The sequence below is a fragment of the Falco peregrinus genome, chromosome 1, assembly GCF_023634155.1.
Source record: "Falco peregrinus isolate bFalPer1 chromosome 1, bFalPer1.pri, whole genome shotgun sequence".
Classification (NCBI taxonomy): Eukaryota; Metazoa; Chordata; class Aves; order Falconiformes; family Falconidae; genus Falco; species Falco peregrinus.
This window is the reverse complement of record NC_073721.1, coordinates 92,276,833-92,335,897: the sequence shown is the minus strand read 5'-3', so window position 1 is coordinate 92,335,897 and position 59,065 is coordinate 92,276,833. Positions and strand designations below refer to the sequence as shown.

The 59,065-nt window shown below is 47.8% G+C and overlaps 2 protein-coding genes across 3 annotated transcripts; both read right to left on the bottom strand.

Moving 5' to 3' along the window:
• Nucleotides 1-21,522: 21,522 nt before the first annotated feature.
• LOC101918495 (extracellular tyrosine-protein kinase PKDCC-like) lies at nucleotides 21,523-30,109 on the bottom strand. Its single transcript, XM_055793761.1, has 7 exons — nucleotides 29,552-30,109; nucleotides 29,223-29,345; nucleotides 26,825-27,096; nucleotides 25,609-25,688; nucleotides 25,410-25,514; nucleotides 23,799-23,975; nucleotides 21,523-22,399 (listed from the first exon to the last, which is right to left on the bottom strand). Exons 1-7 carry the CDS (start codon nucleotides 30,056-30,058, stop codon nucleotides 22,296-22,298), a joined length of 1,368 nt encoding a protein of 455 aa, XP_055649736.1. The 5' UTR covers nucleotides 30,059-30,109; the 3' UTR covers nucleotides 21,523-22,295.
• A 5,907-nt stretch (nucleotides 30,110-36,016) lies between these two features.
• Nucleotides 36,017-52,219, bottom strand: LOC101918324 (cholesterol 24-hydroxylase). 2 transcript variants are annotated; one of them, XM_055791442.1, is made up of 15 exons: nucleotides 51,912-52,219; nucleotides 47,950-48,018; nucleotides 47,575-47,656; nucleotides 46,990-47,063; nucleotides 46,253-46,339; nucleotides 45,439-45,577; nucleotides 44,729-44,839; nucleotides 43,793-43,949; nucleotides 43,412-43,474; nucleotides 42,273-42,345; nucleotides 41,750-41,834; nucleotides 39,797-39,907; nucleotides 39,448-39,536; nucleotides 38,485-38,551; nucleotides 36,017-37,598 (listed from the first exon to the last, which is right to left on the bottom strand). In XM_055791442.1, exons 1-15 carry the CDS (start codon nucleotides 52,037-52,039, stop codon nucleotides 37,437-37,439), a joined length of 1,497 nt encoding a protein of 498 aa, XP_055647417.1. In that variant the 5' UTR covers nucleotides 52,040-52,219; the 3' UTR covers nucleotides 36,017-37,436. The 2 variants fall into 2 exon arrangements, with proteins under 2 accessions (XP_055647417.1, XP_027632879.1); XM_027777078.2 differs by lacking the exons at nucleotides 47,950-48,018; nucleotides 51,912-52,219 and having other exon boundaries at nucleotides 47,514-47,606.
• Nucleotides 52,220-59,065: the final 6,846 nt, after the last annotated feature.

Sequence of the window (59,065 nt, the reverse complement as noted above, 5' to 3'; positions counted from 1 at the left end):
AAGAACTAACAGAGCTGTGATTGTCCTGGTTAACCACCTCATGCCAGTAAGGAAGGAAGATGCAGGAAAACAATGAACTGGAGGCAGTTGCAAGCTATAAATATTATCTTAGGAATTCAAAGTCTCACATTTTTATAGGTAAGTGGATGCTGGCTCTGGCCAGCCCAGGGACACTGGTCTTGCGAGCTGGAGAGGCAAGGAGGTCACTTGCATAGTGCACAGAGGGAAAGAAGCCCCTTGGATGGGGATAGAGCCTTGAGAGGCCCCGGCACTGCCATCACCCCCCAGGCTGGCACCATTGTGTGATTTAGGCAGCAGGTCTGCTTTTGGGCAGATCGGAGGTGCTCATACCCTGAAGCATGCTGCACGCTGCAGGCCTGGAGGGAGCTGGAAAGGAGACAGCCAAACCAGGTCCTTTTGCCTTGGTGGGCCTTTGGGAAGGTGAGTTACCATTTTGCAACCATGCATTAGGATCTGAAGATCTCTGTGAGTGCAACATCACCCACAAAGTCACCAAAGCCTTGTGAGTATGAAGTAGGAGAGGGAGGGCCAGGACCCACCTTCCCGGTGGCAGCACAGCCAGCCCCACGCGACCTTCTGGAGCATGTTCATCAGCCCAACACCGCTGCAGCACAGGCTGCTGAAATGGCAGGACAACAGCAGAATCTGCTCATCTGGAGGGTGCCAGTGATGGTGCCTGCAGATCTGGTGACAAGGCTCAGCTCTCTCCATGTGGGTACTGGGTTTCTCTCCCTTCCCACCCCCTCCTTGCTGCACTCACCCCACCTGCAGTGAACATGCCATGCACTCCTGCTCATCCCACTATCATGGTGCTGGAAAAGAACAGCGATGCTGGTGTGATTAAAGATAATGAGCTGCTGATTAGCACTAGAGAACACAACTGAAAACATTTCATTTTGATTGCCTTTCTTGTTGAGTTAATTAAAATAAAACACAAAGCTTCTCAGCTGTATTATGATGCCTGCTTGGCTCAAAGCACTTCGACTGAACAGGTTTGCAATTAATATCTGTGTTGACTTCCACCTGGAATTAGCATAACAAAAGAGACTAATAGCACCTTTCAGATGATTCCCAGTGATGTAGCTGCTGTATCGACTACTACTGACTTGCTGCTGGGATGCTTGGGCTGTAGGGAAGGTGCAACACAGCCCTTTTTTCACAACCACAAGACTTCCTGAAGAAGCAATGCTTAGGGGAGCTACCCACTGGCCACCTGCTCTACGGTATTTATATTGAACTTTATACAGTGCTTTAATATCTGTTGCCTGCTTAATGAGGCTTTGTTCAGGATGACTGTGGAACATTGACTGTAGCATTAGGGAGAGTATTTTTGACCCCAGACGACTGGTTCCAAAAGTTCAGGGTCATGTTTCAGTTTGAAAGCAGCACTGCAATCGGCAAGGCCATGAAAACAGAAATAAATGTTCATATTTTTTAGATGACAAGTTTCTCGACGTACGCTCCGAGTTTATAAACCGCTTATAAACCCTGCGGACGTATATGACTGCCCTCTCCTGGACGATGATGGAGTTGCTAAGCAACTAAGGAGCTGAACATCAGACCTACAGAAATTACACTTTCTGCTATTTTGGAGTTGTATCATGTATATTATATGTATACAGCATACATATATAATCTATATGCTATGTATATAATGTACACAGGCATACATACGTATGAGCCAAAGGGACATATACCTGAATTTTCTGTGATTCTAAGTGCATGGTTATAATTGATTTACCTCTTCTTCACGCAGTAGTTTATAAATATACCTGCTCTTTTTTTGGCTACTAATATTATCATCTTAGTAGATTTACTGAAAAGCATTTTAGCAACCAGTGCATGTACATCCCTCTCTAAGCTACATTCCCTCTCTTACTTATACATTAATCATAGCAATGACTGAACTGAGTTTAAATGAAGGATAAATATAGATTTCTCCTGCTTTTGCAAATTGCTGCCTATTTTTTTAGCAGCTTCATCACAAAGTATAAATAGAATTTGTCTGTAAAGGAATAAGTAATTAATATGGGGGTTTTAACAAAAAGCAGATGTAACGTGTTTATGAATGTTAACTGAGTGGAGAAAGTTGTATTCATTTCTGCCTAAATTCACTTTTAAAGATTTCCTTATAGCCAGGTGGTAAGAAATCACCAAGAGCAGCAAAGTTTCATACAGTTATTGCTAAACATTATTGTTTTGTGCAGATATAAGCTTTCTTTTTAGGCAACTCAGAAAGCTCCCATCTGAAAATTTCTATTTACCAAGGCATATTTCAAATGCAACCCATAGCACAAAGCTCCATCCTCGCTGAAGTGGCTGCCTGGGCTGCACAAGCCTCACCCAGCAGAGACTCCATGGGGGCTGCTGCCACCAGAGCGGGGTGGCTGCAGGCTCAGCATCCCACTCACCTGTGACCGATGCTGCACGGACCGAGGCTGCTGCCGCTGTGCTGTGCATTATGGTGTCAAGGAACAGAAATAACAGCTACTGACTTTAAAACAGGACTGGTATCGCATAATGGAAGAGCAAGGCAAAAGGCAGGATGTAGCATCTTACAGCAGTACAGCTCACTCACCTACAGCTGTGGAGCTGAAAGATTAGATTTACACCCCAGATCAAAATGTCTGGCCTAGTTTTGACTACCCTATGAAAATGTCTGCCCTCACTAATTAGTCTCCAGTGTGGGAAAGGGGGCGTGTAGTTAATCATTTAGGAAGCTCATTAGGTTTGCCCCATATTCAGTATTACATTTGCTAAGGTCTTTATGTGCTTGAAAGTGTCTTGCAACGTCTCCTGCAAACAGATTGGCATCTCTCAGTAGCACTGGAGGAAGTAATAAACCTAATCAAATTCATTATCCCTCCTTTATGTTGGTATTACTCCATTAATTTTAACAGCTTCCCTTGACACTCGCAGGTATAAAGGAATTGCAGACACCTGCTTTGCTATTTTTGTAAGCTGACTTCAATCCAGAAAGATCAGAAAAGCATCTATGGGTTTATTCAAACATTTTTTTAACCTTCCAAAATTATTTTACAGTAACCCGTTTTAAGGCATTTTACTGAAGGAAGAGCCTAAAGCAGACAGATTTGCTTTAACAGAAAAGAATGTCATGTTTTAAAATTCATACTAGAAAGCACTTTATTCAATGAGAATTAGAAGCCTGGCTGTGCCTTAGGCTTATGCGTGGTTTTAAAAACTTGGCACTGATACTACAGGGACTGCCACAAGGACAGATTCACTAGAAGAAACAGGGATGAGCTGCAATCATTCATTCCCCATTAGTAAAGGCAAGGATGCTGCAACCCACAGGACAGGAGAGCAGCTGCAGCCCTTTCCCTGCTCCCACCCACACCATAACTGCGGTGGGAAAGCCCCTTGATGTTGGCTGATGGTATGAACATCGATGGATTGTTGGGAAGGGGCAGGCCACCATGGTCATGCTTTCAGAGCCTGATGGATGTGTTATGTAGGACTATTTTAGTCATTCTCACAATAAAAATCCCAACTCTCAACTATGTGGAAATGTTGTAAGTAGACTATTTTAAGAAAAGGAGGCTGTGTAACAGTGTCAGATTGTGGTGTCTCATCAGGGATGGCTGAACAAGGTAACAGGGAAACAACTGCCATAGTCACCCATGCTGATGTGCAGCTTTTCCCTCTGTAGGCCCAGCAAAACTGAAAAACATCCTATGCTCTACCAAACTGCTGAAAAAAAGGGTGCTGAGTGATAAAACCACCAGCTTATTCAAGCCTCTTGCGAAATCGGGCTCATCTTTCATGCAGATCGTCATCAAAAAACAGCATTCTGTAGTGGGTGTGAGGAGCTACTCTGCAAAGATGCTGGAGTGAGATGGAACTGAGGCAGTCACCTCTTCTGGGCGGTATCACTGGAATCAGCAGGGAAAAGAGTGAACAACAGGTAGAAATGCACAGCAAGAGCAAAAGAGGAGAGCGGACAGATGTAAGCTCCATTAGCTCATTAAGGGTGGAGATGTTGGCCTGCTGGGAAATTGTTGTCCACTTTATGTCTTGATATTGGAAATAAATTAACTAAAAAAGCCAAGGCAGTTTTAGCAATTGAGCTACTTAATTATGCCTTTTAAAGTTGTCTTTGAAGCCATGGAGTGAAGGATGAATGAAACATTCTCTCAAAGTCCTTATTAGTCATTCCCTTCTCTGATGGCAATAATAATTACATCGTCCTACATCGGCAGGAGTGTTCCTAGCGAATCCCTGTACTCCTTGATAACATTTCCAGCAGGGCAGGCTGCAATAATGATGTCAGTAATTAGAGCTGTGGCGGCAGGGTACAAGAGCCATGGAGGTCAACCGTGAACATCCCCCCTGGGCAGAGGATCCCAGCCTCACCTCCAGAGGCTCAGGCCAGATGTGAAAATCCTGCAACTGAGGGAAAGTCCAGCTCAAATGATTTGACTCCTGCTCCTCTGTGTGGACTCCAAGGGAATTTCCATCCTTATTGCTGGCTGCCGAGAGAATGGTAGATGAGACCTTTGTTAGATTTTAACCACTGGAAAACATCATTACCATCCTTCAGCCTGTCCTCCTGTGTAATGCTGCATGACCTACAACACAAGCTACTAACACTGAATATCCAGACTCTCTTAAACCTTAAAACCTATCTGCTAATGGCCCATGGCAAAAAAGACCCATAAAAAGGCAGCGGTGTCTCAGCAGCACTTTTGTGCCACTGATGTTTCAATCTGGCATTTGGCAAAGCAAAACTGCACAGAAATTGCATCCCGCGAGCACCTGCAGGTGCTGCGGCAGCAGCTCTAGTGAGGCAGCACGCAGGCAATGGCAGATTGCAGTGGGACTTTCCTTGGCAGCACCTGACACAGGCATGAATGATGAAGGTGGTCATTATTCATTTACAGAACTGCTGGTCCTGTGGATTCATCAGCATTAGAAGCTCATGCTGAAGTTTTTCTCTTGATCCCACTGAGTACTTGTTTTTTGCACTTGGCAAGGTCATGCTATCCATAGAATGGGGAAAGTCTCATCAGGGAGAGGGAGGTTTTGTAGCCCACAGACGACTCAGCCACTTTGGTGCCCCTGCCTTAGCTCACAAATCACAGCATTGGGCCAAGTACAGACTGGCTGTGAACGCAAAGGGACGCACAGTCTTCACGTAACAGAAGGAAATGTGAAAGGAAGTAAAAAGAAAAAAAAAGCAAACTCATGTTTAAAAATGTAACTCCCTCCATCCACCATCTCTCAGTGGCTCAGTCTCCGCAGCGCACCCCTCCCTACTGCCCGCCCAGCGCCTTGTCTCCCCTCCCCCCTCCATCGCCCACCCCCAGGGCAGGACACGACTCCCCAGGCCTCGCAGGACCCCCCAGCTCTGCCTCTGCCCCCCTTCACAGCCAGCCCCCCGTACTGCGCTGGGACCCAGGCCGGCCTCCAGCGCTGCCCACAGCTACCCTGCCTGCCCTGCCTGTCCCACTCGGAGGCCCCGCCCACTCGGAGGCCCCGCCCCCCGCCCCGCCCCCCCCATGCCGGCAGCCCCGGCTGCACCGGGCGGGCCGGGCCACAGGAGGGGAACGCTGCCGCACGCCGCCGGCACTGCCCCCAGCGCTCCTTAGGGAGAGCAGAGGCGGAACCCCCCGGCCTCCCCGGCGGTGGGGGCACGGCAGGAGGCTGCGGCTGCGCCCCCCGGGCCGGGGCCGCCCCCACGGGGAGGGCACCCGCCGGCCGAGCTGTCCGGGTGCGGACACCCCCCGCGGTCCGTCATAGCTCACCGGTAAAGATCCTGGCAGCTGGGCCGTGCGTCCCTGGTGTGAGTAACGGCGGGCACCCGCCGCTGTGATTCCGAGCCAGGGAGTGTGTCCCCACCAGCGCCGCCCACAGCGTGAGCCCCCCGGGGGGCAGCCGGCTGCCCGAGCGCGGTCACAGCGGCTGGACCACGGCTCGTCACCCCGTCTGCGGGGCCGGGGCCGGGGAAGGCGCTGTGCTTTCCCGCTCCCGGGGCGTTTACCCAGCCAAGACTCTTCTCCGTAGCATCTAAACAAAATATTTCCTCGCTGAAGTAGATAAAGGTGTTTGTCTGTTTGGGGAGGGCATCTCTCGATGCTTGGTTTCCACCTACAGGTTTCCACGCACAGCGCGAGCACAGGCACGCCGTGTCTGCGCTGGTCACTGCCCGGCTGGCCGCACCTATCGCTCGGTAGCCGAAACAAAGGCTGGGAACCGCGGCTTCAAGGCAAATATTGGGCTGGATCCAAAGCTTGCTGAAGTCAACAGCACTCCCACTGGGGTTTTTAATCAGGCCTATCATTAATTCCCTAATGAAGTTAGCCATTTATCTTTATTAGATGGACTCTTCAATGAATCGATTTAATCTAGAAGACCTCTCCTCCATGACAGATTTTCAGAGCCCCACACACTCCTGCCTCCGCAAGGAGCCCAGTCTGCCCTCTGCCAAGCGTGCTCCGCTTCCCAAGGAGCTAATCAGCTGGCCCATCTCCTCTCAATCAATAAGCATTTATTCTAATTGAAACCAACATCGACTGGATACCGACCAGGAATGTGAAATGCTCTATAAATAATGTGCATGAGCTGGAGCCTGAGAGCAGGCGGTGGCGGGACTGTCAATGAGAGCGCTAACAGGGGGACATGCCACCCAGCACTCTGTCACTCTCCCAATGCCCTATTTACAGCTCTCACCAGGGAGCTCCCTGTCTCGCTTTGATGATGAATTAATTTCCTCTGATGGATCAATCTCCCACTCCCCCATTGCAACACCTTGCAGAATGCATTGCTTAACGAGAATTGCTCATTAACATATAAATCATGATGTATTTCTTTTTGACACCTCAGGCAAAACAATGGGCTGAGTGCTCCCCCGCCCCCCCCCCACCGCCCATCTAGGTTTTCCCTGGAGGGAGAACTTTCATTGATTGCTAAATGGAAGGTGGAAAGAGTGGAAATCTTTTAATTGTATGACTCCTCTGATGTGCTACTGCATAGACGTCTATGTGGCTTCCCCAGTGTGTATGCTGCATTCATAGTTTATTGCAGGGTAAGGTACGATTCTTCGCTATCATAACCAGTTGTGATAGTACATGTTCAAGTGTTAGTTTAACAATATCAGAATACCCCACCTGCAATGGGGATAAAGCCTAAATTAGCAGACAAGGTTTAAGACCAGAAATCTGGTATATCTGTCCAGTCTTTTGTAGATGGTTCTGTTTTCTCTGTGCCACAGGGGATATTCCCAAGCTGCACGGATACAAGGCAGCTCTGAGTCAGGAACTGAGCAGCCACTGCTAGTACTGCTCTGTGCTAAAGTTAATAAACCCTTTTCATAGTCAGCCTGGGAAACATCAGCAAAAATAACTTCAGGCATTTAGTGTTTTATACCTAGCTCTGCTACAAACTCGGTGGGTGATGGTAGGTGGCTGCCTCAGTTCTTCTGCCTGTATAGCCAAGTTAGGATCATCCAAACCAGTAAATTTTCAGGTCCTAGTATTTCATTCACTATAGCAACTAAAGAAAGTGCCCCAAACTCCCTCTGTTTCTCCTTGGTTGGACTACGCAGCAACTCATTTCTGATTCTGGATTTTCATGTGGGTATTTCATGGACTGGTTGCAATGTGGCAGCTGTATCTGCCAAATCAGACTTGAAAATAAGGATAGGAAGAACTACTTTGTCCACTGAATCAGATGAGGCTTATCTCTGTGAGAAATACACATTGTACTCAGGCCTTAGTAACACGGCCAGGCAATGAACCGTGCCAGCACCCACCACTCTCAGCAGCAGAAGGAAGGAGCTGTCGAGTGCTGGGAGCCCGCAGTGCAGCCCCCTTGGAGCATCCCCTTCCTCCTCTGGAGCTGCATCAGGGACATGACATGCAGGAACCAGCAAACCCAACATCAGCATCGCTTCAGTACCCGAAGAAGTAATGAGCACTATGAGTTAGTTCACTTTGACAAACAGCAAGGAAATCTGTTGACCAAACAGACTCAACCCATCCTGCACGCCCCTCCAACTTCCAACCCATGGCACAGCCCACATAATCTTTCCTTCCCAGCACCCGTAGGCAAGCCTGTCCTGCAGCCTGTGCCATTCCCTGGCATCTCTGGTCAATGAATCAAACTTCTGTCTGTTGCATTTAGCATGAGGAGCCTGTCTGGAGAGTACAGCAAATGGTCTTTGAGGAACAAGATGTGGTTGCTTCCCACAGTATCTCAACCTAGACAGTTCCACTTCATAGGCGCTTTTTACTGGAGTCTCAGGGAAGCTGCACAGGGAGACCCCACATACCTGAAATTTTCACCTAGCCCAGAACCTGAGGCCAAGACAAGAAGCATTTCTGAGAGTCTGACCAGCCCTGGGGTGGATCTGCAACAGCAATTCCCACCACATCCTTCCAGCCAGCATATGCCACCTCCAGAGCTCAGGCAGCCCAGCCTCTCCCCAGAGCATCGCCAGTGCTGCCCTGTCCTGCCTCTCCTGCCTCCCTCCAGCTCCAGATCTTGCTCTGCAGCAGCTCGTCCTCCGCAGGCTTCCTCCTACCTTGCCCTACCTGTGCTTCTCAGGTTGAGGATAAATAGCAGTTAAATCAGCACAGGCACCATCTTTTATTCTCCCCCCTTTTCCAGGTAACTTTCTAATTTCACACTACAATCCATCGAGAATTTAATTTTTGCCAGTTTCAGCATGAAGAAGAGTGGTTTCACTGCTGCAGATCCACCTTTTACCTGTCCTACCTTCTGTCGACGCTAGGCAGCAGCTTGCATTGCCTGCCTTTAAATCAAACACTGAATGCAGCCTCCAAATTTAAACATGTACAAGCCAGCTAACCCTGCCTTCAACCTTCTGTTTACCATCCATTTGCTACATTACACAAGATTTAAAGCAGGGATACATTTTTTTCTTGTTTTGTGTTTACATTAGCGAGATTGGTATCAGTTTAATTAAATCAGCTTCAAATCAGTTCATAGCAGGCACTATTCTCCTTGTGTAGACAGCAGCAGAGCATGGAGCCAGCATAGCTCCATCCAGCTCTGCCGAGGTTGCTGAGGGCAGCCCGCAGCAATGCAGCTTGGGGTCACCACCTCCACCAGTGGTGCCAGAAGGAGAGCTTGGAAATTCCAGCAAGCTTTCTTGGAAGTTGTCCTAAAAGGTGTCCTTTGTTAACATGAAGGAAACATTAAAAATTGTCATTGCCACTGAAAGGAAGCCTGGTGCTATTACTGCAAGGTGGGCTATGAAACAGGGCAGGCAAGGCAAGTTCTTCTTAAATCCCAGTGCCTTTTTGCCATATATGCATCACTAACACCCATTTCTTTCCTTTGCATGGAGTGCTATTTTCAGTTTTACAACTTCTTTGAGGTGCTATTTGCTTACCACCCAGGTCTCAGCTGGTGTACCAGCATTAGTCCACAGCTGTCCTCACCACTCAGTGATCTAGTTCACGTTTTCTTCACTCCTTGTTTTTTGTTGTTGGGTTTGGGTTTTGTTTTTTTGGGTTTGGTTTTTTTTTTCAGAAAATACTAGAAGGACCTGAAGATCTGCCTGTTTGCTGAATATTTCCTTCTCAATTTTTAGCTGTGGGCTTGATTCGTGGCTGTGGATTCTCTTCCATTGGCTCTGATGAGGGGAAGAATTCATCTCTGGGTGATCAAAATGATTTATACCCATCATGCATTTATCCCTTTAAAATTTACTGTGTGTCACACAGACACAAACTGTAAATGTCTTGTGTGGAAATGAAACCTGTTGTGAGTGACTTTGAGCACACTGGCTCTCTGGGGAGCCTCAGCTGCCCTCAGCCTTGGGACCAGCTCTCGGAAGAAGCCTCACAGTGGCAAAGCTGTCCACCAGCCACCACCAGCAGAGGTGACCGAGGGGTGGAACAAGTCAAAAGGAGGTTTATGAACATGGAAGCTGTGTGCCTGGCTCTTTCCACCAAGCACAAGGACTTTTGGAGAACACAGCTCTTCCTCAGAAGAAAGCTCTTGGCAACACAGAGCGATGCAATAGCTGGCGCATGAAGCATCCAAGGGCATATGGGATCTTCTCTGGGGCCTCACCAAGGATAGTGCATGACAGCCCCTTCCCCAACAGCCACCACTTCAACTCACAGAGCCCCTGCACAGCTGGGGAAGCTGTGGAAGAGCATGCTTGCCTTTGCTTCTATTGTGAGAGAACAGATTGTTGCCATCAGGAAGCAGGCCCTGAGTCAATACAGAAAGGATGCACGCAACCTCTTACAGCTAGGGTCATGCAAAATATTTAGCACTTACATCATCATAGCCTTCCCCACCATGCTTTCAAAATACAAGTTAATGCATCTGCGGTATATACTTTGTGCAGTATTATATCTAGTGATTTTGGGTTTTCTGAGGCTGAGTGCTTTACTAGCAATCACCTGAACAGTGCAAGCTGTGGTTACGCAATAGTTGAGCGTCCCTAACCAGGTGGGTGTTTCATCTGGTGTGCTTTCCCAGTCCTTCCTGCATGCCCGGTTGCTGGCACTGATGCTTATCTGACCATGGGGTAAGTCAGCTCAGGAGACTTAAATGGGCAGAAAACTGACCTGGCAAAAAAAAGAGACTTGCTTTCTGCTAGGTAAGCTCCTGCACTGGCTCTTTGCAGGGGCAGGGAGATGGGAGTGCCCCTCAGGGTGTGGAGGAGGTATCTTCATTTGAGGAGAGGGGGACCATGCCAATGCTGACCAAAGTAATTTTAAAATGATGTGGCACAGCAGGCTCTGTTGCCCTATCCTATGAAGGGACAGCTAGACACAGGAGTGCAGGCATCGTGATGAAATGGAGCATCCCACACGTTGAAATTTGAGGTCTTTCCTGAAATCCCTTGTAGAAGAGAGCTTGCAAGTGCACTTGTGTTGTTCATATTGTGTTTGCAAATAGGTTGTCTGGAATCTTCTGGAATGGATTGTGGAGTCTCTTTCCTTGGAGATATTAAAAAAACATCTAGACACAGTCTTGTGCAACTGGCTGTAGGTGCTTGAGGAGGGAGGTGGACAAGATGACCCCCAGAGCTCTCTTCCAACCTCAGCCGTACTGTGATTCCGTGATTTTGTGATTCTGTGTTGAAGGCCCATTAAATACAGTTCAGAAGCAGCTGTAGGCACAGGAGCCTTAGGGTGGAAGGCCCCAGCCGCTGGGGTGGAGAGCCAGAGTGCGGTTTCTTAATTAACGTGAGTCAGCCGCAGTCTACACTAGCGATTGATGGAAAAGTAGGGTTTGTGGAGCTCCCTGGTGCTCAGCCGTGTTCTCACTGCCTCCCTGGCCTCCTGACCACACTCATGCAACCACATGGTCCACATCAGGGAGCTCCTCTGACTTCACACTCGTATATTTTTCAGGTTAGTTTCTGGCTTTCTAATGGCTGTTGATCTGGCTGGCTGTGAAGCAGCCCTGCTGTAGGGGATGGTGCAAGGGAAACGGTGTGAAAACTTCTCCAGAAACACAGATTTGCATTTGCTTTAGCACAGCATGAAACCACACGGGCAGTGGCCCAGTACATGGTGCCCTGAGTCACCACTGCCAGAACTCTGCCCTTCCTCCTGTCCTTTCCACGTCCTCCTGCCCCTTCTCCAGCCTTTCTTTGCTAATATACACTAACTCTGGCACTTACTCAGCCAGCTTTTCCTCACTAATGTCACAAACTTATTTTCATTTCTTTGCTCAGAAAGTTTTTTGCCATTTTAGTGGGTGAAATTGGTTTTCCAGGTAGCAGGAGCTCAAGGTACCTCGCAGAAGGACAGAGGCAGGGGCAGGCAAGACATTCATGAGAGCCTTTTGGCAGTGGTGAGATGCTGCTTTGGCTTGGCGGAGCCAGAGTCAGACACTCCTGTTTGTTCACTCCCTGATGTAATTATTTGTGTTCTTTCCTGCACTTTACTGATAAAAATGGAGGTTTTAAAAGGGTATGTGAACTGTACTTGTAAATGTAATCACATTATTTATTTATTTATTTATTTATTTTTCACAGCTGCTGAATCAATCCGTTTAACAGCTCACTAGCCCAAAAGGAATGCTGGATATGGCTGGAGTGTGGATAAATAGTGAGCTGATAGCAGGGCTGAGATGCAAATCTACAGATAACATTTGACTTCAGGGGAGCCAGCTGTAGGGGAAGAGGCTCTCAGAAGCCCTTACACCCGGCTGTAGGGTACCTCAGGAGCAACCCTGGAGGAGCAGAGAGAAGAGCCAGCAGGCTGACAGGCAGCCCCTTCCCATCCCTCTCCTCATGTTTAAATGCAAACAAATGCTGAGAACAGAAAACAGAGTATTATTAAAATATACATATCCCTGCCATTCCCTGCATGTGAATAATCCTCTTTTCCTCTAACAGAGAATATATTACTGAGAGTGGGCTTATAATACAGAGGCATCTGGCTGAGACTAGAAAGAGCAGCATGCTTATGCATTATTAATGCTTTAGAAAAAACAGACTTCCGTGGCCTGACTGTATATATTGGATCAGTATGGAAAGGCCTTTATAGGATAGTTAGCACTGGTAACTGGCCCATTTTGCTTATCTTTTGCAATAGAATAACCTCCAGGATGAGGCATGTTTATTTTGCCAAACAGTGAAAGAGATTATGTTTTGAAATCGCTTTTTGATGAGCGGTTAGTTCCCAACACTACTTTATTTTTAAAAGCAAGAACATAATCTGAGAAGCAGTGCAGGGCGAGCATAATAGGGAAAATGCAAATTTCCACCTTAACAAATCTGTAATCACTGACTGGGTCTTTAGGGATCCTTGGCTATCTGGGAACAACAGTGGTGCTGCAGTCTCGCCAGTGAAACAGGAAACATTTGAGGGGAACAAAAAATTATAGAGGGGTTTCCTAAGGAATAACTCTGGCACAGAGGAGCTGCATCTCTTTAACTGGTTTCCGTCTTGACAAATACAGTATGACGTAAGAAGGCTAAAAACCCAAAGCCAGTGCAGTAGGGCTGGAGGCCATGGGGGCTGCCCAGGTATGAGACATAATATCTTTATCTTCCAGCTTTGTCTCCCATCGATTTACCCATTGGAAGAGTGTTAAATCAGCAAGAAACTGGAGGAGGCCCTAATCTTGGGAAGACAGAGCAACATTCATTTGTGTGCTGCTCCTTTTCAAAGGATGAAGTGACTTTCTGAGTATCTAGCTCGTAAATCAGGGGGGTGAGGAGACAGCCTGGCTCCCCTTTCTCTAGCCTCTGACATGAAGACCTCGGCTCAGCAGAAAGATAGAATCACATTTCCAGCAGCACACAGAGTCCACCAGCCGTATCTCTGAGCTTATACAGCGAAGTATTGGCACCCGCCTCCTTGAGCAGGATTCATTTCACATGTTTGTGTCTGAGCCGGTCACTCTGGGCTGCTTCCATAACCAGTAGGTGTTCTGGGGATGTAATTCATCCCATGCAGGACTAGATACCTAACAGAGGTCAAATGCATTGCTCCAGAAAGGGCCTGTTTCTCTCTGTCGATTACAAAGAGAGCTGAGACTGCTGCCTCTGCTGCCCATGAAATGCTGGCGAGACCTCAGCCCTGTGGCAGAGGTGGCTGGTCACAGCATCCCCTGTGCCGGCAGCTTGGCACTGCTGCGGCATGGGGCCACAGCCATGTGGCCGTGGAGAACCGCAGCTCCATAGCAGAGCTGGCACTGACCCAGGGTACAGCGTGGTGGCACCTGAGCAAATGACCCTGGCCAAGCAGGCTTGTGGGAACACCACAGAGGGCTGCTCGGGAGCCAGGACACACATAGTGGCTTGGGACAGGGTGTGTCTTCAGGGAACCTGCTGTCTGGGTGCACGGTAGTCAACACATATCTGAGGCATCCTGAAATCCCAGCTGAAACTTGGGCTCTGCTGAAGCAACAGGAGAACATGCATGAAACGGGATTTCTTGACTGGGTTGCAGCGATATGCACCCTTCCATTCCCTTCCATTGCAGGTTGCTGCCTGGCCAGCTTGAGAAACAGCCTCGTCTGGAGGTGATGGATGCACGGGCACCTATCTGCCATGCACAGCTCCATCAGGTTGAGGTGGCATGGAGCTGCTGTGCTCATCCAGGGGATGTGCAGGCATGTAGTGGCTCCAGCCAGACTGGAGATGGGCCGTGGTGGCTATGCAGATGCCAACTCGCTCCCAGGACCATATGGGGCAGCTGTGCCACACTCTGCAGTGGTACTAAAAACCAGCCAAATCTTTGTCTTTTGGGGAGATATGTCTTTCTGGAAAGCCACGGAACAACAGTAAAACAAGTTATTCAGAAGCCTACCACTTTTCAAGCCCCTGGGAATGGTGCAGCTTGACAGTGGCTCCCAGGCAGAGCCAAGCAGCCGCATGCACCGTGCTGAGCCTGGGGACATGGGGGAAGGCTCAGGGAAGGCACAAGATCCAGCGATAGCTGTGGCAAGCATCGAGGCATAAACTCACGGTGTGAGATTCACACCCAGCGTGTGAGACTTGAGGGGTCTGTCACTTCGCAGAGCCAGGCTCCATCCCCCAGCGAATACCAATGATAAAAGGATAGATGCTGCCAGACTGTTTGGCCTTGCTGTCACTGCAATGGCAATGACACTAGGCTCGAAACCCGGCAGCTCTGGAAGAGGAGCCCCAGTCCTTTGTCCTGCCTGCAGGACTGTGGCTTTCCCCAGAATACACGACACCATCTGGGTTTCTCCGACAATATTTCCTGTCCCAAGGGAAAGGAGAAGCCCCAGAAAATGCTGTTTTCGCAGCACATTTGAAACAAGCTAGCACCTCCCTGGTTGGGGAAGTCTGAATATTCTGGCCATGCTCCTGCAGTGTTTGATCCCCCCCTCACCTGGTCCTACCTGCCTCTTTTGCCCCACTTCAGAGCCCCCTTTTTCTCAGAGCGGGGAGGGAAAGCAGTTTGCCTTGGCACATAGCTTGCTATGAAAATGATGAATTCAAGAGCACGTGGAGCTTGTGGTTGCAAAGAAACCGTCTGATCAGCAGAACTTTTCTCCCTCAGCTTGTAAGGGCAGATTCAGTCTCAAGGCCAAGCTGCCATGTGGTTATAAAATAGAAGCAGGCCTTGTAAGAACTGATCTAACTTTCTTCAATTGTCTGTGCATCTTTAATCACGTTCACCACTTAAAAAGCAGCGGAGCTGGCAGCTGATAATTAGGCTGAGCCTGCAGCAGCATGGCCAGCGGCCAGATCACATGGCTCCTTTCATCTGCATATTTATGCATTTAAAGGAGAGGAAAACTTTCATAACATTTTAATAACTAGGTTCTTCTGAATCCATAAATCCAGTCCTCTGGGCTTAGCCTACACTCTCTTTCTGATCTTACATAAGTGGAAGAGGGTGGGGTGTTTTGTTTGTTCTCCCTATTCTTTTCCTGTGCATGAACGTGCAAAGCCCATCCTCTCAAGTTCAGGGTCCTCTGGAGGATGGGAGGGTCAGACAAGGTAAAAACTGCACTTCTAAGGATGTAGGTATAACTTTGATTTGGTTCCTGGCATGCGAACAATTCCCCTTTCCCAAGACAGCTCATCTACAGACTGCCAGGACTGAAGCTCCTTTGCTAAAGAATGGCTCCAAACAAACAATTCCTGATATCTGTATTTAAAACAGAAGCTACAGCACACATTGGCCATTGCACTTCTTAGCAAATCACTGACAGATCCAGCCCTGGGATGTCAACTTTTCAGACCATGACCTGAAAGATGTCAGAATGTGGGGAGCTGGTCCCAGTCTGGGTCAATGGGTGATGGAGCGCTCCCTCTGCACATGCTGACAGAGAGAGACGGGTGGGCAGTCCCCCTCCAAGCAGCCTGACTGCTGCTAACCTGCTGCACCGCTCTGCACTGGCCACTAGCCCACTGGCCACCGCCCCAGCCCACTGCCTCACCTCCTGGGAGGGCAGTGTCAGGGTGATGCTGTGAGGAGCCATGACACGCGGGGTGCCATCTCCATCTCCCCTCCCTACGTGTGGCAGCTCCCTTGACAGTCTTGGTGATATCCTGCAGGGTCCTTCGCAGTGAGGCTTTGCAGATCTGCCTTCCCTCTCCCCGGCAGCATCACCCAGCGTGTGCATGTGGGCTTTTCCATCAGCGCTGAATGACAGCCGCTATCAGCAGGAAAACAGAAAAGGTGAGGATGAGAGACTAATCCTTATGGTCCCGTGTTATCTTAGTAAGATGGAGGAAGCACTTAAAACAACACGTCACTGATTTCTCAGTTAAAATAAAACAAAATAAAAACTATTTAATGAGATGCAGTTCTTAAACACTATTACTTTTTTTTTAAAAAAAAAGGAAATGTTGGTTGTTTTGTGCTGGAAGCAGCTTCAACCTAAGATTCCCTGGGTGAAGCAAAGGTATTTTGCTGATTTATAAGGGTCTTGGTAGAGGCTTTAGTCGTTAGCATATAGGAGGTGAACCAACAAGCAAATTGCAATGATTAGGCAATTTCCAGAGTACATCTTGCACTGGCCTTTAGCTGCGCTAGTAAAACTTTGGGGTTTGACACTGCTCTAGAATACAAGTGAATTTAGGCTGGTGCAGCTGCTTTGTTTCAGAGGTAATGTTAATGATCATAGTCATGTAACAGTAGTTTTGCTAGACAACGTGAAATAGTCAAGCCCTGAAAAATGCAAACCATGGCATTAACTTCACTGGCAGGGAGCATGAATTGTTTCTTGTGTATTTAAAGAATCATAAGAAAAAAACAAGGGTGTGATTAATTAGGAGTGGGAGTTCTCAACTCCCTCTCCAAGCAAATGAGGAACAGCACTGGACAAGACACAGAAGCAATGCTATAAAGTTTATTGGCATTTTCCAGCTGAGCTTTGAGAGAATTTCCTTTGCTCCCCAGTGTCTCCATGACATTCATAAACCGCCTCTCTGACTACCCGATGTGATGATTAACTCGTGTCCCCAGGTTTCATTATCAAGCTTTTAATCTAAGCCTGAACTCTCTGATCTATCATCTGAAGTAGTGAGGGAATTTGCAGCAGGGTTTTTCCCAGCAAAGAAAAACAATTCATTTGCTAAAGACATTACGTGGGAGATATAACTTATAGGTACAAGAATTTGGAAATTTGGATGTTTATTTTGTAGCTTTGGGGGTTGCTGATGTTTCTACTTCATTTTGAGGCTGAACCTTATATTTCCAGTCCTGTAAGCACGGCAACAGATTTCCACCAAAAAGTCCATGAGAAACTGCCACTGATTTTGATGGGTTTGAGGATATATACTGATAAACGTAACATAATGTAGGAATTTGCATTTTCTTAAGCCTTGTCTAGACTTGGATTTGGAAAGTGTGGTGCATCATGTGAATAACGCAATGTATTTCAGGCACTGTGGGTTTAATGCAGGGCTGTAACCCTGGCTGTTTGCAGGAGGCTATTACCGCATTGTATTTAGCACTTGCTAATCTAGAGATCATCGGCAGTAGGTGAAAAGAGAGGTTACCAGTCAAAGGCAGGCTGATCTTGTGGTTACACCTTTCAGATGTGGCCTCCTGCTACACGCAGGACTATTTGGGCTCAGAAGGCACAGAAACGAGGGCTCCCCAGCCGTACCACCACCGGTGTGCTGGCTGCCAGGGTCAGGGTCTGTGGGGTGCTGAGTGAAGGCTGAGAGTGTGGGTCTACAAGGTGTTAATGAGTAGGTGGGCTGGAATGGCACAGGGGGACTGGGCGGTGACTAATGACAGGAGGGAGAGACCTGAGCGCGCAGCTGTTGGTTATAGATTCGGGGGTGAGGAAGAACAGTGGTCACGGTACTCGGGAGTGGGTGAGGATAGGGCAGTTGTGGTAGTGGGGACAGTACAGGGACATAACTTGGTACCCAGAAAGGCCAAACATATAGTTCTTAAACAGGGCTGAGGGTTCAAAGGCTTCAAAGCACAAACCTTTGCCTGGAGCTTTCACACAGAGCCAGGACCTGAAGTTCAAGCAGAGGAGTCTGGCAACCGCTGTCATCCCTCCTTGGTGCACCTAGACTTGTTTGATGTAGTATCTGATACACTTTCTGATTAGCCAAGAACTAACACATCCACCATCCTGGGCTACGTACAGGCTACAGAGGAGGCAGAGGGGCTCATAGTTACCTCACGTGTAAAATTCTCTTCTGTGGAGTTTCCTTCACCACCACCATCTCCACACTGCTGTTGGTGGCACTTCGGTATACTGAGACAATGGAGCCAAGGAGAAAGACTGCTGTAAGTGCTGTGGTTAGGGGGGAAGATTCACTTTGAAGTCCTACCAAGCCACCACAGAATCACAGAACGGTTTGGGTTGGAAGGGACCTTAAAGATCACCTAGTTCCAACCATCATGATGGGCTATTCTGGAGACTGGAATGACATTCACTAATTCCTCAAACTGCACCCCGAACCAGTTCTTTCAGCTCAGTAGGACCAAACCGCTCCGAACTTCTAGCCATGAAGATCAGTGCTCAGCACGTGAATTTTTAGGAGACCTTACAGAAATCAATGTTAACCCAGATGTGTGATATGGGCCTACAACTGCCTGTAATAAGTTCTTGGGTTTTCCCAAAACTAACTCTAAAGTTCTTCTGTTTGGGTGCTACTTAGAGCATCAGCAAAGTGTGCAGAATATGTCACGTAAGAATACAGGTATGACTTTAATTGTTATTTGAACCTTGTCTGACGCACCTGGAGTTGCTTTTTCTTTACTGGACTCTGTCCCCCTCGCTCTGCTCCTCAATCAGTCATGAAGTCACCAGCCATGTAAACGGCTGCACAAACATACTGAACATGAGTCATGCGGCATCTGTTGCTATTTATTAAACTGTGGTTTATATCTTTGGAGTACATGGTATTATCCTTCATGGATGTGGCTTTATCTCTGTTACTACAATATGGACTTAATTAAGAGTATTAGCATTTGTGTTTAAAAAAATGATATTCCTAACTTTTATCTATGGAGGCAACACTTTCATATCCAATCTCTCCTAATGGCAGCATCCTTTGGGAAGATGTGATAGACACATTTAGGTAAATATTATTCCTCCAGCACACATGGTTTCCATTGCAATTGATCCCCCACTGTTTCCCTGCAAGCACTTTCCTCTGTTACATACTCCACAATGGTGGCTGAAATACTGATCAGTGATAGCAGAGACAAATCGACTCCAGCAACTGGGAGTTTTAGGGGCAGCAAATGTTTGTATCTGAATATCTGTTTTGTATGTACCGTAGTTACTGAAACACAGGTTTTAGGTGTGCACTGAAATTTTCACTGGCATTGAAAGTCTGAAGTTGCTCGAGGCAGTTATAATTTAATAAAAGGATAGAATGAATAAAGACTGAGTGAGACGGAACGTAAAGACAGTGCACTACAAAACAGCCACGTGGGCCCAAAAGCTGTAGAGAAGGTGGTTGCTCCCGTAGCCTCCCCTGCAGGTTGTGAGCAGCCTGGGTGCTCCACACAGACCTGGCACAGGAGCTGCACCTGAGCAGCTCACGAGCTGCCTGAGGCTTCAGGGCCGTGAGCTGCTCACTGCAGGCTAGCAGAGAACTCTACGTGCTTTTAAACCAGCACGTCCATTGGCAAAGCTTTCTTAACAGATGATAACAGCAAGAAGCTAGGAAAAAGCAGGATGGGAATAACTTCTTCCAGTGAATGTGTTTCCTCTGACACATGTTGGAGTATAGCTCTAGATGCAGCCAGGTGATGAAGCACTTTCCCTTACCTAGCATTCACTGGGCACCATTGGGCTGGGATGTCACCCCAAATCAGACTGAAGCTGGCATGCCCACTGAGCGTTACACCACGGGGAGCTGCACAGAGGTATGAGGAGAATCGGTGCATACACTTTACCAGCATATTTGTGGCATCTTCTAAGTCTCTAGCACATTAACAGAACTGGACATAAATGCATGCCTGTGCCCTAGCTATCTGTCTGTGCCAGCATGATGGATGTGCTCATGGCAGTCCGGGCCATAAGAATGCACCTACTGGTTTGCAGGGGGTGACCTACAAAAGCCACTCATTGTGGCAACAGCAGATTAAGCACTGGGATTCTTTGAAGCCTGGCTTCTCTTTCAATAATAATAATAATAATAATAATAATAATAATAATAATACCCCTTGTGCTCAAAACTTTCAAGGCAGGATGATGTGGTCTTTGCTCCCAGGCTCTAACTGCAGGTTTGATGCTGAAACCTACATTTACACAAGCGACACTGCCATACCCTGCACCATCTGCCGAGGGGCTGGACCTGGCTGCCTGGTAGGCAATCATACAATGAAAACTTGATGAAAAAATCTGCAATGTGAAAGGAGCATCACACGACTAAAATACACAATGCTTTTTTACCAGGAGAGATTTTTGAGACAGTAAGATATTTCCAACACAAACTAGAATCACTTCAGCTTTTGCATTTTCTCTCGTTTCTTCCTCTCTGAAATGACCCCAGGCTGGCCCTTGCCCTTGCTTTGGGGTACCTACCTTGGATTTGTATCTTAGGAGGCTGAGAGATATGGAATAAACTCTCATTACCTCTTGCTAATGTAAAGCACCGCACAGCAGATGCCTGAAGCCCTGCTCAGTGGGGTCGATGTAAAACAATAGCGGACCCCTGGCAGGACCTTCCCTTCAACCTCCACAGGACTCACTGTAATGGAGAGCGTGCTCTGTGGCTGTCCATTTAAAAAGCCTTGCCTTCACAGAGCTTGCAGCGATGTGGCCGCCTTCTTGTTGTGCTAACTAGGAATTCCCATTAATTGATACCACTATCGAGAGTCCCCCAGCCTCAGTGCAAGCAGCAGGGGTTATAGTGCATGAGAAGGCCCCCATGCAATGGCATTGCTGTGAGTTAATAGAGTCCTAACGAGCTGAAAGGTGAGATCCTGCACTAGGAAACACAGGACCAGATCATGAAAAACACAGCACACCACCAGGCGAGAGCTCAAGCATCTTTAGTTGGGGGTAGCCCAGCTGGTACAGGGGCCCATGTGGCAACAGCCACACCGCTGTAGGCTACAAGGAGTCAATGGCAGCATCCCCAGAGCCATCATTTCCACCCAGCAGCGCAGGCTAAGTGGAAAACTCAGCGTGGCATTGCACAGCGGCTGCAGCATGTCTCTCCTGCACAAGGCCAGGGACCTCCCCTGGCGAGGCATCAGATCAGCGACGATTTGGGCACCGTATGGTCCCTGCTTCCAGGCGCCCCCAGGAATGGAACATTATGTTGCCAACTCTTACAGCCTGAAATTACACTAACCTCCGCATATTTTTCAGAGGCCACATCTACAGTTTTAGTGGAGGGCAGAAATGGGAAGATCTTGGGACCAGACTGTCTCTTCTACACCTGTAAGCCTGCAAACACAGCCAGAGCTTCCTCCAAGACCTAAGTGTCCAAGGGGCTTGGGCACATTCATACACTGCTTCGAGCACTCAGAGGTTGTCCTCAGGAGTGGGTAATGATGCTCAGTGAGCTGAAGGTGGGAATACTTGCATTTGTTCACTTGGTTGCAGTAAAGACTTAAGACAATTGAAAACTTTTCAGAGCATGCTTAGAATAAACAGTCATTCTTTATCATACAGAGTCACGCCTTACACATAAATAATTTGAATGGTTCACTCTTTCACGGAAAGTAACAGAGAAAAACCTTCAAGGTTGATACATGGGAGCTGGCATTACAAATCACACAGGGTCAAACCCAAATCCTGCACCCAAACATTCAGACATTTGGTTCCAGAGTTAATCTATATACCACCTCCCACCCCTGCCCTAGAAGGAACTGAATCAGGACCCTCCTTGGAAGACCATGCACATCATCAACCTCTGGTTATGGATCCCAACCCTGCAACCTCGTCCCCATTGCTGAAATTCAGTCCTTTACATTTGCAGTGGTATGAAATCCTGGTTGGAAGCTGCAGAAGGAGCTGTAGCATTCTTCAAGGTGCATTATCCATAGGTTTTTGGAGATGACTGAACTAACTAAGCCTACCCAAGCCGGATCCCTTGCAGCTATTTCTGTATCTTGGCTGACAAGCTGGTTACCAAAGCAGCAAGGTATTGCACAGTCTAGCAACATCTGACTAAAACTGGGATCATTTATATGGAACAGCAGTGTGGGAACAGATAAAGAAACTAGCAGGGCTGCAATGAGAAATCTGAGCTTTGATCAAGGAGACAGCAGCATTTGACTGAGCTGGCAGGGAGATCCCATCCCAAAGCAAAATAAAGTATGTCATTCTTTTCAGCAGAAGAAATTCTCCCCAGTGGTTTGTTCCTCCCAGGATCATTTTATGTGGTCTTATTGTCTTTAAAGTTTTTCCCCTGAGGAAGCCGATCGTTTAATATAGACTACAGCGTCAGCATCCGGTATTAAATCAGTCAGGCTACTCTGAAACGAGGCAAGTGGGCGTCCTGGAAAGGAAATAAAAATACAAGTTTAATACAGAAGATAGGCTCACCTTGACCCATGCTATTTATTGCAAAAGACACAGGAACACACTGCGTGCTCAATGGACGGTCACTCCACCCTGCCACAGATACGTTTTACACACCCAGTAAACTCAGATGCTCAGCGAGTGTGCACAGGAAAGGACAGCCGGGCCCCAGAGGCTTTCACGTCTTGCTTGGCTTTACCAAGCTGCCCTAAAAGGGATCAATATGTTCCCACAGCTCTCATTAATCCAACTGGCAAAGTTAGGCACTTGGCATTTCAGCCACACACTTTTGGCATGTTCGGCTGCAAAGATGAGCTGTAAATGTGTGAGGAAGAAAAATGTCAAAGGGAAACGTTAACAGACCACAGGCGCAGTACGGGATGGTGGGGATCAGCATCCGAGCCAGGTGCTGCAGACAGGATCTTCTGTCCCATGTGCTGCTGCTTCTGCATCCCCATGGCCGTTTTAAGCAGGGTTCCTTCCAGCCAGGCACAGCAACTAACAGCTGCCCCATGAGGAAGCCAGATGCGATGTGTTAGGCACAACTCACACAATCCATTGCTGGTGTGAAACCAGCTCTGAGAGATTTACGTTGCATCCTAAGCCCTCTTATGTCACTAGTTAGCCACATGCCAACTGCACACAAACCCATGGAAAAGCTGCGGTTTTGGTAGTTTTGGGGTTGTTTTTTTAACTGTCATGTAAACTGACAAGATGCGATTCTTCAGCACCATCGTGAGTGAAAACACTCATTTACCTCATTTAGTGTTTCACTTTATAAGTAACAATTTAGCCCATGATTGAAGTATCAGCTAAATGAGGTAATTTATAATAATCCTGTAAACATGCTAATCGCAAGAGGCTATAATCAGAGCTAATTACAGGGATACTTTGGAAATCCATTGGTTTGGGGCTTTAGTTTTGATAAAGGGGATAACAACTTGTAAGCTATGATTCTTTTAATTATAACAATAGTAACCACGTTCTTTTACATAGCTTCTTTCATGTCTAAAAAACCCACAACTTTTTTCAAACTATACATACCACAGGAATTGTTTAGCCTAACACCAAAGTGAAGCCATCTCTGCATGAAATAAATAACTGTTCAACAATGCCTAGCAGTCCCGTGCAAAATGTGTAGAGGAAAGAAGGTGCAGAAGGAGAATCTAACTTCTCTTGTGCCTCCTCACAAATACTCAGGGGGACCCTTGGATGCCCACCACAGCAGCCATCTGGTCTTCAGCGTAAGGAAGGCAGCTTCTGTATGTGCCTGTAGGCTTAAAGAACTGTGGAGGAAGGCAGCAGCAGCATCCCCACTCGTGACTGAGGAAGCAGGGGCATCATGTGGCAGTACTGTCACGTCTACCCATGCTCACCTGTCCACGTCCTCTGCTGGGTGACAATAAAACTCTGACACTGCGACTGGGAGTTACAAATTGCGGCAGCTTCCTCGGCGCTGTGAACAGAGAGCAGGCACCCCAGGTGGCTGTAGGAGGGCCAGCACTTGTAGTCTTCTCCTTCTACCGTCCGGAAGCCCTTCAGGGAGATGTAGCCTGGGAACAGAAAGAGGGTGCTTAGGGGAACAATAAAGTGCACTTTCTGAGACTTGTTACACTATACACTTAGGACGTTGCACTTCAGCAAAACTCTTAAAGGAAATGCCATAGGGATAGATGGAACTGACTGGCTTTGATGGAGTACGTGGAGCTGCAAAGTTAGAAGAAACCCAGATCCTGACCTTTGGTTCTGCTACGGAGCACAGGACAGAACTTGACCCGTGGATATAAGAGAGGGGGCAGAGCTCTCAAGGGTGAAGGGACAGGGGAGTGACTGCAGGGGAGGGTGAGAGGGGAAGGCTGCTGTACAGACCGACAGACCCTCCACTTCTTCTCTGGAGAAGCCAGCCTCACGACAGCCCATCCCACACCTCAGCCCCAACAGCAGAACCAGCTCATTGCAGATCCAGCACCGAGCTACGTGGAGCCCCAAAGCCCGGTGGGGGAAAGGGAGGCCAGATCCTGCTCCAGGGGGATACCAAAGACATGACAAGCCTAAGCAGGTGATGTCCAGGCTATCGTTCATTGACTGCTAAGTCTCTGGGATGGTGATCATTTTGGTACATTGCTATTGGGCCAGTTGTCAAGCCAACAGGTAGGTGTTGTTGGAAAATACTAGTAATTCCTGTTAAAGCTGCTGGTCCTTCAGTGCAAATGATGGGATAACTTTGTTCATAATGGTGCAAATTCCGGTTCTTTCACACATAAAGAGATTTCCTTCCACAAGCCACCGTCACCACCCCACCATCTCAAGTGAATGCTCAAGAAAATGTAAGCCACAGTAACCGCTGGCCTTTTGAAGCCCTTCTTTTAAGTAACCTCATCCCTACCACCAAACAGGTCCTTTTCAGAGAAATGTACCCCATAAAGCCTCATTTATGCATTCACAGGTCCAACACGATAGTCTCCAGAAAAAAGAGATTCAGAGGGCACCAAGACCCCAGCTACTTTGTCACAGTCATCTCAGTGTTGTCACCTCCCTGCTGTATGTTCCTGTAATAACCTGTGCGCAGCAGGCAGAAGCCACCAAGTGAAACAGGAAGTTTCAGCATCAGCCTGGAAAACTGACCTGTTGGTTCACAGGATAAGATGACCCCAAGGACAGACAGGAGACACTCAGTTAGCTACTCTGGTCTAGTTGCTTAAGCTATCCCAAATATAATCACTTGAAACACTGATGCACATTATGAGAAGAGTATTTAGAAGCAGTGCAAACACATGTCCATATGCAGGCCAGATTGTCTGCACTGCATTTACGTTGCAAAGCAATGCAATCATGCATAGCACCCATATCAAAAAACAACAAAAGTCTGCTCAAAAAAAGAGGTACTTTTGGTGCCTTTCCTAGTGGCTACACACTGCTTGCATGTATGGGTATCTGGTCCAATTCCTATCTCCAAGCTCCTCACTCCCTCATTCAAAATCATTCACCTTTTAAAAGAAGAGGTCTTTTCTGCAGATAGAGCCCAGACTTGTACAGATGTAAAACGTTTTCAAAAGCTTTCAGGGTTTCATTTATTCCATATCGTAAATTACCTACGTTGAAAGAAAAAGATGACCAAGATGAGTAATTCCACAAAATACCATTTAGAGACTTCTAATAAAAAAGTTAATGTATATTAGCTGGTACCTGTTGCATTCAGAATATCACTCAAAAAAGGCCGCAAAGCTGGTGGCGCAGAGTGTGGCAAAAGATAGGTGAAAAAATACCTGCAAAAAATCCCACAGACTGATTAGAATACAGTGGCTTAGTTTCCCTGGTGATTAAGTTGTCTATATTTCCCCGTGACTCAATTATCCATATGCAACTAGTAAGGCTAATTGGTTATTAAGTTATGTTTGACAAAGCACTTCACTGGCATCTCACAGACAGGTTCCCGTCAGCTGGCCTGAAAGCTCAATCCTTGCAGCACAGCACGCTGCCAAGCACCACCTGAAACCTACCTTGCACAGGCTCATGCAACAGAGCTTTCCCTCTTTCCCCAGGGCCATTTTTGAACACTAAAGCATTGCATTTCCCACCAAAACCAGACCTATAGAAAAGAAAAGACTCACGCAAGACTGTTCCCTTGCCCTGGAAAGGTTTGGCATTCTTAATGCCCCTGGAAAGGTAGGATGACTCATTCCCTGAACCTTCCAGAGAACTCCTGTTCTACAAGAGACAAGTGTATTACTGCAAGGCTGCAATAATCTGTGCAGGGATTTGCCCTTTAACGCTGAATCCTGCAAAATCAGGCTCCCTTACTAAGTCCTTCTGTGAAAATATCCAGTTGCCAAGGCTTCCCCCTGGTACTTGACCGGCCGAGCATCAATGGTGAGTGGAAGTCATCGTGCATTCAGCTGGTGGCCAACACAAAGTGGCAGCCCCTCGCCCGTTATCTGTTTCATCGCTCTTCCATAGGTGCCCATAGTCTCCACAGGGAGAGTCGGGAGTTCCAGGGAAGGGTTATAGCCAGCCTGTTCCCAACAATGGGGGTTCAAAGCTGGTGGGCTTTGGCAGGTAGCCCATGCTGCCACCACTTTCAGCAAACACAGCCGTGGATGTCAAGTGCCAGGGCTTGTTTGGCAAACAGTAAATTCACAGGTGCAACCTTTGGGGCAAGTTTCTAGAGGGCGTTGGGGAAAGGGAGCAGCAGAAGACAGATGCCTTCATTCTCACCAGACAACAACTACACAATTTTCCTGCCTTATAAGGAAAATAAATTTGCTTCAAAGCAATCCTTAACTGCCCTTTGACGGAGGTGAGGGGGAGTCACTCTGTGGAAGAAACAGAAGATGCTAGAGGCTACATGGCAGTGAGTGAGCTCAATCACCCCAGTTTTTCCCCCCCATCTTGCTGGACATACCGATATGCATTGAAAAGATTCTTCTTTTCATTTATTCCTTCACATTTCCCAACCGCAGAGCACTTGAGAGGGAAGCTTTTTGTAGGGAAGTCGAGTGTGCAGTCATTATCTTCCTTGCATGACAGTTCCTCAGTGCTGGCATCATCCATGTCTGTCACTTTAAGGTTTCCATCCACCATAACAAACTGCCTCGGCTGGAAATCCAAGAGGACTATTGAACCCAGGGGGGAATGTGCCAAGTAAAACAGCAGTTTCACAAGACTCAGGCAAATCTGAGAGAGAGATGAATATGCATGGGAAAAACAGATGAAAACCAGCTATTAAATTGGAAGTAGAACAAAGGGGAGGGCATTCAATGAAATTAAAAGCAAAAAAAAAAAAAAAAAGCATATAGCACTTAAAAGGTAATTATATGTATGCTACAAAATTTATTATCAACATTGCCACAGGATTTGACTGGTAAGTAGTTTAGCAGCATTTTTTTAAAATGTGCATATACAAAAAGAGACATTTGCAGCTAGAGGAACTAGAGGAGAAAGCTGTGAGGAAAACAATAGCAGCCTTCATGTTTCAGGAACTATATTGATTTGCTAGCTGAAATCAGAAGGGTTTTTTCCCACTCTGGCATAGAATTAATACATTCCCCTCCCTTCCCCCATGCTGCTCCATACAGACTGAGGCTCCATGGTCATTAATACCAGATTCATGCCTTGCTGCATCACTCAGCAGTATGAATTTGGGCGTACAATCGTGCTTCTGAAGAATTAGCCGAAGCATGCAATGTATTTATGGCCAGCTTTTTTGCTTTTATGTCAACTTTCTGGCAGCAGGGAAAGGCCAGACAATACCTGATCCAGCAGCAAGTTCAGTAAATAATTTTTGAACAAACTGGAGCTAGAAAAGCGCATTTATACTGTGCCAGCACTTTGTTCAAGTAGCTTTTTGCAGCAGTTCTCATTCATTATCGGGAGTCCTGGCATCAGACAAAGATATGATCAGACCGTATCGTCAGCTAGGTGTGCCAGGCAGACCCGCGCCACCCCTCGATGCCTCTGATAGGGATTTGTGCAGGCGCGAGCGTTTGTTCACTTGGAACGGCTCGCAGAACCACTGCTATCTGATGTGGCTCATCGGAGGGGAATCCCATCCGTTTAGACACCTTCGTTAGGAAACAGGACTAGACAGTACCACTGTAAATTCTGAGTTAGTGTCTTCATCAGTCAAAAGATTACTGAAACCTTAATGCCACCGTATCAGACCTTGCCCCCAGCTTACTCAGCATCGTGGGTTTCTAGCTCTACAGGAGACTGGCACTTTTGAGAAGATGAGGTGCTGGGAAAGCTATGTAAAAGCCAGTATGAAACAATTTGTAAGCAGAAGTGGAACTCCACAGGCCAAGAGAAATGACCCTGGAAGCTCTGATGCTATTTTAGCTCGATTAGTGAAGCAATCATTAGAATCCCAGCTTCACCTCCCACAGCTGAGTGAGCACAGTTGCCACACTCGCCCTCTGGCTTGGATGGCAAGGCTCCCCTTCAACATTAAGGGCCACATGCAGACAGGGATTTTATTTTGGGACTTTCGTTGTGGTTTTATTTTGCCCAAAGCATTTCTTATTGACATTACGGTACCCATGCTTCTAATCGATGCTCTCCTTCCTCCTGGGAACCAAACAAGTAGCAGCAACCCCCCAGCTGAGACCTTGAGGCAAACTTTAACACAAGCTATAACCAAAGTAAGTCCTGTGTCTTAAGTCTTTTGTGTTCTGGGGAGCTTAAGAGTCCCTACATGGGATGCTTAGGAGACAACGCAGATCTAATGAACAGGGATGCCACCCTAGCTCCTACAGCTGGAGGAAAGCAACGTAGTAGTGTTTGTACCGCAGTAATACCTAAAGGGCTAAGATCAGAAACATCATACAAACACAAGGTGAGAGCCAGGCTGCTCTGCTTGCTGCCTAGACCAGGTAGCACACAGGCAACAACAGAGACGGAGTACAGTGAGGTGGCTGTCCCGAGCCAGAGCCAGCCGCTGTCCCGAGCCAGAGCCAGCCGCTGCGGGGCCTCACCACGAGCCCCTGCGTGCAGTGGCACAGCTGGCACACGGGGTAACACAGGGTGTCACACACCACCGCCCTGAGCAAGACTTCGTGGCCATCTCCTCCTACATGTAGCTCTTTTAACAGTGCTCTAGAGAGCAGGAATGTACCTGCGAGACGCCAGCCCAGAGCTATTTTAATGTGTTTTAAAGGCAGCGAAAGCAAAAGGATCGAAGGACAGTTTGCGGGAGCAGTGCCAGCACAACCCCGCTTGCCCCAGCGGTCACCACGGGCTCTTCGCATTTACCCTGTTTGCGGTCTAGAAGCGACTGATAAAACTCCCTTTGTTTGCTCTCTTACTTTAAATCTCTCCTCCCAAGGGGTCTGCAGAAGATGAATCATCTCCAGGGGGGCTCCCAGCTCCAACATAGCTGTGACCCGTATTTCAGCATCTCCGCTGTTATCGTAGCACTGACCGTGCAGCTGCCGGGAGGGAAGGAGCGAGTGTCAGAGCGATGCCGCCGCCGGCGCCAGCGGGTCCGGGCCGCCCGGGGACGGGGAGGGCAACACGGCCGGATCGACTAAGCCCGGCTACCGAGCGGCGCACAGCCCCCCCCCACCCCCCGAGAACTGTCCGCACCGAGGGCGCACACGCCGCAGCCCCCCCGCTCCGGCGCGCCCCGCCGTACCTGGACGATGCCGGGATGCTGCAGGCGCCGCAGCAGCGTCACCTCCTTCAGCAGCTTGTAGGCGGCCAGGCGGCGGCAGCCGGCCGGCGCCCCGTAGCGCTGCACGCACTGCCGCACCTCCCGGCCCGCCCCGTGCACCGACTTGAGGGCGACGGCGCCGCCGCCCGCCAGCGCCGCCCGCGCCACCACCTTGGTGAAGCCCCATCCCAGCACGCTGACGCCCGTCGCCAGGCTCAGGTCGCCGCAGCCCAGCCCGCCCGCCGCCGCCTCCCCGCCGCCGCCCGCCGCCGCCGCCAGGCGCCGCAGGTCGCGCCGCCGCTGCCGCAGCTCCTCCCGCAAGCCCGGCGGCAGCGGGAGCGGCGGCGGCGGCGGGGACCCCGGGCGCCCCTCGCCACGGCCGGCCGGCAGCGCCGGCAGCGCCAGCAGCGCCAGCAGCGCCAGGGCCCCCAGCGCCAGCAGCGCCGCCGCGCTCAGCCGGGCGCCCCGCCGCGCCCGCACCGCCGCCATGGGGAGCGGGGCCGCGCCGCCGCCGGCTCCGGCCGCTCTGCCGCCCGCGCCCCGCCGCGCCGGGGAAGGCGAGCGCCGCCGTGGGGGCGGGGCGGGCGGGCGCGCTACCCGGCGCCGGGCGTCCCCCCCCGCGGCCCGGCCCGGCCCTGGGGGCAGCCGCCGCCCGGGAGGGGCCGCGGGGCGGGGGGCGGCGGAGCGGCTGTGGCAGAGGCGGGACCGGACGGGACGGGCGGGCTGGCGGGGGGGGCGGCGGTACGGCCCCGCAGGCGCCCCCCCAGCCCCCAGGGGCGGCTGGTTACGGCGACACACGCCGATTCCGCGGGCGCGGGTTTCGTCCGGGCGGCGGCGGCCGCAGCGCGCAGCCGAGCGGCGCGGAGCGGGTTGGAGTCGGTGACGGCTGCGGGAGCGCTGCGGAGCCTACGCTGCCGTCTCTCTGGTCAGGATAAACCCTGTTCGGTGGAAACTGCAACAGGCTGCCTAAAGCGTGGAACTGCGATTTTTTTCCAGAAAAGTAAAAAAACCCCACCAAAGCCGTCCTCCACCAAACCCAGCCGACCCAGGCAGAAAGTGCAACTCCATCACTTACGTGTGAGGAAAGCCATCAGCCGGTGACACCCGGCCAGCCCGGGCCGCCCTCTGCGACACTCGTGTACCTGTGCGGGACAGCAGAGTGCTGCGGGGGCGGCTGCGGGAGGGGCCGGGTGCCAGCCCCGGCTCTGTCCCCACCGAAGGCCACTCGGGGTAGCCCGGGGCAGAGGCAGGTGCGGTTTATCTGCTTCTGATTTAGGCGACATGCAGCTGGCTGTCCTCACCCCGTGGCCTGGAACACCCACCAGATGGGTCAGTTAACATTTTCATTTGCCTTTACGCTACTGGGTTAGAAATTAAACTAACGTCCTGCCTCCCCGCCTGGTGTGCTTCAGCTTCTACTGTGATTTCTTCAGCGGCATAACTAGCCCCAGAGACCCTCCCCGGGATCCCCAGGGAGCAGGGGGATGCAGGGCCTGGTGGGGTCACCTCCTGACAGCACACCTGGGTTTGGAGGACACACATCCCTGCTGGCTGGGCTGGCTGTGCTTCCCAAGGGCTGCCCGGTCCCTGCGGGAGCCGGCTCTGCAGGGAGCCTGCGGGTGCTGCCTGCACCAGGAGGCAACCGGTGGGACACGGTGGGTGAGATCTCACAGGGTTTGTCCTGGCCGTGGCCAAGCGGTGGGACCGCTCAGTCCTGCAGTGTTGCCGTTGCCCTTGGACACGTCTGCTCCTCCTGGCCACCCTCCGTGTGCAGCAGTGCCATTGCCTCGCTCCTGGCTCGCTTCAAGCAGAGCACACACTGCTCAGCTCACTTCCTCAGGCCACCCCTGCGAAGGAGCCTTTGTGAAACCTCCCTGAGAAACTTGACTTTAATATCATGGCCCGCAGGATGGAGGTTTCCAGAGATTACAGCAAGGCACCTATCATGACTGGTGATCCCCAAGTCTGTTTTCACAGAAATAATAAATATAAGCAATTGCTTATAAATAGCTTCCTTCCCAAAAGCCTGCAGAGTGTTTCCCCTCCACTTTTTGTCGGTTCAGTGTCACTGGAGCAGCCTGTGAGACAGGGTGCGGGTGGCAGCACCGCAGGGAGCACGGTGGCTCTGTAAGGCAGCAGGCCAAACGGACTCTGAAATCATCAGGACATTTCCAGATGACAGTCTGGGGAGGGAAGGCAGAACCCGCAGTCTGCTGATAGGTAACATAAAGCAGAAAATCTCAGGCTGCCTGTGGTTATCCATGCACATGTAGGTTAGAGGCTGATCCCAGAACAGCTCTTTCGGTAGCTCAATTTCCTTTGTTGCTTTTTAACCTTAATAGCTCTTTAATTACTGTCCTTATTTTCAAATCAAGTATACGTCTGTGTCATATTAATGAATATTCATTGTCACTGGAGAGCTATTAAATGCATTTTTACCTGTGTTTCCAAGGGAATAGATGCCAGCTGAGTGCAGTATTATCTAATTTCAGCCTGTCCTCAGCACTGTAATAATATCAAGGCCTATTATAGAAGACTCACAGATACATAAAAATAATAATGATTATTTATTTGCTTTATAGTAGCACTTACGGACTCCTGCCAAGATCATGGCTCTGCTGTGCAAGGCTTCTTGCAGACAATGGCACCAGAGGTGGCCTCGCCTGACAGAGCTGATGCTTTAAATGGAAAACACACCAAAGTGCTGCAGCAAGGATGTGGCAGAGGTGTACGTAGTCATTTGTGTCCTTTAGTTCCTTAGAGGGTTTGTGCAAACAAAACGGGGGGAGAGGAGATAACAAGGGAAGAGATGGGAGGCAAGGGTAAGCAAGACAAGGATCAGCCCTTACCAGAAGAACTGAAAAGACCCCACAGAACTGGAGTCTTCCTTGGTGCTTGACACCAGCATCCCCTGCGAGGATCCTCAGGGTGGATCCAGCATTATCTCTTACTGGATGCTGCTGGTACCTCAAGCACTAGAGATGCTCCGGTGTCTGCTTGTAGCATACAGTGCTGTGATCTTCTGAGGAAATGGGGCAGGAGTGATGCTTAATTAAATAAAGTCCGTTTGAAAAGAAGGAAGCAGTTCTTTAATATTTTTACAATGGACCTATACTGGAGGAACAATTTCTGCACCAGTCCAGTGAGCAGAGCAGGACAAGGCCAGGAGGCACTTCAGGGCTTGAAGGGGAAACACCTGAGTCAGTAGTTCCTGTTTTGTTAAGCACCTGTCACTACCGATTCAGAGACAGACAAAAAATACTTGCTACCTCGTGTGGACCCATGCATGGGCTCACATGGGCACGGTGAGCAGGACAGGGCTTGCCACAAAACATTGCACATGGAGATCTTATGTGAGAAGGGATGGCATTGTAGAAAGTTTTCTGAGCTTGCTAGCTTTGACCTCTTTGTGTCATTTTATTTTCCGTTTTCTGAGCCTCCCTGATGCGCACTACCTGTGACTGGCGAGCTGTGAGTCTACAGCAAGAAACTGCGCTCATGGGGAGTAAAAGAGAGTAAAGGGCCCCAATTCAGCTTCAGTGTCACCTAGATGCAGCCTCCAAACGTTATCACAGGGCAGACAAGCAGTGATTAATTACAAATAATATCATCAAGTGTCCTGCAGAGCAGACCAAAGCATTGGCATGAGCAGCGAGATGGAGAAACCTTACAACGACCCTACTGAGATGCCAGCAGGATTGCAGTGTCCCATTGTGGGCAGTTCCCCCACACTGCTGGTGCCTCCCTTGTCCATGATATCACTGAAGGAGTGAAGAAGAGCATAGCCACTGCCCTGCCTGACCCAGTATATCCCATCCCATCCCATCCCATCCCATCCCATCCCATCCCGTCCCATCCCATCCCGTCCCACCCCTCTGTTGTTAAGTTTCTGTCTGACTTTATTGCCTTTGCTGGCATGTGAGTGCTGTGTGGGGTAGACAGGTTGGATACATGTTGTAGACACCTGCTTTGTGGTTGTCTTGTCTCAATAGCAGACGTTGCTTAGATCCACAGAAAGCCTCCTGTCACAGCTCTCATCGTATAACCATACTGAGTGCAAAGGCATGTATGGCTAACCTGCATGACTGCACTAGCCCCACCACATCCTAGGAGCATTAAATGTGCTGCTCACACCCAGCACAGTGCTCTAAAGCTGCTGTGGTCAAGAAAGCAACTAGGAGCTGGCCATGGCTGGATAGATGAGCCTGAAAGGGAACAAAATATCCCGGTTCCTGCTCTGCATACCTGGCTCCCGCAAAAAAGGACAGTATCTTAGGCTTTCTTATCTACATTCATTCCTTCAGAGGCTAGAGACGGTGCAGAAGGCTGTCCACTGTTCAGAAAATATCGGGCTGTGCTGTAGTTTCAGTGAGTGTGATTGAATCCCATGCTGCTGAGCATCTCCTGGCTTCCTGACAGGGCTGGGATGAGAGTCCTCACATGAAAAATTCTGGTGATTTTTCCCACTTCCACCCTGGCAGTAATGTTAGCTGGGCTCCTCTATGAGCTGTAGATGCAAAACTGGGAGTCTCCTGTGCTCCAGACTAGCTGGGGTGAGAAAGCATCGCTTCATGCCAGTAGTGAAGAAATTTGCCTTCTGAAAGACAGGCTCCCCTGGGTGCATGTGCCCTAACTGGTTCCCTCCTGTCCTAAGAGGTCTAGGAAGCAGTGTTTTCCCAGGTACTTGTCTATGACACTGACCTAAAAGGGCTAACATCAAGCTCTTGGGTTAGCATAAAAAAGTCCTGGCCATCAGTCCAGAAAAGGGAAGCAAAGAGATAAAGTCTGGAAGAGGGATCAAAGAAACCTGCAGCAGCCATCCCTCAGAACAGGAGGAAGATTTAGACACCTCTAATATTAGAGACTCTTGTGAGTGTCACCACCAGTGCTCTCACCTTTGGGGGCAGCTGTTCTGCCTTGGATTTGACGATCCAAAAGGTCTTTTCCAACCTAAACGATTCTATGATTCTATGACTTCTGCCAGCTGAGCTTCTGGCTGCCTTCAGGCAGTTCCTGCCCATCTGCAAGTGTGCACATCTGGGGCAGGATGAAAGCAAGAGGAGGTCCTGGAGGGCAGCGCTTACCTGCAGGGTGCCGGGGCAGGAGCTGTCCTGAGCAGCTTGGCTTTGCAGCTCCACGTCAGCCAAGAAACCTTTTTGCATCCAGACTCCAGGCATGCCACACAAGGCTGTGCTGGGCCCCACTGGGGTGGCACCCAAGGAAAAATCACCCACCAGCCATTTCCAGGCTTTTCTTTGTTTTCCCAAGAGACAGGAAAAGAATAAAAAGAAAATTAGCTGCAGGTATGATACTTCCCTACAAGTAGCTGGGAAAAGCACTGGGAAGACAGACCTGGCTCTGCTTTTTTGTCTTACCAGCCACAATCCCTAGCAGAGTGGTTTGGTACAGATGACTGCGTGCCCCAGAAGTGAAATAGCACATTTCTCTTCCCCAGAATAAGGAAAAATTGTCCTTTTCTGTGGTGTCCAAGAAACCTGCAGCCCCCAGATCTTTTTATAGCCCATGGCAGACACAGACGTGTCTCCCTAGGCAATTCTGGCCTGAAGTTTCTCAATGGTGTTTGGCAAAGCCTGTGCTGGCATCCAGCTGACATACATGGCACCAGGGAGCAGCTTTCCTGAACCTGCCTCCTATTTTTTGGTGGACAAGGGATCACCTCCTGGCTGGGTATGCAGGATGAAACCGCGAGAACGCTGCAGGGTGTTTGCACATCACAGAGCATCATCTGCTCCTGCGGTATGATGCCCTAGAGGAGTCAGGACAGCTTGTCTCCCAAGAGAAAGAGCTGTCAAGGCTGAGGAGCGCTGCTCCTGTTGGGTGCATGGAAAATGAGAGCTTGCCATCTGCTGGAAGACGATCAGCATTGACAGGCGGGAGTTCTTGGGTGCAGAAACAGGAGAAAAGCCTGTGTCAGCCGTCCCTGGAGAGCTGGATGGCATTTGGGCTTGCAGAGAGAGCAGGAACAGCATCCTCTGACAGTAAGCACAGAGCAGGCAGGAAGCCTATGTCTCGGGCAGATGATGTCTCACAAAACTTGCTGCAGGGTTTTAACATGCTACCACCCTTATTCAGCCCTCCTTGGAGGCACCTGTCCCCATTGCAGGGGTAGCAGAAAGCAGTATGTGTTTGTGCAACTAATGCACCTCAGCTCATTTGTTAGTAGGGCACAGCAGAGAACTGGCTTGGTGGCATCTCGCATTTCCACAGCACAATGTGCCAGCCTGTCTGTTGAGCTGTCTGCGTGCTGTTCACAGCGCACTCCCCATCACAGCTTCCCCCACTACTCCCTGCACTGCACTTCCCTCCCTTTGACATATTCTCAAGATTCAGCCTTTTGTTACACGATCAGCACATCTAGCCCAACTGGCACCAAGCATCCCACTCCTGATCACATTAGATCCCAGTAACACACATCCAGCTGGAGAGTCCTGATTTCCCAGTAAGATTTTATTAATGTCTAGGAGAACATAGGCAGATATCCAGCACAAGGGCTTGAAGACTTGATCTACTCATGGACTAAACTTCCCCTAGCAATACAGGTATTGGCACCCCTGGGTGTAAGTCATATTAGCACACTCTATGATGTTATTTATATTACCAAAAGCTACAGCAACCTTATTAGCCTGCTATCCCACTGCTGCACTGAATGTGCACAACAGCAGCAGAGCCGGGAAGGCTCTGGGACGTTACTCTCCTGGTGTAGAAACCACCACAGGAACTTGGCAGTGTACAGACTGCGTTCTTGCCTTTTGAATTCAAAAAGGTAAGAAAGAAAGCGGCAGTACCAAATGTCTTAAATTCCCTGTATTCTGTGATGAGGCACAAACTCCTATTAGGTATCCACACATTTCTGGAAGGTGGCATTTTCACATAATAGTTTTTTCCCTAGCAGAACTAGGCTGCAAGCCTACATGCAGTGACCAATTCTGGCACATCTGCAGAAGGTGGTGCGGGACCTTCTCCTGCCTCTAGCTCAAGTTGCAGACACATTTGTTCAGCAGCAGCATCACTTTAAGCAGTATGTGCTTCCAGGCACTTACTTCCAACCCTGCTGTACCTACTAGACAACTTGGCCCAAGTGCTGGCGTACTTTGTGAGTAAATCAGATGGGGAAAATGATCCAGGTCAAAATAAGCCCAGCAGGACCCCCTCCCTCTCAAAACAGTATCTCAGGACAATGGGCACAGGCTGTGGGAAGGGGTAGGAGGAAGCCCCCTTCTACAACATGGACTGGGAACCTATGCTCTGAATAATACCGGAAGAAGTAGGAAAGACTAAATTAAACTGGGTAGAAGCAACAGGGAAAAGTAGTGACCTTAGTCTCTGATTTTTGTTTCAGATTGCTCCTACCAATTGTTCTTCTCATTTAGAGCAGGGATGGGAAAATTGCTTTGACCAAGAGAATATCTCCAGACTTCTCTTCCCAAGTTCAACCCAAATCTTGTGCTCCACTAAGTTTTCTGATTTCATTGTCTAAGTAGGAAACTCCCCAAACAAGGGCTTAACTAAGACTACGTTGTGTCTTAAGCAAACTTAGTGGAAACTATCAGCTGGGGTGTAGGTTTGTGTGGAGCTCAAGGAACACCAAACTTTTCCAAGTCTGGTCAGAACCAAATAGCCATCCAGGAAAAACAACATACTTTGCAATTCCAGGTATACTTCCAGATTGAAGATGCTCACTGGAGTGACTCCCCTAAGGTATTCTTCAGTAAATGATGAGGAAGGCTAGGAAAACATTTCAGTCTACTAATCCTCTAAAGGGGCCTGCAAAGTCTAACCTTTAATTAGTGTGAAGATCTTCAAAATCAGAAGAAACACTATCACTACCATGTCATGCTCCCAGTAGTCACGCCCGGCAGCCTCTTGCAGGGTTCCTTGGCTTTAATTTACACATTACTCCATCTAGTGGCCTTAAGGTTCCAGCATCCACGAGTTTAAAACTCTGCCCTGGTACCAGCTGGAATTCAAACCTCTGCAGCAGTTTTGCCATCACCACTTTCGCCTCCATCTGTTAAGAACAGCAAATTCATCATCAGTGACAGCAAATACAGCTTGGACTGCAGCTACTTAAAGTCAGTGTATTATGTCACGCTGCTTTGTCAGTATAGAGATTTAAAAGTTAAATGTTGCTGTGTAAACGCAGCCATCTGAGTTTGGGCAGGAAGAACAGTCGTCTGGGCCTTCCTGGATTTGAAGACAACCAACAGGTACCAAGATCGGTCCTTGTGTTCATGCACTAACCCCATTTTGGAAATCAGAGTGGAAAACTAAGCACTTTAATCTGAAGATTTTGAGCAGTGGTGCTTAGATGAACTCACAGCACACACCCAAAGAGCTGGCCTTCTGTCTTTCTGAAATGCTCTCTGCCATGCTCATATACTGCATTAAATTGTTCCTCCCATCCACACAGCCCTCTCTTCACCTTCTCATTGCCAGTCCTGCCTTATGCCCTTCTGCCAGCTGATGTTTTCCCTGCCTTAACTCTGCCAGCTGCAGCCACGGGGTGGTCCCTAAGAGCCCCTGCACACCCCCACGTGTCTGACCTCAGCTGGCAAAGGGATGTTGACTGCGATTCCCATCAAGGGGTTCTGATTCAAGCAGGGTCACCCAGACAGTTCAGAGGGAGAGCAGCCTGCTGCCCCCTCCCCTACAGACACCTGGTCTGCATGCGCACACGGGTAACGTGGGACCAGTGTGGTACATGTATGTCTGCTCATGTGACAGTGTTTGAGAGACATGCCATGTCATGGGCACAGTGGGGATCTGCCCTCCAGAGGGAAGAGGATCAGTGCACCATCAGTGTGGCCTTTGGTCCCCCACCACCAGCCACAGCCAGCACACCCTGACCTGGCCCAGTGCCAGTTAATGAAGCATCATTCCAGGCCTCTGCTTACCTGTGCAAACACCTGCCCGATGCAGGATCGGGGTCCCAGAGAGAATGGAAAATAGCAGTAATATGGCCTGCAAAGAAAAATGTTCAAAACTGTCACTCTTGACAGCTTGGTTGTAAAGAAACAAGCAAATATTTCATCACAGTAGCAAGGAAATAGTCTAAATATCACCTCACCTAGCTGACTCATTAGGACAACCTCCAAATGAACATTTTTTTGCTTTGGAGCAGCAATGCAGCTCTGCAGCTAGCTTCCTTGTCATCTCCACTTATTATATGGCTCAGCTCACACAGCTGTTCTGATGTGTGCAAACCTTATTTCAAAGCTGAGTGTCAAGCATACCCTAAGTGCTCTCCAGCCCATCAGGAGGATATAACAATCCACCCAATTATTGCTCCTTTGGGCAGCTCTGAACCATGTGAGTGAGAGGGCTTTTGGTCAGGAGACCAAACTAACTCTAGGCTGAAGTAGAACCCCTGCCTCATGAAGTAGGTAGATGCAGAGACCAGCACCAACTGTTCAGGTCACCGGTCCCTCCTATTGCACTCCCAGCTACTGCTCAGACTTAGGCTGCCTGCCCACTTGGCTGAACAGCATCCTCTGTCCCTTGTTCCCTCTTTAATGCACAGACACTTCAAGCATCCTGGGGCCAGGGCTGTTGCACATTAAATGTTTGTATTGCACCAAGGCAAATATTCAATCTGGTTTTGGCTCAAAGCTTTGACCTTGATACAAACATTAAATAACATTAGTATTGGTCTTTCTTTGTAAGGTATTCTGTTGTCAAAAGAACTTCTGGCCAAAAGCTGCAAGTTATTGCGCTCTATTTGCATTTGGATAAGGATTTAGTGTTACTCATAGTGGAATGGAAAAATAGTTTTATCCTGCCTTTTTTCCCCTTGAAATCTTTTCCTGTAATGGTTCCTTATTACATATTTAATAACCTGGGAGTAAAAAGAAACTCACTTAGGTGCATCTTTGCTAAACCGGTCTGGATTGAAAGTGAGTGGATCCTCGAAATACTTTTCCATCCTTCCCATCATATACGTGCTAAACTGTCAAGAACGAGATTATTTGCATTAGTGAGGAGCAGCACACTGAAAATGCCTCTTTGCTGTCACCGGTACAAAACCACAACTGCCTTCCACTCCCCAGGCAAAAACAATCCAGAGCCCCACTTCATACCCCAGTTTTGGCCAAAATTTCAGAGGCGCCAGTAGCAATAGGCCCCGGGAGGATTTTGGCCCTCTGACACACAGATCCATTACATTTGGATCAACAGAGCAGCAAAAAGCTGATGGTGGATAGGACTCACAACAAGTGTCGTGTTTGCAGGAATTCTGACACCATCAACGATGTGCTCCTCCTCCAACCAGCGTACCGTCCCCGGGACAGGTGGGTACAGCCGCAGTGATTCCTTCAAAACCTGCGTTAGCAAAAAGCACAAAAGGTCAGTTAGTTAATATGGTGCAGAAAGCAGAAATAAAATTAATTACTTCCCCATGGCCTTTCACTTTGGCTAAATGGGAGCTTTTGACTTATGGAACAGATGCTGGTGTATCTGTCTTGGACTTCTGTGGGCAAAATATATGGATAAGTCAGCTCCTTCAGGTTCTTTCTTACAACTGGTAAAACACAGAGAAAAGGAATTATAAAACACAGGAAATTCAAAAGATGCCACACATTGAACAGATCTGACACCTCAAGTCAGGTCAACAACTAAGCCAAAAAAGTACTGGGAAGCAAATTCAAAGGGAATATCTAAGAGTGAAGTCTCATGCCCCCAGTGTGCTATTCTCAGCGCCGGCTCCCACCTCCTTCCCACTCTCAGCACTGTGCTCTTGCTCCTGCCTTTGTCCTGCTTCTGCTGCTCGGGGAGCTGAGCCAGGTCAGAGCACCAAAATGACAAAAAACAACCTGGCAAAGGAAAATTAATAGGCAATAGTGAGGGAAAAAATGGAATGAGACCACTTCTTTTGGTGGCAGTGAGCTGTAAGAATGGCTTATTTCATCAAAGTGAAACCTAATTAACAGCGCACATTAGCATCGCACTGCAAATGCAATTAACAGCATGTATGCATGAGTGGATTAATGAAAAAGAAGCATGGACAAAAAGATTCAGAATTGCCTGAGTGACAGGAGAAGAGTCCTGTGGTCTCTGATTCTCCATTGATGGACTGTCTCTGACCAAGGGCAACTGTGATTTTGGTTGTACAGATCCAAGCTTGTTCTGTTCTGCTTTGAAAGGCTCTCATGTGATCTGTCTTAAAACTGAAAAGCTTAGATACCTCATCCTAATTGGAGTGGTGTAATTGTGATGGTATTTGGTGAAGTCTAAGGAAGCCTGCTGATTTCTGTAATCACAGAGATGCCTTTTCCTTATGAGAAACACACCTTTGAGATCTATCCACTGTCAAAGCACAGTGGTTCATGGGATAGGATAATGCAAATGGTAAAACACCATCATCCACCTCAGCAGGACAGTTTAAGAGAAATGTGATCATAGCAAGCAGGGAAATATAAGCAGAAGAATAGCTGCTGAGATGGGGATTCAGCCTCTACTGAGGGCTAGTGGTGTCCCTCATCTTGTGAAAAAGGATTAGCAACACAAATGCTGGCAAGTAGCCAAGCCCTGGTTTTGTAGTTCACTACCAACTAGCATTTCTATACACAACACCTCTTTTAGAACCAAACTCTCTTTCCCCCTCCCTGCCCCTGAGTGACTGAAGAGGGTTTCAAGACTGAATAATAAATACATTTTTTTAAAAAAGAGAAATTACAAAACCCAGCCATTATTTTTGGATGTCCTCAAATCCCACCGAGTTTATGGCGTGTGGTGAGATCATAGCTGGAAATGCTTTAACAATAATCAAACAAAGATAGAGCTGTGAGTTTGGGAAGTGCGTGGGATTCATACACAGGCTGGGCTTGAAGCGGCAAATCCTTCTTAAAATACGGCTATAGTTTCAGCTTAAACAGGTAGGGATTAAGCAACCCCACTCTAGTTCCCAGCTTGGTAATAATTAAGGAAAGCAGTGAAGGAATTGTGTGGGACTCTGGAAAGAAATCTGAGGAGCATCCTTCCCAACAAGGCTGGGCTGCTGCAAATGGCTTACAGTACCTGCCTGCTGGCTCTCTGAGGACAAACACTGTCAGGACCAAATACTGGCATTGTTCTTAAAATTTTAAAAATGCGGGGCTCCTCCATGACATGGCAGAGGTGCTACCAAACAGCTCTCACAAGTATTTTACCTCACTTCCACAGTACCTGTGATAAGTAGGTGAGTTTGCCAAGATCCTCATTGTCAATGTCTCTCTTGGCACCAAGAACATCATCCACTTCTGCCTGAAGCCTGCAGTTAAATTAAAAAATGTTAACTGCAGACACCCGTTTCTTGCTAGGCAAGTTGACAAATTACATTTTTTCACTTTCCAGACAGAGTTGGCCTTCAACTGCCACCCTTAGGCAAGATGCCTACTGATTCCCAGCCAGCCTGCCTGAACTTGTGCCTTGTATCAGGATGGAGCAATGTGCATCCAGTGCAGCCACATCAGGTAGGATTTGGGACCAGTATGTACAAAGGCTTTGGGAAGAAAAAAATTACCTAGATAGAATTGAAATAATCTTAAGCTTTTTTAAAAAATTTTAGATATATTGGGACTATGAAACTTTATTTTGGAAGGCAGACTAAAATTTATTGGGAATCAATCCTAGCTTTTTAATAATCCTTACAATTAAGTTTACCTTGAAATTAACAGCAAGCTGGGTTTGCAAACTGGAGCACACATACCTTTCCAGTATTTCAGGATGCTGAGCCAGTGCCATTACTGTAAATGACAACTGATTGGCCGTGGTTTCATGACCTAACGACACCAAAAATTGGTTTCAAGGTTAGTATGAAATAATAATATGACACAAAGATGGTTTACAAGTGTGGCTGTGAACAGGAAACTTTAAACATCAGGCTCCAAATGTTTTAGTTCAAGTATGCTAGAAATAAAAGGAAACACTAAAAGGGATGTAGATTCTATGTAAGGAGCTTTCAGGAATGACAAGATGTAGCTGCTAAAGATACAAGCCATCTTGCTGAACGCTGCAGTGGCTGCGTATGGCACCTACTGGTTATGAGCTCCCTAACAGAAGGGCAAGTGAGGTTTTGTATTTGTCTTGTCACATTACGGGACACACGGTTCTGCTGAGAAGCAAGGATTTACTGGTTTGGAGGGAAAACAGAACTTCTCACTGTCTGTCTTGAAAAGTCTGCTTTATATGCATAGTTTTCATTGTTTCATGGATAGGCAGATGTATTATTTTAAAGCATTGCAGAAAACAGACTTCTGCAAAAAATTTATTTGTTGCAGTAACACTTTTCTTGTGAGAGAACAGTGTTTTGACCTCACTTTCTAAGAAACCTAATTCCTACTGACTTGCAAGGTAAATCTTTCTATGTTGTTTACCTCATGCATCATCTTAGCCCCTGCTTTTTCCAATAGGCCTCACAGTGCTCTCTCCTACCAAGCACTGACTAGCGCTCTTAAGGCAAGAATTTGTTTAATCATGTGGGTGAGATGACATGAGGACATGTTGAAGATGCTTTCAGTGGGGTTTAGCAGGATTTGAGGCAGTGCCAGAACTCATAAGAAATAGCCTTACACCCCAGCAGACACTGCTGCCCTCTGTACCACAGGTTGGAAACCACTGGACTGGCGCTATAACATATCATTTGCCTACGAGAAAACTAAGGGTTCTCTTCAGACTTCACCCAGCAGGTCCTACGCTAGTGTAATACTGCTGTCTTCCAACCAAGTGACTCCTGGTTACAGCAGCATCACATGGAGTGAGCAAGGACATTAATCATGACCCTGTAGACAGCCCAAGAATGGGTACAGCTTCCCACATGACATATCCAAGCATTAAAAGACTACCAACCTGCGATAAAGAAAGTGATAAAGTTATCCAGAATGTTTTCGTCATCTCTAGTTCCCTCCAGAGCTGTCAAGAGGGAAAACCAAACAAAATTAGAAGACACCCGCGTGCCCCAGCTGGAACAGCCAGAATGCCCTTCCCTGTTTTGCACATTTTGTCTGCGGTGGCACTGGGAGGAGATACAGAATGGGCAACTCGACAGTGATTTGCAACCAATATTTGATCTAACAGAAAGAAACAGGGAATCTTCAAAGCAACTCTCACTATAGTGTGAAAAAGACATTAAAGGAGGATCAAAGTTCAGATCCCCAAAACAATTCCTCCTGAATCTCATGGCAGAATGTGCCATAGAGAAATTCAATCAAACAGCAATGTGTCCCCTACCGTCTCCTTTCAGTATCTGCGTAAGGACATCCAGTGTGGCTTCCTTCCCATTCTGGATGGCCTCTCTCCTCTGGTCAATGCACTCCTTCCCCACACGCCGCAGCAGCCTCAGACTCTCCTTGACCTCCTTTACCAGCTTCTGATTCCCTGGCATGTACTGAATACAGAATTTCTTCAGTCATTTTATTCCTTTTGCTGGTAAAAAAATATTGCTAATGTTATTTTTCAAGCGAGTACCTTGCTTTCTGCTAAATGATATCTGCCACAAAAATGTCTGCTCTCTCCAAGTGAAGGGTTTGAGTTGAAATGAGAAATATTTCCTTCTGTGCATGCTGATGTCCTGCCTTGTTACAGCTGATGTTTTGGGCACTGTGAGCAAAATTCCTTACCTCTCCATGGAAATAAATTGCAGCATGCAATACAGAATCTCACCTCGGGGCCCAAAAAGGAAAACAGAAGCTCTAAAAGCCTAAAATACAGCTTCTGGAAACTGTGAAATGTTAACTTAAATATTTCTTATTACATACATAATTTCCTAGCATATTAATTTGTGTTGAAAATACAATTTCTTTATGGTAAGAATGTTCAAATTTCTTCTACCTTGAGTGAAGGCTGCCATCCTTCTTGGACAAATGGCAAAAATCTCAATTTTTGCAGTGATGGGTGGGCAAGTGTAAAACCATATAAGAAGACAATACATGAGAGGGGAAGAGAAAGCAGAAAGAGAAAGGAAGCATTAAATGTTAATGTTAATTATGCAAGTGTTTTAAAGCACTAAATGAATTTTATCTTGAGGCATGCTAGAGGGAAGGAGCTACAGGTGACTGTTTCCCCATCGTATATGGGCCTCGCACAGCTCCAACCCACTAACTCATGCAGGAGCACAGGCTCCAGCTGGCTGCGAGCAGAAAGGACTGAGGTGAAAAGCATACAGACCTGCATGAAGGACATGCGCATCTTGGCCATCCCCTTCAAAACCATAGTCACAGCGTGCGGGAAAGGTGTCTGGTCATCACTCAGTGCATTTAATTCCAAGCCAAAGGCTACCTGAAGAGCAGGAGAGAAAAAGGCAACTTGTTGCATCCTCCTGGCTCTCTGGGGCTGGGGTGAAACAGCAGAACAGCCTCACACCACCGCCTTTTCCTAAAAACACCTCAAGCTACACCCCACCTTGCAGGAGGCTGTGAGGGAAGGGCAATATCTACATTATGCTTCCTCCTTATCTGGGGTGTTAATAATTTACTATTACTCTCCGTTCATCCCAAACTTTTTGCATAGAGAAGGGAAAAGTGAGCGTAAGGCAGACTTCATGCTGACATATAATGTAGTAACACAACATCCACACAAGAGCAAGCACTGGTGTGCCCCTTTCAGCAGGAGGGGTGGGAGGTATGAGGCTGTAAGGGCTTTTGCAAAGGGTCCCCATCCTGCAGGCCACAACCAGGCTGTGCAACCTAACTGCCCCTCCCTACGGCTCAGCCCAAATGGAAGTGGCACAATTACTTAGTCCTTCAGCTCTTCTGGCACTAGTGGGTAAAGGTTTTGTTCCCTGGCTCCAGCTCCTGATCACATCCTGCTGCTGGTACTTGTTACTTCCATTCCTTCTTGTTAGTTGCAGAGGAAACAAGAAAGCGGACAGCTGGTACCTTTGCAATGATATCCATAGTCACCCGGTTCATCATCGTTAGCATGCTAAACTCTTTTTCTCCATCTGCCTTTTCCTCTAGCTTCTCCATCAGCTCCTCTGCTTTTTCATTAAAAGTTTCCATCAGACCCATCAGGTAGCTGAACAATCAATAAAAATGAGAGATGGAGGCTCTGGAGAGGACATCTTTGCTCAGACAAAATTACCTTCATTATCTTCCACAGAAAACGGTAAAGTTTTTTCTTTTATTTGTAATAAATTTGCCTTTATACTTTAAAAATCAAACAGATAAAATGAGCTAAATGCTTCTTATAGCAGCCCCACCCTGTCCTGCCATGTAAACAACGGCTGTTGTGGCAAAGGGCTTTGGCCTGTGCATGCCAAAGCACGCGGACTTCATCTTGAGACCCTAAACACAACGCATTGAGGCACACACAAGCAAACCAGACCAACCCCCTGCTTATCAATCACACGGTATCTCACACAGGGAATCACTCAGGTGAATGATGAGGCTTGCCCACATCAAATCCCTGAGGTCTGTTTTCTGCCAAAATAAGGCAGCTATCACCACATTCCCAAATATGCAACCCTGTGACCTTTCTGCTGTCGCTGAGCTCTTACGGGTGTCACTGTCCCATGGGAAATCTGGTAAAATTATACCTGTTCCAGAAATGGTGTGTTGGACTAAGTAAAACATGATTTTGGCACTAAATGTTTTTTTTCTCTTTCTTATGAAATAACGAATCAACGACACAAAGAATCATGAAAATACAGTAGAAATAAGCACTAGATCAACCCAAAGATATTTGCCTTACGTTCGGCTGAAAGCTGGATCCATTATCCTCCGCTGCTTGTGCCAATGCTCATGGTTGCAAACAGTTACCAAGCCATTCCCTAGAAACCTAACATTTAGGAAAACAAGGAAAGGAACGGTTTTCAGCAAGGGAGCCCACAGAATCCCACGTAGTCACAAAGATAACTCTTTCACATCTGTTTTCTTGCATTTTTCCCACACGTAGGGAGCACTGTGCTGCTTTGACTACACAACTGTTACATCACTATGGACAACGACTGAAATGCAGATATGTTTTGCCTGGTTGGCATGGACTGCCGAGTTCAATAAGATGCTGGTTCATTACAGCTGTTATGCACATACTTACTATAACAATTGGATTATTATTTTTCTAAAGCCTCAGGCTAACAGAGAAAAATCCCTTTCTATTACTGAACTTAGGAGCTGGAAATTTGCATGCATTAAGGAATAATTCAGTCATCTAAAACTCTAAGTTTTGAACAAACTATTCTGAGACTAACTCAACATCTACAGAAGGGGGAAATATCGTCAAGGTAAAAAAAAATTCAACATAACCTCCTCCTTGACTGGGAAGACATTTGACTTGACACGTATTTTAATAGGTACATGCTGCTTATGTATGCCTGGAATTAGTTATTGGTCCCCACACTAAGGTAAATGGTCTGAGACAATGCCTGTGATGTTATTAATCTTGCACTTATTTTCAGATCATAATGGCTTCAGGTGTGTTTAGCCTACCTCTCACCAAATAAGCTGAAGATACGACCATACACCAGCGGATCCTTTGGGTACTGTGGTGACATCAAGAACTCCTAAAATCAAATCTCAGGTCAGTGAATACTGAGCATGATCTGTTTCCCAGACAAAACATAAAAAGCCACTCACTCTTTTCCTCCTGTAGCAATAGTCTGAAGACTAGATTAATTATTTGGTGTGCCCCAATTCCCCAGCTCCTGTGCTGCTAGATTGTTTTGCATGCCTCTAGCAGATTTTGCCCAATGACCTGAAATCTCACTCTGTGGTTATTGCAAAGATTTAGAGGAAGAAATTCAGTCCCTCATGCCTCACACATTTGAGATATTAAGCTCTTGCAGAGAGTCTCCTTTTCTGAAATGGTGGATGCTTGCTCTACCTGTTGTTTAAATAAAGGTTACAAAGCAAATCAACCGATCAGAGCACCTCAAGCTCCTAAGTCAGCCAGAGCCACTCTCTCTGCAGGCATGAACTGGCTGCACCATGCTGCCCTGAATATCAGGCATCACCTCACTCTTTCTGGAGGGCCAGGCCAATCCCCGCTGTTGATTTGGCTTTATTTTGCATCACCTTCACTCCTTCAGGACTCAGAATCAGCACTGAGACTCTGTGAAAGGCATTCAGCCGTATAATAGGTCCATATTTTTCTGCCCTACAAGAAAAGAAGGGAGAAGGAAAAAAATAATTAGATAATTATGGTACAAACCACCAACATGTAAACAGTTCAGACCTAATAACCTCAAAGGACCAAAGCAGCATGTACTGGGAACTACTGCAGTCTTCAGTGAATAAAGTCATTAAGAGAAAGATCAGCGTTCTCTCTGTAGCACCTCTACTGACCTTCTGAATGATGCTAAATATATAATTCAGAGCCCCTGTGCCTTGATTTCCCAATTTATGCTACAGGGCTAGCCCATTCACTGTTATTAATGTGTCTCAACTTACCACTGCAGGAAGAAATCATGCATAAAATCCTGTTTCCTCCACAAGATCGGCAGATGTCCAAATAAAAAGCTGCAGAAAATGAAGGTTAAGAGTGTCATGACAATGCCAACATAGGATTTTGTATGGACTGCAATCCTTGTTGCTCAGTGATGCAATACGAGTGTTGCTCAGTTTTCCTCCTTCTCAGGAAAGGCAAAAGTAAGACCTAACTGTGCCAATGCCCAGCCCTCACATGAATGAGCTGGGGACCAGGGTCAGGCTGGTGCACTTGGGCAGCCAGGCAAACCAGTGCAGAGAGGCAGGACAAGGTCTCTTTTGCTGCTGTATTATAGGAGATATCTGGGTCTGGGTGGGAGCTCCCAGCAAACTGCTTTGCTCCTTGTCTAGCTGACTGAATCTCGACTGCATCTATCATGTTTCTGTACATACAACACACATTTGCTTAAACATTCTTCAATACATGCTCAGCCCTGGTAAGCATAACTTTAGTTCTGTCAACGGAGTTAAATTGAGTAAAATTAGAAACCACCTCCTGTCTAAAGCCATGTCACCCCAAATGCTGGGAAAAAAAAAAAAAAAAAAAAAAGAGGGCAACCTAGAAGGATAATCGCTGGTTAATACAGAAATTGCAGAATTTAGTAAAAGGTTAACTCTTCAAATACAACAGCTGCATTAAAGTTAAGAGATCAGTTTCTTCCTTCGGCTGCAAGTGGTGAATTCCCACCGGCTTTGCATACATCTGAAGAAAAATTTGGCCAGGCTTCTCTCTAAATGAAGCAAGCTGCGCTCGAGACCTGTTTTCCATTTGAGAGACAGACAGCCATGCTATCATCCTTTTTAGTATAAACAAGCTATAGAAGAAAAACAGGCTCTTATTTTTTTTTTGTTGGAACCAGGAGGCACTTAAAATAACAAGCACTCAACACAGGTACCCAGCATCTAAAGAAACTTTTAATCCTTCACTTGACTCCTCCACTGTAACTGGACTCCAAAAAGATGTGAAAGCCCTAAATACGACAGATGAGTCCTTCATTAGCTGAAGCTCTGGAAACCTCTATCTGCAGCACATGAAGCAAGGTCCCACTCATGGCTCCTCTGGTGTGACAAATGAATCTTCAGAGGTATCTTTTTCATCCCCTGTCCCATCACCACTCATTTAAGTCAGGTGTTACAACAGGCCTAAAATGTTCATCCTCTAATGAGAAGTCCTAATTACTTACTACATGCCATGAAAAAAAAATAAGCATGGGCTTGGTTTGGGATATACAACTATGTGACACTATCAACTGAAAACATCTATTTGCAAAAAAATCCTTTTTGCCCATTGCCTGTTATTAAATCTTTAATATGAAGCAAACCTTTGAAGACATGACCACCCTTCTTCACAGGTGAGCCACTGATGCAGTAAAAATGACACAAAGCCACCACGACTCATTTTTCCAGCCTGTCCTGCACAAGTCCTTTAGAGGTGTGCTGCATTAGTTCTGATAAAAATACATCAGCCCAGGAAATCAATGGCAATAACATAATCTTGTCATCATGCAGCCACAACACCTGAGACAAAGCGCGAGGTTTTGTTAAGATCCTGTTATACTTCATCCTAAAATAAGGTTTTCTTAAGCTTTTATCAAAGCGAAAGAGCCAAGGGCAGAGGCAAAGTTGTGCATCTGGGACAGAATAATACCTTGAAAGGATACAGGCTGTGGACTAGCTTGCTGGGGAGCAGATCTGCTGACCGCAACTGGGGGCTGGTCCCAGTGGGCAGCAAGCTGGACACAAACCAGCCTTTGCTTCTGGTGCTGCTCTTCTCCAGTTACCAGATAACAGTCTCAGCTGAGAAGTGTTTAGATTCAGATGAATCCCATTTCAGAGTAATTTGGGTCGGCAAGGACTGCTGGAGGCCACCAGTCCAGACTCTGCTCCAGACCAGTCAATGTGAGAACAATGGTACCTGGCTCAGGGCTTTGCCCAGTCACCTGTGCCAGCATTTGTGCGTCCTGATGGTGAGGGTGTTTTTGCCTTTATACCTAACTGGGATTTCCCTCAAGTCAGCTTGTGCCTATTGCCCTCTGTCCTTCTTTTTGCAACTCCAGGGACAGTCTGGCTCCATCTTCTCATAACCACCCATCAGGTAGCTGAAAACAGCCTGTGGATCCCCTCAGCCCTTCAGCAGCCACTTCTCCACCCAAACCAAGCCCAGCTCTCAGCCTCCCAAGAATCCTGTCTGCCCTCCACTGGACTCACTCCAGTCTGCCAATGTCTGTCTTGTACTGGGGAGACCACCACCACACATGGCACCCAGCTTTACCCCCTCCCCCTCCCCCTTTATTTTTAAATGTATGTCTTTTGAAAACTGGAAGTATTTGAATTTCCTTCCCTTGGACACTTAGGAGTGGAAGTGTTTGTGCAACACGTACTGAAATAGCGGGTTTGGACTGTCTCTGGCAATTTGTACTTTTGAAAAGCTATCAAGCAGTGTGGGCTTACATGGCAGACAAGCTTCCACCGAGGCATACCGGTACTAGAAACCTTCCTGGGAAGGATCCTAGGCTGACCACCAACAGCAAACTGTTAAAGGAAAAATGTACACAGATGTGGGTACCACTAGGCTTGCTTTAATCACAATTCAGAGCTGGGCCGCCACCTCAGTGAGTAGCAGAAAACAAAGGGATACAGCACAGCTTATATGCACTTATCAAATCATTGGTCAATGTCCAAAGTTTTTAGAAGTTTCCTTTGGTCTTGTCAGTTCTGTGAATCTATCACCTGACTCTGTCCCAGTGGATTTATCTACTTGGTTCCAGTCTCTGCCTTGGTTCCAAGGTCCTCCTCAGATCATGATCTTCTTTCTGCCTGCTTTACCTCACACAATCCTTCAAGCACGCTTAGTCTTTGAACAAGCAATTCCTATTCACATATACTGATTTTTTCTAGAAACACCTGTGTTGCTGAGAGCACCGGTGTACACAAATTGATCACCTATTGTTTCTGTATTCTCCCACTGATTAACTTGACTGGGTTTTAAACCAGCCTTGGATTAGGGCTACACAAGGGACAAGGCCTGGTTCTGCCATTTCGCAGCTTCAGCACTTGTAAATTTCTTAATTCAAAATACTTTTTTTTTAACACAACCTCAAATCCTGTAGAAGGGACAGAAAAGCAGCAGCAGGGTGCCTCCAGCTGCCATCAAGTGTGTTATTTCGTGCCTCAAAAACGCACCTAAGGACAGGCAGGTTCAACGATGGCAAAATCCATCCTCTCTCTAGTCTTGGTATCCGACCCTGATGACACAAGTAAGCTGAAGCCAGGAGTTAGGCTGCCAAGCCGGTGTCCCTGTAGGCGTGTTCGTGTCGGAGTGCTGGGCTGGCATGGCGTCCCTTCCCGTGGCACGCTACGGGGGCACAGGCACCCAAAGGTGAGGCTGAACGGGGGCGCCTTGTGACGGCGCTGCCGCTGCCTGGCCGGCCGCCTTCTCGCTGCCCTTTGTCACTTACGCCTCGGGGTTTTCTGGAGCCACGCACCCCGCTCGTGAGGGTGCGCAGGGAAGCACCGGCTGGAGCCAGGGTCGCTGTGGCACGGCCGGCTGTGCTGGGCCGGCCAGCCCCTCCCGCCCGTCGGGCCCCCCCCGGCAGCAAGCGCACGGCGGGGCCGGCCACGGCAGGCCGCTGCCCTGGGGCTGCCGCGGCCGCCCGCGGTGACCCGGCGGGGCGGGCAGGGCAGCACGGGCCGCCGCCGGGCGCAGGCCTGGCCGGCAGCGCTGCGGGACAGGCCGGCGGGGCGGCTGGCCCACCGCCGCGGGCTGCTGGCCCGCCCCCGCAGCTCGCCCCGCACAGACGCGGGCCGCGGTGTTTACCTTCCGCGCTGGCACGGCCTCACGGCGCGGCCCGGCGCTGCTGAGCGGCTCCCACCGCTGGCGCCCCGCCCGGACCCCCCCGGGGCCCCGCCCCTCCCCGGCCCCTTACCTCTCCCGGGGGGCGCCGGGGATGTGGTCGTACTTGGCGTGGATGTACCGCACGTAGCAGCAGTACAGGCCGAAGGCCAGGAGGGACAGGCCCAGCAGGAGTCCCCCGGCCGCCCCCAGCGCCTCCATCCCCCCGGCGGCCGGCTGCCAGCGCCGCGGGCCCGGCCGGGGCGGGAAGGGCCGGGCAGGCCCCGGCGGCAGGACCGCTTAAAGAGCCCGGCTGCGGCACCCAGCGCGTGTGTATCTGTGTGTGTGTGCGTGTATATCCGTGTGCGTGGCTGCCCGAGTGAAGGTGGTGCCTTGCACAGGAGCGGGAGGAGGTCAGGCAGGATGCCGTTTGCGGAAGCGTTTTAACGGGGCTCGCCTCCAGAGGCCCTTAGGGAAATGAAGCTGTCCCAGGCTGAGGAAGGGGGAGGCTCTTTGTTGATTTTTAACTGTTTAAAATATAAGAGGTGAAGGGAATCTGGTGTTGACGCCTGTAGGAATCAGCAGATGAAAGATTTTCAGAGCAATCTGCTCCGGGCCCTGTGTTACACAACATACCCATCCATCATCCAGGCATGCGGATGAGGAATGATCTGGTTTTATTCAAAGTAGGTGAGCTAAAGCTGACTGCCCACGAATTGCACAAGGATTGCAGGGCACAAGCGACCAAGCCATAAAATGGTGGAAATTCCTTTCTGATAAATGAAAAGTAATATGTGGAGAAAGATAAACAATGCATGCACATATACATCCAAACCAGTTACACATACTCCGTGGTGGCACCTATTCAGGAAACGTCAGCTTAAGGCTCAGTACAGATCAAAGAAGCAAGCAGAGCATTGGCAGTGATTAGAAAAGGGACAGCGAACAAAACAAGATGCCTGAGTGTGTTAGTCTATAGGGGACTCTGTAAATGGCGAGCATACCCACTGTGAATGAGTACCACATGCACTCTTCCTCCCAGCTCAGCAGAGGTGTAGAAACAGAGGCCGAAGAGACTAGACCTTCAAACTGGAGAAAGGATGAGTGAGAGAGGTTATGACAGGGGTCTGGAAAACCATCAGTGGTTTGGAGATAAATAGGGGCAAACCAATCATCACTTTGTATAAATCAAGAACAAGGAGGCACCCGCTGAAATGATCCAGCAGCAGATGTAAAAGAAGAAGATATTTTTCACCACAAATTGTTAAATGGAGGAACTTATGGCAACAAGCTGTTGTGGAGGCAAAATGAATAAAGGAGTTCACAAGGAGCCAGAGAAAGTGGCGGAGAATGGATCCAGGAGCCATCACTGGCCTCAGCAGGAGCTCTGCACTGGGGATCTCTGGGAGGAACAGCAAGACTCCAAATGGCCCAAGAAGACCTCTTGGGTACACAAACCACCCACTGCATCCTCCTGTGTTCCCATCCTGCCCTCAGCCCAGTGAACTTTCAATCCCTGCACCAACCTGCACAGTCTTCTATAAACCCTCCCTTCCCTTCTTCCTCCTCTGAGACCTGCTGTCTCTACCCTGGGTTTCTTCCCCACGCTGCAGCGTGCTGTGCCCACTCTGTCCCTTCGAAGGTTGCCCACCTTGCATGCAGGGCAGCAGACACTCCTCTCCACCACTGCCACAGCTCTGACTGCAGCAGCAGCAGGAGAAGCAGGATACCTGCTGCCCTGCCATGCCCTTTAAAGAAAAGCCGGCACGGCACCTGACTATCAGATTTTCGCAGGACAATCCCATTCATGCACTCTTTCTACACACAAGCTTTACTCAACTGGCTGGAGATGGGATACTAAGCTACCTGGATTTTTATCATGTCTATTTGCCACCTGTGGGTCTCTGACTTGGTTTGTGGTACCGTATAAGGCTGCTGCAGGAGTTTTCATCCCCACCATTTCCAGTGGGGTGCTCCCCTCCCACGGCAGCTCCCATGTGGCCATGCCTCTCTGCAGCAGGAGGGAGAGGATGTAGCTCGTGGCACACCCTGGTTTTGTCCATCTGATGCAGCAATCATCTGCCAGGCACCTCCAAGAGCTTGCTTTGATTTCCACATGGAAGCAATGACTGTGCCAAAAAGCCACAATCTGCTGGTTTTCCTTGGCTTTCTTGTGTCATTTCTGCTTGTGTTCAAGAGCAGCAGATCAGAGCGAGCAGAAAAAGGCTATCAAAGCAACACCACATGCTGGTGGAAGGTGAGAGATTTCATTTTTGTTCCAAAACATAAACCATTTTGAATGGGCTGTCAGTGACAGAAGGGCAGCAGGGAGTCAATGGCAAAGGGGAATTTCAGGAGCACCTGTAGCAGCCTGTGACTGTGTTGTTTATGCTGCTTTCCTGTGTGGATGCGTGCCCGCATAGCCCTCGCTAGCAACTTAGTGGCTAACACCTGCTGGCCAACCATGGAAACACAGATCACAAAATGTTCAAAACCCAGGCAGGTAAAAGGAATGGCACTGGCTTTGTAGTGTGAGCTAGGCTAAAGAAAAGTTTGGTATTACAGACCTTAGAGAATGACAGGTATTTTCTTTCGAAGTCCCCAGGAACTGGTACCCCTCCTGGTGGGCATGCCTGATGCCTGCCTGCTCTTGGGTTTTTTGGCCTGGGCAGGGCAGGAGTTGGGTGACATCATCCCAGGAGGTCCCTGGGGAGGCAGAAGGACCAGAGACTTATCATAAAACTGTGAAAGCTGTGGAAACCTGTCAGGAGCTCCTGGGATTTTCCTTTTGGCTGGCCACCATGCTCGGCAGAGGGACGGAAGAACACCCGAGGTGCCCTATGAGAACAAATACACCTGATCACTTCATCCACAGACTTCCAGCCTGCGGGTGGGCAGGGCCGCTCTGCGGGGCTTGCTTGGTGGCCAGCATCACTTTCCTGGCTTCACATTGTATAGCGGAAGAGTTTGGTGGTAATGCCACATTACAACCTCAGAGAAACACTGATTCTTGATAATGATCAAATGGTACAAAATATTAGAAAACAAAGTCTCTAGCTGTCAGTACACAATGGAGCAAAAGCTGGATGTATTTTTTAAAATCTTGTTTGATTTTCTGCTACATTTAATCTTAACATTGATTTTTCTTGAACTGGTAGCTCCTTCTTTGGCTCAAAATAATTGCAACAACCCTGAAATTATTTTCCCATCTGTTTTGAGTACACATACTTTCACACAGATATTTTTTTAAAAAAATCTGGAAATTATGTTGTTATATTCTCAAAACCCAACAATATTATCCAACTACTGTTTCTGTTTATCTTAATTGATACTGGTTTGGTTTTGGTTTGGGGTGGGATTTTTTTTAATTTTTTTTTTTTTGGCCTGTTAAGGCTGCGTTTTTATAACCTTGTTTTCAGAAAAAAAGCTACTATTCCTTCCCCTTGGTCAGGCACTACATATCGTGACCTCATGATATGAATACCCATCTCTAGGGAAATATATCTAATCACAAGAATAGCATCATATAGAGAAAGTGCTTAAAAACTAAAGCTAACTAATGAAACCACGTCTTTAAAACCACCCAGTGATCTTCCTGATGAAACATTGATTTTCTGAGTTTTATCAATGTTTTTTTCAGCATACTTCAAGAATAGATGGTAACTATCTGTAAGGTGTTTTTTCATTTGAAATCACTCTCAGAATAATTCCTGTGGAAAATTCCTACTTGTACCTTCTTTGTGAGCAGCTCACAGGGATGTGATAAAATATTTGGCATTTTATACATTTTGATGGGACAGAGAAGCCATGTGTTATAGTTCTGATCCCTGAGTAGACCAGGCAAGCTCTCAGAATAAAGCTTCTAATGCAAATATAATAAGCTGATAACTCCCCTTCCAAGTATTCAGGCTAGGTAGACTGCAGAAATTACCTTGTATTTCAGGCTTCAAAGATAAGCTTTAATAGAAACTTTTGTTTGTATTCTAACAAGCTTTAATACAACCTCTTGTCTGTATTCTAACGTGTTTCTATATCCTTGAGTGAAGGACATTATACCAAGAGTTTATTATCTGCCTGGGAGCCGCATGCTGCTCTAAGAAGGAAAGGAGTGCAGGCTTGGGTTCGCTGAACTTCCCCATCTGTCACTTTTCTGCTGGGGACTGAACTGCCATCGTGTGGACATTTTGCCAACTTGCATATTCCCGTAAACACGAAGAGCAAGAGAGACTTGGGAGCTGAACAGAAGAGCAGAGAGCTGGGAACCATTAACTGGTGCGAAGTTACAAGGCGAATTTGAAAAGTTGATGGGACATAGGGCTAGTCCAAACCCCTGCTGTCTTTTCCTTTTCTTTTCATAGCTATTTAAGTTTGAAAACATTTACTGCTTTCTCTCTGGAGTCCAGCGTCAGATAAGCTGTAAGTGAGGATGGCAAGGAGAAGGCACAGCAGAAGTATCTTGTGCTGGGAAATGCCTTCAGCAGCACACAGTTAGCCAGAGGGCTGGGTATCCTAGGGCAGTCTGAATTTTCCAATAAAATTAATTTCTAAATAAAGAGGTTTTAATTTTACTGTTAAATGTCTCCATCTGTTGTGGGCTACTGGTTAAGTGCAGATGGTGATTAAATTACTACCGCTCGTGGAGAATTTACAGCCTAAGACCTCACCCCCTGCCTAAAGGTCCATATGGAACTAGTAGGGGTCTGAGGCTAGCATGAGCACTGCACTTCATCCATCTTCAGCAGAAACGCAGACTTTAGGACTGATTTTACTATGCATCTCCACCTTTCCCAGGCAGAAACGCTGTCCAGGTGGAATCCTAGGACCAACTGCTGTTTAGGGATTTTGGTCCTTCTGCCTGGCTCTAGCAGCTCTGCCACATGTAGGCAATCCCCCAGGAAGCACTGTCCACCGCACATTCATTGTGTCTGCAGGCAGCGTGCTTTCACCTTCCTCCATTTGATCATTTCACATAGTTGCTATATTGTGGCAAATAATCATTTGCTTTTAATAGTGCAAAAGATAAAGTTTTCTGCTCAAAGGATTGGAAAGTTCAGGACAGAAAATGTATGTTTTCAAGCTTTCTTGCTGCATAATTGCAGCTTACCTTACCGTTGAATCTACCATAGCCTAAGTGTTCAGGCAAATATATCTTTGAACCCAGGATACAAATGCCGTGATGCCAGTGGACCGTTATCCAGCTCAGACATGGACAGGAAAACTCTCAGAAAAAGTAACTGCACATAATAAATGAGCCAACCTAAACCGAGATCTTTTGCCACAGGTTAAACTATGCTGGATACAGGAGTCAACCATACCTTTGCAAAACAAATTCTATGGTGGGCACATCACTGCCAAATACCGTACCTTTGCAGTGATTTTCACCCAGCTCGTATATACTGATGTCCTGATCCTTCTTAGTCAATAGAATTTGCCAGCATTGAGCGGGCAAGTAATTGGCAAGATGGTTAATAATAACGAAAACAGTCCAAGGGTTTAGTCACTGCCAACAGGTAATGCCCTGAGGAACAAGCTACTTAATGTCAGTGCTTACAACTGGCTGAACACTAGAGACTTTTTTTCTTCCTTAAAAATAGCATCCCTATTTACCATACTATTGTTAAGGAATAATTGCCATTTACATCGTAGCTGCTTTTTTGACCACATTAAAACATTGCTCAAGGCAATCCTATAGCTGCACCTGTGCCCCAGGGCAAAATCTAGGCATGAAAACCTTGGGAAAGTCATCCAAGACAACAAGGTATGGACACATGTCAAATGGGTTTGAGATCTTGTTTGTTTAAAGAGGAAAAAATAAGAATTCTTAAAATTTAAATTTGGAATGCATTTATTAGTTACCAAATGACACTTACATCTCTTTTCATATAGAAAAATGTGTGTTTATATGTGAAAGTAGCTAAGGGGGCCAATGCATCTCACATGTCAATCTGACCTTTTGAAGTGGTCTATTGGCATCTTTCTGAGAGGAAAAGCAGGCTTGGATATTGACTTCTTGTGACTGGTTTTCTCCTCTGCACTTCTAATTTCTGTGTTGATCGTTACCAAACAGTGCCAGGCTGAGCTCATGCGCAGCAGGACAGATATGTAGTGGGGACCCCCACCCCCTTCCCACCCCACCCCATGCCCCGTACAACCATATTGACTCTAACAGGTTAAAGAAGAGGCAGGCTCTGCTCGGTTCGGTGCATTCCTGAGTGTGTTTTGCTAGGTTTGGGCTGTGGGGCAGTGGTACGTGAGCAGCTCTTCCCCCTTGGCCATGCTGAAGGCCAGCACGAAGGTGTGACTGGTAAGAGGTGGGGAAGAGGCTGGTAGGGGAGATGAAGGCAGGAGAAACACCATGGCAGCATGTGAAGCTGGGGGCCCAGGCTCATCTGTCCATCCAGTGGCAGTATCGCCCACAGTGCCACCACTGAGCATGAACTTGAGTCGTGGCTTCAGTGTTAATTACAAGATGCTGTGCTTAGTAACGTGATATATGTACCTTGTGCTGTTCATACACTGCAACCTGACACAGAGAACCTGGGCAAAGCCCAAGCTCCCCCAACATGGGGGATGCCCTCATGGCATGCTTCATCCAGGGTTCAGCATCCAGAAGGGTTTTGCCAGCATTTGAGTGAGCATCCCCGCTGCAACAACCTACCTATTTCACTGTCTCTCCATTGCTTTGGCAGCAAGCTCTAAACCCAGATACTTGTGGGAGGATTTGTCTATTGGACGCCTTGGAAAGAACATGGCAAGTTCAAATTATTTCAGCCTGAAGATAATGTCTATCCTAGAGACCACAACACAGCGTGCCAGTGCTTGGGCTGGCTGCTGGGTTCCAGAGGCAATGTAAGTGAAAAAAACCACCACCTGACTTCTGCACAGAGCTACTCTGCCTTGGAGGTAGAGATGAAGAGGTAGCAAGGCTGTGTTTGCACTGTTCCCTTAGAGATATGCTGGGTCCTCCATGTGGCGCAGCTGTGCTAACATAAGGAAAGGAAAAATGTGTAAGGACAAATGCAGATGCTCCAGTCTCGGACACAGAGGTGAATCAGGAGAGAAGGCAATAGACCATATTGTTACTAGACACAGCTCTGGGACTGCCGCGTAACAGGTGCAGCACAGCAGCTGCTCTGTGGTAACCAGCATTACTCTGTGCTATTTTAAGACCTTTAGCCTGAATCAGCATTCAGGCAGTATATTGGCATGTTGTAATGTAGCAGCAGGGTTTATTAGTTTTATCTAAAG

Coding starts and splice junctions, on each gene's coding strand:
- LOC101918495 (XM_055793761.1), bottom strand. CDS start 30,058: ATGGCGGCGGTGCGGGCGCGGCGGGGCGCCCGGCTGAGCGCGGCGGCG. Junction 25,689..26,824: donor AATCTTTTCAATGCATATCG/GTATGTCCAGCA, acceptor GATTTTTTGCAG/GTATTTTTTCACCTATCTTT. Junction 22,400..23,798: donor CCAGCAGAGGACGTGGACAG/GTGAGCATGGGT, acceptor TTTCCTTTCCAG/GACGCCCACTTGCCTCGTTT.
- LOC101918324 (XM_055791442.1), bottom strand. CDS start 52,039: ATGGAGGCGCTGGGGGCGGCCGGGGGACTCCTGCTGGGCCTGTCCCTC. Junction 44,840..45,438: donor CTATGGATATCATTGCAAAG/GTACCAGCTGTC, acceptor CCTGCTCTTCAG/GTAGCCTTTGGCTTGGAATT. Junction 38,552..39,447: donor TTTAGCAAAGATGCACCTAA/GTGAGTTTCTTT, acceptor TTTTCTTTGCAG/GCCATATTACTGCTATTTTC.